Source organism: Pinus tabuliformis, chromosome 6 (assembly GCF_031772625.1).
Source record: "Pinus tabuliformis cultivar Carrire ecotype Pingquan chromosome 6, CPIR1, whole genome shotgun sequence".
Lineage (NCBI taxonomy): Eukaryota > Viridiplantae > Streptophyta > Pinopsida > Pinales > Pinaceae > Pinus > Pinus tabuliformis.
Genome location: NC_142292.1, coordinates 1,621,585,711 through 1,621,657,799, shown reverse-complemented (window position 1 = coordinate 1,621,657,799; position 72,089 = coordinate 1,621,585,711). Strand labels below are relative to the sequence as shown.

The 72,089-nt window shown below is 37.7% G+C and overlaps 1 protein-coding gene across 1 annotated transcript; it reads right to left on the bottom strand.

Annotated features, from left to right (window-relative positions):
* Window positions 1-14,596: 14,596 nt before the first annotated feature.
* Window positions 14,597-53,004, bottom strand: LOC149265107 (protein LEAD-SENSITIVE 1-like). Its single transcript, XM_089391592.1, has 2 exons — window positions 52,863-53,004; window positions 14,597-15,597 (listed from the first exon to the last, which is right to left on the bottom strand). The coding sequence occupies exons 1-2, from the start codon at window positions 52,954-52,956 to the stop codon at window positions 14,849-14,851; spliced, it is 843 nt and encodes a 280-aa protein (XP_089247718.1). The 5' UTR covers window positions 52,957-53,004; the 3' UTR covers window positions 14,597-14,848.
* Between the last annotated feature and the right edge of the window lie 19,085 nt (window positions 53,005-72,089).

Genomic DNA, 72,089 nt, shown 5'->3' with positions numbered 1-72,089 from the left:
ACAAAAATGTCTATAACAAGATGCGAAGAATGTCAGAGGAATTCGAGAAGAATATTTGATTTGGGATTTGTTCAAGAGACTCTTCAAGAAGAAGTACCTATATGAAAGATATTACGATGACGGAGGTAAGGAATTTTATGAGCTACATATGGGTTCTATAATAGATGATGAGTATACTAGAAGGTTCTTGGAGTTGTTGAGGTATGTTCCTTACCTCAGGGATGAGAAATCAAAGATTCATAGATTCATCAGTGGGTTTATAACAACATATAGAGACAAGATTGAATTTGATGAGCCTCGGTTGTTAGAGGAAGCCATCAGGAAACTTAAGTATTGTGATGAGAAATCAAAGAGTAAGGGTTAGCCTAAGCATGATTTGAAAGGGCATGAAAAAGTTAAAGGGAAGTGGCCACTGAAGTGGGGAATACCTCATGATGCAGGTGAGAAATAAAATGTTTCTCCTTACAAGGAGTTCAATGTAGCTGAGAAGCGACATGGGTCTCATCTTGGAGAGAAGAAGAATAGAGGTGATGGTAGGGGATCATTGGAATGTTGGATTTGCGGAAAATATCATCACAAGAAGGATTTTCCATTGTACTAGGGTGGTAGGCCTAAGCTCTATAGTTATTGGGAGACATAGAACATTGGGGATGTTGGCCATAACATTCCTCAGATTTATGCAGTTGTGGACAACAAGAAGGAAGATCACCAAGCATCTATTATTGAGATGGAAGGTGAGATTTTGGATCAAGTTGTTTCTATTTTTATTGATCCTAGATTTACTTATAGTTATGTTAATCCTAACCTGATGGATAAGTGTGGTTTGAGAAAAAAAGTGCATGCTAAGTCTTGGTTGGTGCAATTGGATACAGTTATTAAGAAAATCATTCATCTTTTCGTAAGAGATTGTGCATTTGAACTTAATGGTATGCCTACATCAACACATCTAAGTGTGCTTCCACTGGGATCATATAGTATGCTTTTGGGTATGGATTGGTTGTACCTCCACATAACCAAAGTAGATTGTTACCACAAGGCTATTGAGTGCTTGAATGATAATGGGGAAAAGAGAATCTTGTAGGGAAAGAAGAAGCCTACATCGATGAGGATGGTCACATCTATGTAAGCAAAGCGCAGTTGTAGGAAGGGTGTGTACTGATTGAAGTTCATATTTCTAGTGACAAGGATAAGTGTTGGGGGGAAAAGTATCTAATGCAGAATGCCTCTATCCCACTCTGAAGGTGATAGTACTCCAGCAACAACTGAATGCAAAGCTATTCAAGGTTTCTTCTTTATGAGATGAGGGAGGGAAGAAGAGGATGATCTACTAACCGTTATCTTGCGCTTAATAGTCGATCCAGTCTTCACTCCTTGCTGCTTGCTCCTAGCTCCTTTCCCTTTCACCGGCCCAGCTACACACAGATCCTGTAAAAGCACAAGAAAAGGAAACTACAAGAAGCATACATCCATAATCGATTATAGGATTAGCATAAATCAAATATACAAGCATCTATTCATCATAAAGACACATGCATATAGAAGAACCTCAAATACTTTATTGATAATAGAAGTAAAGTTCTGAGAGAGATACAACCACAATGGGCCCAATCCAGCAACACCTCCCAGCTAAAAGAAATCTCCTCTTCACCTCCTTCAAGCAAAACACCCAATAGCTCTATACACAAACCAACAGCACTTCCTTACTTGCACAAAATTCCAGCCTCCTTAGACCTCATGAGAGAGCTCTATATATAGGTTTTTGGAGAAAGGATGAGTCATCTTGAGACTGGCCTGAAGCTGACTTGTGTCCTCTCCCACTTTAGTTAATCTTCAGTTCTTGAGTCCACTTGGAGAATCTTGCTTCCACTTGGAGATCAAGACCCTCTTACTCATCACTAGGCGAATTCCTTGACCCAAGTGTCAGTTTGGAAGCTTCCTGGGCAGTTGACACCTTGCAGAATGACTGTGCCACTTGGCCAATCTCGCCCAGCGCAGGTAGCCTTCATTGATTTTGACCTTCAGTGCAGGTACAAGGAGGAGCAGTTGACATTCAGCGTAGATGCTCAGTGGAGCAGCTGACATGATCCAGAAATAGCCTGTTTTTGAGTGTTTTCAGGTGGAGAACTGATTTTCAGTGCTGTGGTTTGATGACCTTGTTCCTTTAAGGGTAAGAACAACATGTTTAGGGAATTTGGATCCCTCAGATTATTGACATTTCATGCTCCATGCTGTTAGGCACAAAAATGTCTATAACAGTTACCCCCTAAAGTATGAGGTCGTTTATCGGGTGAAATGCTTTATTAGGAGGATCCGAAGTTCATTCAATCGGCTGAGAGGTGCCCTGCAATAAAATACAATACAATACATTATTTTTCATTCTGCTTTCATGATCTGGCTGAGGCGGGCATTCCCATGCTCAGCTTTATAAATTCATTTTCGTACATATAACAGACGACCGTCTGATGATAGACTGATAATTCTCTGCTGAAATTATCATCCTTTGAGTAGGATGATCATCTGCTGCAATCATGTATATATCAAATGTCTTTATATTTCTTGAATATATATCGCAGCCCGGATGGATGAAACTAGATCTGGGGTATTCAATCTCGTTCGATCTTCACTCTAAGTACAAGTCGATCCATGTGAGAATTGCGCTGAAGTCGAACATGGAAAGACATCGCTTGATTACCGGTCAATAATGTAAATCGTTAACAAGCGCGAGAGGAATCACCAATAATGACGATGACCCTCAAGGTACTACAGTACAATTCACGTGGTGTGAATAAAGGACTTGGCGTCGAACACCACGCAAAATCTTCTGGTCGAAGGTCATTGATGTATACCTGTCACCGGAAGTGAGAAAATTGCCATTGAGGCATGCAAGCTTCAAAGTACTGGGGGGGTGTTCCCAGATCAACTTCTTGGATAATGAGCTGAAGTCGACAAGAAGCGATCCGTCAAAGGAGGGCCTTAATGAATCCCACATCAGTGACGCGGAACGGAGCTAATGACTTTAGTGGAGGTGAAAACAAACTGTGAGATATGATTCAGGGTGGCGATCATGGGTGGATGAAGGATAATGTATGGCAGTGGATGGGACACGGTTGACTCTTTCTGAACACATCTCTTGAACATATAACGACACTAATGTGATGGATCGGTAGCATTACCCCAAATACGGATGGTTTGGCGAGGACCATGGTGATGAGACCGGTGAATGAAACAACCGAACCCGATGTGGTACGGAGGACAAAGTGTCATGTTCAAGAGCGACTTGCTACCATCAAAGCTTTGAGGTTCTCCCAATTTTTCCCCAGTCATTTCTGACCAGTACCTCTTTATTTTTGTCAAGCTTGAGGAGGATAACATATGCTTGTTCTATAACCTGCCCTTCGGGCAAGCCCATCGCTATGTTTTAACGAGCATAGCGATAGGGAAACTCGTTCTCGTCTAAAGACAAGTTTGTCACTATTTAATCATTTTAATGAGTCTAGCGACAAAGACAACTCGGTTCTTTTCATTTTTAGAGAGTCTGAAAAGGTACATAAAGTTAACTCCAAATTCCTTTTTCGTCATCTAGTCCCTTAAGTCCGAAAAAGTATAAAACAATACATAAGGGATGAGTTTTCGATAGTTTTAACGAGCCGAACAAAACAAGCGCTTGATCTTTTTGTGTAATAATCCCTCGGGTCCAAAAAGATTAAAATCTAGAGGAGGGATAGCTCTTCCGGTCCTTTTAATGAGATGGAAGGCCAAAACTCGGCAAACTTTTCATATTTTACGAGTCAGGAGAAAAGAGCTCAAAGAAGGCTCGTCTTTTGAGGAACGAGTGATAAACAGGGATAGCAGTAGATTCCAGGTACAGGTTGGAATTTTCCAATCACGGCAGTGTCACAAGGATGGCTAAGTGAAATCACTCTTCGCAGCTGTTCCTCAAAATGGGTAAACAATCATATGGAGGTGAACGATTGGCCAAATGAAATGGAGGTGGCGGGTGCAAACACGACCAAGGCTTTTTACGGCTAATAAATTTACGATCACAATGGTTATTTACCGAAATAGGTTCTTTTTTTAGATAAAAATGAGCTTAAACTCTGGAGGAAACATTGCTCACTGCTTTTATTTATTTTTTAACGAGCATGAAGACCGCGTTAAAACTGCTCGAACCTTGCGTTTATTTTTTAACGAGCATGAACTTGATGCTAAAACTGCTCGATATACCAGTCATAGGATAAGAAATGTCTTCCTGCAAGATTCCAATTTTTATAGAATTTGCACCTCACATAAGCTATGCTCTTCATTTGGCAAATTTTGACCTTTGCCCCACATCTTTGCATGCCCCCAGGTATAAAGTACAATTTCAAAGCTGCCCCTACTTATCCGATAAAACATTTGTTTTAAAGGGTGAGGCTTGCCTCTTTCTGGTTATCCAAAAAATGGTTTTATTTGCTGCCGCAAATGAAACTCTTTCTTCGGCGATGCCTATCATTAGGTTACTCAAAGATGGTTACTACTTGTTGCAGCAAAGGGATCCCCTTCTTTGGAGGCTGCCCCTACTTATCCTCTAAAACATTAGTTTTAATGGGTGAGGCTTGCCTTTTACCCAAAGATGGTTACCTTTTGCTGCCGCAATAGAATCTCTTTCCTTGGTAGCCTACCTGTTTAGACAAAGTTGAATGACCTTTGTCAGACAAATAACCTTATCAAAAGAATCCTATTCTAGAACAACCCCTCTTCCATCCACGGACGGGGTACGAACTAGTCATATTCTTTCGCGGAAATTCTACTTTATACCCAAGGTTTCCTCTGCCCAAAGCAGACCAGGATGCATGCCCCCTGGGTTCCAGTTCTATCTTTCCGAATCACTCGCATTCATCGGGAAGGAGGACTGGGGGTGGAGACATTTCTTGGGTGAATAGACCATTGAGGGTTGGTATTTGAATATTTGCGATGCGTGATCCTGGAAATGAAAGTTGGTCTACGAGCTTGACCACCCTTCCTTCGTGTGGAAAACACATTACTCTAAAGAGTGAGGAGACTATAGCTCCCATGCAATATATATAGTCACGTCCAAGGAGTAGGTTATAATCCAAGGGTCCTTGAACGACCATCACGTTCATATTAACGGTCTTCCCTTTCAATGTAACAGGCACATTGGGGAGGATCCCTAATGGTCGACTGGTTCCTTTATCAAAGCCCGAGAGATTTCTTATCTCAGGCAAAAGCGTCGGGGAACCCAGTGCTTTCTAAGCAACAAAGGAAAGGATACTCACAGATGCCCCTTCATCAATGATAGTTCCAGCCATTACCATTCTATAAATTTGGACTATGATTCTGAATGGTATATTGGCTGGTAACCGGGGTCTGCCCAGTTGGTTCCAATCAAAGGACACAACCAGGTTGCTTGGTGGTGGGACCGAATACACGGCCGGATACGATCCTGACGATGTTCCTTCCTGCGATAAAGAAATGGGCGCATTGCCCTGATGCTCATCAAAATCTGTGTTGATGAAAAGAATCTGGATGGTGTCATCCTTATTCTCTTCCGTGAGGGTGTCATTTGAAGATGAATCTTCAGTGACGGTGTCATTTGAGGATGAAACCTCTGAAGGAAGAACCGGGTCAACTGTCGTATCGACCTTTAGACTTTCGTCTGGTCTGGATTCAGTAGGTTCATTTTCAATGACTGACGCATCAACTGACCACTTGAGCGGGCCAGCTGTATTTTCAACCAACGAAGGACTTGGCACGAGTTTTTTGTATCCAGGAGGAAGTATTACCGGAGAAACCGGACGATCTTCCAAAACTCTCTTCGCTTCGTCTAAGAAGGGACAACGGTGGATGGCGTGACCGCCTTCACACAGTCTGCAGGGGGATCTTTCTCCCCCTCTTTGTCTTGAACCTTCACTTTCGCTGGTTGACGGTAAGCAATCAACATGGCTATCAGAGGTTGATGCTCCCGAATTGTGCAAACGAGGTGACCAGTCCCTTAGTATCCGGGGAATACAGGGACAATCTCTATGGAAGTGGTCTCCTCTACATATGACACATGGCGATTTAGGCCCGGTCTGTGCTGTGTGTGGGTTTTTGTCAGATGTCTTTTGCTTGCCCCCAGTCGCCTTAGGCTCCTTCTTCTTCTTCTCCTTCTTCTCCACGGGAGCTTGGCTTTCGCCAGCTCCACCTTTTGAAGATGAAGGATTGGAGGAAGGGTTAGAGGAAGTAGAAGGCTGGTGGGAGGCTCTAGACTCATCTAACTGTTGACTCGACTGCTCAGGAACCATGGTGTTCTGAACTACATTAGTTGAGAATAGCCAAACAAGCAGGCCAATTGTCAGTCCTAGAAGCGACAATGTGGCCATGTGGGGCACACCAACTTCTCCCTAAGAGGAGAATGGTCTAGGACTTCCATCATGTGGAGTTCCTTGGTTGGGGCGTTCCATGTTCTCAACTTAAAGATCAACGCGGGAATAGGAGGTGATTATGTTTCGTTTAAAATAAATTTTTATAACGATGCTTAGACACAACTTGCTTTTTCACTTTTTAAGAGTCGAGAAAAAGCTAAAGATGACTCTAGTCTCCTTCGATGTTTTAACGAGCCCGAAGTGACAAATGCTCGGATGGACTTTTTCAGTTATAGAGTTTGAAAAAGGCCAAAAGAAACTGCTCTGGAGTTCTAGGCAGAGGGTGTGCCAAACCTTTCGCAAAACCACAGAATACGTTTTACGGTACGAGTGGTCGATCTTCGTGAATGATGTGTTCACTTCATTGCGATCAGTAGGGCAGCCGACACGGTTTCCTATGGATAAAGGCTTTGATCCTATAGGGGTCTCCCAATATATACGCGACGGTACGTGGGAGCACAAGTCCGTATTGATACTTATCGCTTCACCGTGGAGGAATCACCCAACCACTCAACGCTAAGATATCACGTTTAACGACGCCGGAACACGTCTCTAGCTTAGACCTCTAGATGTTTGCGTTATGTTTCAATGTGTTGTTATGTAAATTCAATTTATTTTAAGGTTGATCTTGTTTAGTAGTTTGCCTTTATGGATCACCACGAGATGTATAGAAACACTCCTGAATGCAATCTAAGATGATAAGCAAGCTTTTCAATCTTTCAACTTTGAAAACCTTAACTACTGAGGGAGAAGGAAGATAACACCTTTTCACACAGATCATAGAGCACACACTAATGCACTTTCCTAAATCAACATGCAAACTGTCATAATGCACATGCACAATGCAAGTATTTCTTTTCTCTTTCTTAATGTTGATGAAATGCAAAAAGAAAGTTGTTGTATAACTTTGAATTCAATTTCAAGCGAAAGCAAACAATTTTGTCCAAAATCGACAGACACCTTACGATTTACTTGTTTCGACACTTAGAAATATATAAATTCAAACCATATAACGAAAGCGACAAACTCAATCAGCTATGAACAGCAAATAAACTAACTCTTAAGATCAGAACGACACTTAATCACAGGTCTAGATCTAAGAGGCCAATGCAAGACTGGTTCACTTTCGTTATGGGAAACTGTAAATGACACAAGAAATACAAAAGAACAAATACAGTTTCTTTATACAACTGAGGCGGAATAATGACAAAGGAAGATGGTTTCAGATAGGCCCAATGACTGGCAACAAACAACAAAAACAATAGTGAAAACAAGGCAAGACACAGCAGGAAACCTCAGCAAATCAAGCTAAGACTGGTCTAGCGCAGGTGTAACACTGCCTGTTTGACCTTCAGCGCAGGTAGCCCCTTCGGGAACTGCGCTGAAATGCAGACTGCCTTTGTACAGCCTGCAATGAAGAACGAGACTTTCCTCAGTCTTGGTTTCCGGGTCACAAATTGCTCAAAAATTCACAGTTTTTGCTCAAATCAGAAGCTATCAGTCAAGGACACACTAAGGGATGTAAAGGAGGATGAAAATCTATCACTAAGATCTTATTAGAGTCCTTGTGGATCAGCTCTTCAAATCATAAACTTGCCCAGAAAACTGAGCCAGAGTAGCTGCCCTCTACTTTGTGTTTGATAGATTCAAACACAGTTCGATTCGGTACTCTCCTTGTTTATGAAATGAATAGCAAGAAACACAAACAACCAACAAGAAGATATGATCCCCAACGGAGTCACCAATTTGTTGGGAGGAAAAGTATCTAATGCAGAATGCCTCTATCCCACTCTGAAGGTGATAGTACTCCAGCAACAACTGAATGCAAAGCTATTCAAAGTTTCTTCTTTATGAGATGAGGGAGGGAAGAAGGGGATGATCTACTAACCATTATCTTGCGCTTAATAGTCGATCCAGTCTTCACTCCTTGTTGCTTGCTCCTGGATCCTTGCCCTTTCACCGACCCAGCTACACACAGATCCTGTAAAAGCACAAGAAAAGGAAACTACAAGAAGCATACATCCATAATCGATTATAGGATTAGCATAAATCAAATATACAAGCATCTATTCATCATAAAGACACATGCATATAGAAGAACCTCAAATACTTTATTGATAATAGAAGTAAAGTTATGAGAGACTTACAACCATAATGGGCCCAATCCAGCAACACCTCCCAGCTGAAAGAAATCTCCTCTTCACCTCCTTCAAGAAAAACACCCAATAGCTCTATACACAAACCAACAACACTTCCTTACTTGCACAAAATTCCAGCCTTCTTAGACCTCATGAGAGAGCTCTATATATAGGTTTTTGGAGAAAGGATGAGTCATCTTGAGACTGGCCTGAAGCTGACTTGTGTCCTCTCCCACTTTAGTTAATCTTCAGTTCTTGAGTCCACTTGGAGAATCTTGCTTCCACTTGGAGATCAAGACCCTCTTACTCATCACTAGGCGAATTCCTTGACCCAAGTGTCAGTTTGGAAGCTTCCTGGGTAGTTGACACCTTGCAGAATGACTGTGACACTTGGCCAATCTCGCCCAGCGTAGGTAGCCTTCATTGATTTTGACCTTCAGTACAGGTACAAGGAGGAGCAGTTGACATTCAGCGCAGATGCTCAGTGGAGCAGCTGACATGATCCAGAAATAGCCTGTTTTTGAGTGTTTTCAGGTGGAGAACTGATTTTCAGTGCTGTGGTTTGATGACCTTGTTCCTTTAAGGGTAAGAAAAACATGTTTAGGGACTTTGGATCCCTCAGATTATTGACATTTCATGCTCCATGTTGTTAGGCACAAAAATGCCTATAACAGTAAGGATGATGAGGATGTGGAATTCCTTGAGAGGTACCCTGTTGTTATGCAACCAAATCACAAAATAGAAGAAGAGATAGATAAACGACTTCAAAAATAGCCTCTTTGAGGGGGAAAACTCCTTTCCGTTACACAAATGAACAATCCTTCCATGATACAAATCGAAAGGCCTCCTTTCTATATATAGGAGTCTAAGGGGTCACAATATCATCAGAGCCTACATAACAATAATATTGAATGGGCACAATAATAACAATAGTGGGCTTCTATGGGGCACAATAATACAATAAGAGGGTTGCACAAATAACAATAAGGGGCTACACTAGTAGTATAGGGACCTAACATGGCACTCTCCTTCAAAAGTGTTTTCCTCAATGCTTGATTAGTTATCGATGCTTTTGTATAAAATTCTCATCCTCTCATGTTGAATCTTCAGCAGGTAAGTTCTACCACTTGATGAGATACTATGAAATTAATCGATTTCGTAGCTGTTTGGTTGTTGTTTCCATGACTTCTTCAAGTTACAATATTATTTTTCCTTCCTCTTTAAGTTCTGGAAATATTGCTTGAGTTGGGAGCTTGTCACCTATAAACCTTCTTTAAGCATGAAACATGGACAACTGAGTACACTCGGGAAGATGTAGGAAGCTCTAATTTGTATGCTATAGTACTAATCTTTTGCAACACCTTGTAAGGACGATAGTACTTTAGTGATAATGTATACTTAGGTCCCTATACTAATAGTGTAGCTCTTTATTATTATTAGTGCAACCTCTTTATTGTATTATTGTGCCCCATCGAAGCCCACTATTGTTATTATTGTGCCCTTACAATTATATTGTTATGTAACTCTGATTATATTGTGACCCCTTAGACTCCTATATATATAAAGGAGGTATTTTCATTTGTATCATGGAAAAATTGCTCATTTGTAATGTAAAGGAGGTTTCCCCCTCAAAGAGGTTATTTTTGAAGTTGTTAATCTATATCTTCTTCTATTTTGTGAGTTGGTTGCATAACATTTGGTATTAGAGCTTTGGATTCTAGGGTTTCACTGCTTCAAACATGTCATCGTGGAATTTTCGCTATAACTTTTCTTCCACAAAACTTCAGAATCTGAAATTAAAACACATTTGAGCCAAAATTGTGATAAACTTTGTGTCCTAATTTTAGATCTTCTCTCGCTATACTTTTGGAGATATCAGCTAGGAAAGTTAGTGTTTTTGTAGGTGCCGGAAGTCCATTTCAAATAGGTGGCCTTGGGAAAATCCACATAGCTTTCTCTTTGAGCATCGTATTCAAATTTTGTCAAAAGTGATAGAAAGAGGACATGCTGTAGTTTGTTGGGTATCATTTTTAGGGCCAAATGTTGAAACAGTGACATGTGGAACTTCGTACAAGTTCTCTCTACTGAACTAGTCTATAATCAAGTCATCATGGGAGATTGGACATAACTCTTTGTTGGAGAATGTAGTATACCTAGGGGGGATATTATGGGGTATGGGGTAAAAAGGGAGGTACCCAAGGGAATAAGGTAATAAGGTGATGGGCCATAATTAATAAATAAAGTGGTTAACCTGCATCATGTAAGGGACCACTAATAGTTAGGAATAATGTGATAAGCCCATTGTATTAGATATACGGTATTGAGAAACCCATCGTAATGACCCAGCGTATTGTATGTATGAAGCCTATATAAAGGCTAGAGACTCCCCATTGAGAGGTACAACAAATTATTTTATTGGCAAGCATATGGCTTGTGGAGTGTTCTCCTAAGGAAGGAGAACACTCCACAAGCCATATGTTGTCAATACAATAATCCTTCATACCTCTCAATGGGGATTCTATAGCCTCTATATAGGCTTCATACATATAATACCCAGGGTCATTACCATAGGTCTCTCAATACCATATATCTAATACAATGAGCTTATAACATTATTCCTAACTACTAGTGGTCCCTTACATGATGCAGGTTAACCACTTTATTTATTAATTATGGCCCATAACCTTATTACCTTATTCCCTTGGGTACCTCCCTTTGTACCGCATACCCCATAATATCCCCCTAGGTATACTACACTTGGCCTCCAAAATTGCACAATTCAGCCCTCCAGCCTGGCCCCAACTGCGCACTGTGCAATCCCTAAGTTCAAGCTCAAACTATGAGCTCTTGAACTAAACAACTACGCAATCACCAGGCCTAATTTTCCCCCTAGAACTATGCAATTGGATGAAATAGTGTAAATCCATCTGTTGGCTCACTGACTCCCAAAGTTGCACAATTTCTCTCTCCTGCCCAGTCAGTGTTGCACATTGCGTAGTCTCAAGGCTCAAGCCTCAACCCTAAGCTCTTGAACTATGTAATTGGACAATCACATGGGCTCCTCTATCCTCCAGAACAACACAATGGGCAAAATTAGTGCTCAAGCCCTCAACCTAGCTCCCTGAGCTCCCTAACTGCACAATAATTTTACTCAGTCTAAGCCGGAGTTGCATATTGCGTACTCTCAAGGCTCAAGCTTGGCCCTTGATTGTCTGAGTTGTGAAATTGTGTTGTCATTGAGCCTCTCCAATGGCCTACCACTGGGTTCCAACTTAGTCAGTTGATCATCATGCAACATCTTAGAGTATGGGTTTATCAGACTAATGTCGTCTTGTCATGAGTGGATTGCAGATGCAAGAATTTTATCATGGTATGGAAAGATGAAGAAGAAGGAGATGGAGAAGGAGGACATGCTATAAGACACCAAAGAAGATGGCGATATAAGATGATCATCAGACAAGAAGACGAAGGAACGTTGGACTACAACAAAAGACCAACTATGGGGACCGCACAAAGACTCCATTTGATTCACAACCTTTTGGAGGGTAGATAAGAAGAACAAAGCATGTTTGTCATGAAGATGAAGTATTGGATACATCCCTTATTGAAGACAGAAAGAAAGAAGCAATAAGAAGGACAACCTAGCGATGCCACATCATCATGCAGACCATGTCATTAGTGTCATGTCATGTTCTATCGTGAGTCATCATATGTCACATCGTTATTGTGGATTATGTAATTATCTATTCAAAATGTATTGTAAAGTGGAAGTCCAAAGGACAAATACAAAATATGAAGAGTCATGAAAAGTCAAAAAAATTTAGGAAGTCAAATAGCCATGAGGGTAGTCAAAGAATCACAAGGAGGTGAAGAATCACTCCATTGGTTATATATACACCCTCATTGTATGAGCAAAGGACTTTTCACCTTGGCTTCTCCCATAAGGCATTAGAGAGATAGAGTTAGTACTTTTAGGGAGCATGTCATGGCTCCAACACTCCACTATTTAAGCTAGTTGTGCTCATTGTATAAATGTGTCCTGGAGCTTTTACTTAATAAATGAAGCTCGATGGCCAACACGTTCTTCATGCATGAATTATGAATGTTTATAAGACTGTTTTGTGAATGTTTGATTGTTGTTTGCATGTCTCTACAAGGCTGGTACTATTACCTTGCTCTTAGGGGCTCACCTCTTTTTCCCTCCGTAGTAGAAGAACCTTGACACACCTACAATTGAACACTCACAAGGCATACTCACTTGCTTCTTGAATTCACATATGCAATCCTCTCTCTTGCTAACAACTAAAGCCAACGAAAATCTATAAGAATATATGATGATCAGGCCGATACTCCGGATGGGGCTCCTATTCCAAATGGTGTCATGTCTAATTGGGACTTCACTTCAAGGAAACCCCCTTAGTTGGCAGATTTCCAACATTTTCAATAGAACTGAAGCATGAGTATGACAAGTATCCAGGATGATATATCATTCCTCAACATTGCATAGTGGAGGAATTGGAGAGCTAGGTGAAGAACCCATCTCTAGCCTAGCTAGTTAAACTTCCACATCAAGCATCAAGTCTTTGAGTTCATCTAACCTATATTAGGAGCCCAAGGTGCAATGGGAGCCGTGTCATTTGAATTGAGAGTGATATGCTAGTTAAACTTCCACATCAAGCATGAAGTCTCTAAGTCCATCTAACCTATATTAGGAGCCCAAGGTGCAATGGGAGCCATATCATTTAAATCGAGAGTGATATTCATTTCATGACAAATTTATTCCTCCACAAGACAAATTTCCTCACGTATGTTGGGGGGTGTGCCACGGATGTGCTGGCATGGAAGCTACAGGCTAAAGATTTTGTTCTAAGGTGTGCGGTGGACCTCCCTAAAGCTCCATGATTAACATTTCCATGCTAAAAACGATCTCTTTGATGCCTCATGGTTGTTAGAGGCCTTAACATGTCACGTGGAATGGGGTTGGGATGATAGGGGAGCTACATGAGGTGACCATGAAAGAAAGATATTATAATAAGTTTCTAGTCAGGCTACACTGGCATCAAACTCAGGACCATACCTTCTCCCTCTGAAAAACCGACAATGAAGGGAAGGAAGTCAAGACCCAAGCAACCAAGCAAGAGTCTACATGCATGGTGGGAGAAGATAGGAGTAGAAGGAAGTGATGGAGGGGGAATAAAAGCTCAAGCCACAAGTCAAGGATGACAGACATGTTGGAGAGTTCACAGATGCAATGGATCCGTATACCACAGCCTTACTAAGGAGACTAGGCCTCCCTCATTGGGAGGTGAGGCCACATAAATGTGCATCGAGTAGATGACATGCACATGGGATCACAAAGGGAAAGCGAGTTAACCATAAGCTCATTTAAATCATCTTATAACACCCCAATAAGAATAGAAATGCATCTAACAATAATTCTTATTATTATTTTTTTTAAATATATAACTATAAAATAATTATACTTACTTTTTTACTATTAATATTTTATTAATCAAAACCCTTTAAATTTTGTAATTCTTTTTATTTACCTATAATATTAATATTTTATTAATCAAAACACTTTAAATTTTGTAATTCTTTTTTATTTACCTATAAAGTAATCAAAAACATTTTAAATAGATATTTGTTTTATAAACCTAAATAAATATTATTTTAATTTTCAAAATTTTGAAAAACCATATAAATTTACTTTAACAAAGAATCCATCCAATACATTTAAAAACAAACCAATACATATGTTAAACGATAATCTTAAAATCATTCATATATATATATATATATATTTATATTTGATAGCGCATATTAAGAACAAAGGAAGTATATAATTAAACCGTATACATTAATTAATCCAACACATTAAAAGCAAACTATATTTGAAACCTTACATGAATTGATCAACACTTCTAAGGGCACATATATTTAGACTGCCCTCCATGACTTTGGAGATATTACTCCCACTATTTATAACGCATTCCACTCACATATTAACAATCTAGTCCTCTGAAATCATATGCACACATTTCGATCTGAGCATGACACAAATCCATCTAGCATCCACAACTAAGTTTCAATCCATTACACACAATTAGGTCACAGAGTATCTAATACCACCATTTATGACCTGAAACTTCTAAGACACAAACCAATCCAGAACTCACTACATGGCCAAATAAGACCTTCAATTTGTTTAAATTCCAACACAATTTATCCTTCTATTTGAAGACTGTTACCACCCGAAAAATTTACTTTCATGGAGGATGGGTCAACTATAAACCATCATGTTACTTACGAATTGGGCGTTGCACTATTGAGAGATTCTGTGCCGTTAATGGAGCTCTTGTCCTTGCTTGTTGCTTGAGCCACTGGAGGCTTACTACCAATTGAAGAATCGAGACATACAGCCAAATCCTCCACTGATACCTTAATTTTATCAACACGAACACCAATATCTCCTTTATATCTCCGTATAGCAAAATTTACAACCGTCCCGAAGGCCAAGCCTACTGGATCAACAGCAAATATAACTCCATACGCGTACTTTGAAGTTAAACAATAACGAGCAGCACCCATTACAGCACGCAGTACTGCTACTTGCCCACTTCCCGAGTCATGACTTTCAACAATGAATCCTGTCTTGCAGTATATTGCGAAGTCCTCACAATTCATAGATATTACATCATAGTTTGCAAACCCATTTAGAAGGAGGTACTCTGCACGGTGAATCACTATTTCTGGGAGATCTGATTGTGCAAGTGTGCACGTTCCTCCGCGGGCTTGTGCGAAAAAGACAGTTTTACTAACACCATACTCAAATCGATACACAGCTCCTCCCTCAAGAAAGCAATCCAAACAAGAACGTATTACTCCATTATTTCCATTTTGTAAGCCGCATTTGCCGGTTGGATTAGTACAACTCAGATGTTGTTTTGGTATTGAACTATAGACGACTGAATTAATTAAACTGGCCCCGCCTCCCAGTTCTTGGTCTGACCCTCTTGTAAAATGGACCACGTGATTATCCCCGACATAAATCCCTGTGGAGAAACCCAGAAAGCATAATATGTGAGATAAGTTAATTTGGAAAAATCATACAAAATGCATATACATTGATTGCTAAATAGATAAACAAAGCATGGTTACCAAATAAAATTCAAAATGCTCTACATCCAATACTCTACATATATATATAATAATTTATAAACAAAATTTGAGAATGATGATAATTAATTCTATGTAGATAATAATGATCGGGAAGTGATTAATTAATATTTTTTAATATTTTATTTCTATTATAGAAAATGAGGAGCTAACTATTTTTAGATTATTATAATTTTGATGATTTAATAAGTCAAGAAGGTTGGAAGTAGTGTGGTAAAGGTATTGGAATTGATGAGAGCGGATGTGAGTCAGAGCCCCACAATTCGAGAAAATGTTTTTCATCTTCAACCTTCTTAGTATGGATAAGGTGAGAGACTCTTTCCTCCCAAGGTATTTTCGAAATTAACCAGCTTCAAGTTTCACATCGAAGCTGATGAAAAATAGTTCTTATCTTTTCAATGTTTATTTTTAGCACTAGTTAAGACAGAAAAATAATTCTAGTAAACTTATAAACTTAAATATATTACAAACTCAAACGTATTTTTTTTCAAAATATTTTAATTAATAACCATTATATTTTAAAGAAAATTGATTGCGCACATAGACACTCTATAATCTAATGTGGGGAAATGAATCAGTGTGGGGAAATGTTGTCACATTACATTTTAAAAATAGTAAAACAATATTTTAAATTAACAAATTAAAAATAGGAATAACAAAGGAAATTAATGTTTGTAATAATTACAATACTTTAATTTTATAACTTTATATTGAGATATAAAATAACTGAATGTAAAAAAATAATTACTTTTTAGTATGAAGAAAAAAATGTAATTTCTTTGCTCCTTAACAAGGAGATGATAAGAAATAATATTTTTGATATTACATTATTCTTAATTCATTCTAATTTCACTTTATATGTGATATTTAAAACAAAAATATATTAATAACAAAAAATATTTTTGTGTCAACCATATCCATATTAAATAACATAATTTTTATCTATTTTTTATAGAGAAAATCAATGTAGTTTAAATTCAATTTTCTTATATATTTTCACTTTTAATAACTAGAGAGATGTGTAATTTATTTCATTTTTTATATAGAGTTGGTATATAAGAGTTTAAAAATATTAATAAGAAAGAAAAATTTAACATGCATTATTCCATTAATTGTTGCTTTCTAATTCAATATATGAGGGAGATTTGTAATTCCTTCCATCCTTAATATAGATTTGATATTTAATATTTTAGAAAATATTTATGATAAAAATAATTAGATGTCTGCATTTATGGAAGAAATATGAGGGGTATGTTTTAACATTTTAATGCCGATAATGTGCATTATAAATAAAATGTTTCAATGTGAATTACATATATATCATATCAGCCTAGATTCATCTTTACTTAGGATATAATAAGTATTTTAAAGATCAAATCTTTTTTCACTCTAAAAAAAATTTATCTCTCAAAAAATTTGATCTCTCCACCAAAATTAAAATAGATATAAACTGGTTCTATTTCATTTAAATTTTAACTTTTATAATAATCTTATAAACTTAAACATGTTATTTTTCAAAATTGCAAAAAATATTATTTAATGGCCATTATATTTAAAATTTTGAAGAAAATTAATTCCACTTCATCTGAAATTTAAATTTTCTTTGCTACTACGTGTCTCAGAATTGTTTTTATAAACTTAAACATGTTAATTTTCAAAATTGCAAAAAATATTATTTAACGGCCATTATATTCAAAATTTTGAAGAAAATTAATTCCACTTCATCTGAAATTTAAATTTTCTTTGCTACTACGTGTCTCAGAATTTTTTTTTGTTGAATAGAAGAAAGTGTTCCAACATATGAACGTACCATTCCAAATTTCTCACCGTTTGTGGAAGAAGCCCAAAAATAAATAATTAAGATTTGTTGCTAAACTAGTTCTTCATTTTTTAAAACTGCAAACTTGTAATTTTGTAGCATACTTTAATATCAAATTCACAGTTTTTTTAGCAACTCCATATATTTGAACATGCAATTTACTGTTATCTATAGCTCTTTTAAATATAGCGAATCTGCATCAAAGTTGAAAGCTCACCTGGTGATAAGGTCAGTCGGATACCTAAACAGAAATGGAAAATAGATTTCCAGTGGAAGTAAGATTCATGTCGAAAGCGAACATAAAGATTATGAGAAGCAAACCATAACCCAAATGTTCTAAGGAAAAAATACTTTAACACGAAAGAAATGCAGTTTGGTTGTCTCTTTCAAAATAGATAAAATCTGATATTTCAAATTATATTTTTCATTTATATTAAGTAAGGTTATATATAAATATATTTAGTGTTGTTTCAACATAAGTAGACTATCTTGGACATATAATTATTTAGTTGAGAGAATATCTCAACAACACCCTAATCTAGGAACATTTAGATATAACAACCCTAAAGAATAGGAACATACTCCTTTACATAGGAAGTCACAACTGAGACATTACATTTTCCAACACTCCCCCTTAATGACTACTTGTCTCGATTTCAATTTGCAAAATCTAGTTGTGGTCAAACATAACAAAAGAATATGTTGATGTCCATATAAAGAAGCAACCATCTTCTAGAATGCTTGGGTATCAACCACTGCAATCGCCCATCTACTAAGATACCCTTCACATACATGGTTCTATCAGCCATTATAACTGCATATATGTACATGTACATGGAAATCTCCCTCCATCATCATCATCAGCATACATGGTTCTATCAACCATTATAACTACATACATGTACATGTACATGCAAATCTCCCTCCATCATCATCATCATGGTTCTATCAACCATTATAACTACATACATGTACATGTACATGCAAATCTCCCTCCATCATCATCATCATGGGTTTTATGAGATTACCCATAACCATGCTCTAGGTTTTATCATATTAACCTCAACCATGCCAACAAGGGCTCTTAGCCAGCAAAGCTCAAATAAGCCACCAAGTCTCAACTCTGCCACCAAGGCACTCAATTTAGTCACTAAGGCTCAACTCTGCCACCAAGGCACTCAATTTAGCCATCAAGGCTCACCCTCAACCATGCCAAGGATTTGATCATCTAACCCTAAACCATGCCTACAAGAATCCCTGTCCACTTCACTCTCACATGTGGTTTCTGGCTTACCACAAACCAACACTGCACAGTGGTTTTCAGTTGATCACAAACTTGCAATTACAAAGTAGTTTTAAGATTACCACGAACTTTATGGGGATACACATGCCTTACAAGACTTACAACACAACTCCAACTTTTGAAGTGATGAGGGACATATATTACAAAAACCACTACAAAACATCATAGACTTATTTACTAATAAATGTATATGATACTTAATACCTCATGAGCCTATTCCACAAACTCACACTAATTCACACAAACTTAATTATCCATCATCCTCTAATCTTTGATGCTGCTATCTTGAATTTCAGGACAATAATTGGCCAAACTAAATTTCACTCGATTCTTTAAACCAAATTTACATTAATGAAATGACAATTTTAATCACTTGAATCACTAAAAACAACGATGACACTGACAATTTCTGCAACTGTGCATTCCTCACACGGGACATTACATATCTTTTCTTGTGGTGACCTGCATCAAGTGATGTATCTGAATTCTCAACACTCGTTGAAATATATGGGCTATACTCAATACTACGGATTGGACTCCATATCCCTGGCTGTACATGTTCCTGTACCTCCAAGCACATGGTACGAGGCAACGCTTCCACCGCAGAAAGTAATATGTGTTTGTTTCCAAGGTCCAGGCTGATAAAATCACTTAAGGGCGTGGTGATATACATTCTCAATGGATTGAGAGCGAAATGACCCAACGAGAGTGGACTAACGCTCAGCTGATTTCTCACACTCGACGACTCTTTCTCTCTCGGCAGCTACAAGCAGGTCTTTGTAAACCCTGACGAAAAATCAATCAACCACAACCTCCTTTAATATTGTCTCCAAGTTCACCACCAACGGCCCAAGTCAGTTAAGACTGCCATCAGAGCCAGGTCCACACAGTTTAGGGCCGTAATTGAGATTTCCGGGGAAATTGTATTGAACAAAGACATCAGTCAGATGGGGTAATATCGACTCCCGCAGCTCAACGCACAAGCAACACTATGCGCGCCACAATCGGCTCTCCATCGTCGGCCGATTTAATTCTCAAAACCAGTCACATGCTCCCCTCCATCGCTATGAAGCCCCATTTTCTCCAACTTCTCCTTGGCGAGCTTTGGCGCATCGGGGCTACTCTTGACGAAGGGCGGGTAGATCACATAAAGAAGAAGCAGAGCCACGATCAGAGACACCAGGCTGGATACCTGACCCTAGCAACGAGCTCCCGAAGAGAGCCACGAACTGGTAGGCAACGCGATTGTTGAGCCCCCGTTTTTATGAAGCCATGGTATTGGATCCCTAAAGTCCGAGAAGACTGCCGCGAAGGTCAGGTTTTTTGTGAGCACCACGACACCGCAATAGTTCACTGCTCAGGGCTTTACACTCGCCAACAGATCTCCACACCAGGGCTATGGTCTAACTCTCAGGTATAATAAGCCAACATGGCAGATACCTGTTGCAGAATGTTTTCTCTACACGCAGATCATTCTGGATTTGATCTGTGGATCGATTTCTTTAGCTAAAACGCATCTGATGGTCTCTCCCAACAACGATAAATCATTCAACAAACTCAAGTAAAATGCACACTACAAATATATTCTCTATTCCCAGCACTCCTATGAGGGAGGCGGATGCCATGCCCGTACGGGCCCTGATACAAAGAAAAAATTTGATACTTCAAACTCTATCTTCTATTTAAATAAGGTTACTTATAATATATTTAGTGTTGTTTCAAGATATAGGTAGATTATTTTAGACAAACAATCATTTAGTTGAGAGAATATTTCAACCACACACCAATTTACGAACATCTAGATATAACAATCTTTAAGAATAAGAACAAACTCCTTTGCATTGAAAGTCACAACTGAAACAAGTAAGAATTACATTTTCCAACATCCCTATACGCAAAATTGTTAAACAAAAATAAAAATACCTCATACATGAATGGAAAATTAGATGAGAGTACCAAAATCTTTCTTCAACACGAATAAACGATAATGATAATTGTTTAGAAAGCCAATTTAACATATGATTTTTCTTAATGATTAAATATAGTTTGAATAAACGATATTGATAATTGTTTAGAAAGCCAATTTAACATGTGATTTTTCTTAATAATGAAATATAGTTTGAATAGTTAATGGGATGAATGTTATCCTCCCGCTTAAATTTTTCCTGTAAATTGTTTAAAGCTGTTTGTTGTGAAGTCCAGTCTGAATAGGTGCAGGCCGCTATCCTCCTCTTAAATTTTTGTGGCATGTTTGTTGCTAGTAGACTAATTAATTCTCCTCGTTTAGTCTAATTTAGCTTTACCTGACAAAAAACTATTGCATGTGGATATGAAATCTGAGATAGACATTAACCGGCCCGCTCATGAATATTTGAAACCCCAAAAGCATACAACCAAGAAAAAGTGACTTCATGAGTTATAATGGATGGCCATGTCTCAAAGAAAGCACCTTTTTGTGGACAGTAAATAAAGCGATAAATGTGGAAGACTCTTCTTCAATTTCTTAATCCCCTTTTCACACCATGGATCCACATCCCAAAAAATGTCATATTGTGTGAGATGATGTATGTTTTGCCATGTAGTAAAAATTCTTCATACAAAACACTTAATATCCGATACAAAACATTAAATTTTAGTATGGAAAGAAAATAAATTGCACGGAGTGTAAGAGAAATTGTGTTAAGGAATGTATATACAAAATTGACAGGATGAAGTTCATATAAGTTAATATATATGAACTTATGAATTTTGAAGGTTTTAACTTACAAGAAGATAAAATTTAGAAATTTGATAAATTTAGAAATTTGATAAATTTAGAAATTTCATCGTTATATTTAGGTCAAAAGTATATCATATAAAGATAGATTCCATATATATATATATATATATATATATATATATATATATATAATTATTTATATAAAAAAATAATTAATATTTTTAATTACTTATAAATAAATTTACATAAATTTAATGGATATATTTTAATTTACTTTTTTTAATTATTTTGTCATTTTTTCTTTATGCAAATGTTCTTTTTTTCCTTTTTATTTTTTATTTATTTGTTTATGCTTGAATGTTCATTATCCTTGTGAATCCAAATGGAAACACAGATAAGGAATTCATCTTTCACAAACCACTTTTCCTAAGCAGGAAGTTTATCCCCATAGCCAACTCAGTGAGTGGTAATGATTCCATGACATTGTTGATGACCAACAATATATCATGTAGAAGCAATGAATGAAAATTAGGCACATTGCACACTAGCTAGAAGATAGAGAACTCTTCTTCACATTAAGAGGGTTCATAAAGCTTTTGCTAGGATACATTAACGAATAGATTAATACAAAGTTGTGAAGAAAACTCAAGCTTGAAAACATTTTTTCATAACTTTTGCAAAAATATGTAGAGACTATACTGAAGTGAATGGAACTAGTGAGGATTGTTCCCCGAAAATGCTACTTCTAAAGGTACAACAATACTTCATCAATTATATAGAATTGAGATACATTGTGATGGTGATATTTCAGTCCCTTCATGTGTTTTTTATTTTTCTAGAGTGCTACTTAAAATTGCAATGAGTTTGGGTAATTAGGTGAAAAAGGAAGTGGCATATTGTTGGTTGTTGTGCTATTGTTCAAAGTTAGGAGAAAGCAAGAAAATTGGAAACTAAAAGGAGGCTATGGTTAGTACCCATAAAAAACTTTAAAAAGGTCCTGCAAGAGTGCTACAACCAAAAAGCAATGCAATAGTACTACAACCAAAGATTAGAAGAGATTAAATTCACAGAAGGATTGATTGGTCTTAAATACAACTAAAAGTAACATAGTTACTGTTTCCAAGAAGATTAAAAAATAAATTCAATTAGAAAAAGACTTCACTACTGCTAATGTGACTATGTAATGAGAGGGTATCTAAGAGACTTCTTACTAGTCTCTTTACTCAAGTCAGCCAATATTTCAAGGCATCTTTCATACTAGATATCCTTGATCTCTTTTTTAGTTGCTAAGCCTAATGCTTTTCTTAGATGTGCTTGCTATCTTCCTTTAGCTCCTACATGTTGTGATTAACTACTTTCCGCTTTATATAGTTTAATGTGCATGAAAAAGACGTGCACCACTAAGACTTATTGATAGGTCACTAATCCTAGTACAACTCCAGATCTTTTTTTCATTTTAATTCATTATTAGCGTTTTAGTGATGCTTATACATGCCGAAAACTCCAGGTCTTACACAAAGGCATCATTGAAAAAACTAGATGGCACTATATTAGGCGTTATTGTTACATGCAATGGAATAATGCAACCACTTTGAACATTGAAAGGATAAAGGATCCAAGCTTCTATGAAGTAATAACACCCACTCATTAAATTAGCATCCTTATGTAGTACACCATATAAAACATGTTTAAAGTTATGAATGATTGAATTACAATCTACTTGTCAAAATTTCAAATCATTTACTTTAAATAATAGTCAACATTGCTTTCAATTAAAAGTTAGGGAAAGAGAACATATTTTAACATTTTATCTCATTTATGTTGATTATCAATATATGTTTGAAACAATGTTAATACTGAGAGAGGGGAGCATGGGGGGTCCGGGAGGGGGCCGGGGGGTTGAATCAATATTATGGCTAACTTAAATTTTTGTTCTAATTTATACTTCTATTCAAACTTGGCAACCATCATGAGTAATCAACAACATATCATCTGAAGCAACATAAATCAACACATGAACATAAACACCATTAGCAACGTACACATGAGACACAGAGGTTTAACGTGGAAACCCTTCTAGGAGAAAAACCACCAAAGCTTGTTTGTTATTTGATGTAAAAATAAGCTCCTATTCTATTACATCAAATTGTTTGTGAGCCACCACTCATAAGCACCAACTCCCTTTGATTGCTTACTAACACCCACTAGTAGGAAGCACTAAGTCCATTTTTTTGTAGACACCTGATCAACTTACCAGAAGCATCAAATGAAGCATCAACTTCACGTTGCAAGCACCAACATGTAGCTCATTGGATTTATGCAAGCACCAACTTATAGAAGGCCCCAATCCCCAAGCTTTTTTCATATATCCATTGAGATGAAGCACCAACTCCCTATATGTAGGCTCCAATCAACACTCAATATGGAAATCAATACACTGTAAATGTAGCCATTGCCTCTTTTCAACTCTCTGTTGTCCCTTGTAGCCTTAACATTACACAACCCACACAACACTTTGCTCTTTGCTCATTTTGCTTATTCAACCGCAACATACATTTAGGTCTTCGGCCTTAAACAATTTTGTAGCATACTCAACACTTTGTTCTATGCTCTTAGACCTTTTCCTCAAGCACTCTCGGCCTCTCTCTTCAGTGTAGGTACTCGCAACCTATCTCTACAACCCTGGCACTCTTAGACTCTCTCTTCAACATATGCACTCTTGACCTCTCCACACATCTCACTCAATAATGTTTCCTTCCCCCAATCACATTATTATAATCCTTGGTTTTGTTCCATTGCAACATAAGAAACAATGTTATCTTTCTCAGCCATCACTTTGCCATCCACGCTACCTATGAGAGTACTCCAACATCGCTTCATGTACTTCATAATATAGGATTTCCTATTCAAACTTATAACTAAAGCATGGCTTGTTGTCTTGTTGTATTGTCCTATTACGCAAGCACTACACCTTCATTAACTCACAAAATGGGCACACAATGTTCTTCCATGTCAACAATCAATTCTTCTACGCCTAACAATCTTTTCAAATTAATTCTCCATGGCATGCAAAGAAGCTCAGAGGTCTCTTGTTTCCTTTAAAGACAAGCTCCATTGATTATTTCGCACAATCGTGGTCCTTGCTACCTTGACATAGTGTTTCTTGACAATTGCAACTACCAACAGTTTCCAAAGGTTTAGATATCGACCCGTTTAAGCTTCAATATCCATACATAGTGAATGGTCAGTTTGGTGTAACAACTAAATATGGAGGAACCTACCAAGTGAGCTACCGTCTCATTCAAACTCCACAGATGCATGAATATGGTGCAATGCCACATTTGGCACCCCTGCCCGAAATCGAGGACTTCTCCCAAAGCTTTAAACCCATCCATCCAAGTGTCCAAGAACTTTATTAAAGGCCTAAAGCCTTTTTAATTCGATCGCCGCAAAACATATTACCTTTGCTTCCCATTTTGAAATTATATTACACACTTTTTCAATTATGCCAAAATTATTTTAGCTCCTTATTTGTTAATGCCTAACCTATTTATCCATCAAAGGAACAAGTGTTGTGACCTCCAGCTATGCCTCTAGGTGATAAACTTCTTCCCTAGTTTGTGAGGACTTAATTCCTTTTATAAACTTATCTACGCCCTTGTTCTTTCACTGCATGTATCCTCGTGTTGGCACTTAGACCATAGCTCTCAAACTCGATGTTATCATTTGTGCCTCCCTTGTAAACTTTCAAGCTCCTCTAAGAAGGCTTAGCTCTCTCATGGGGTCCGAACGACACATGCACCAGCCAATCAAAAACTTGCAAGGATGAGTTGTCTCGTTGGGGTCCTCCTACAATACCATGGGCCAATAACATTGCTTCCAAGTTGATCTATCTTTGACATCGCACACATCATCCTGTTGCCTAGTCAGCTCGACACTCTCTCTATGTGTTTCTACAAAACCTTCTGGGCTCTAACTAGCAGGATGACGTCATGTTGACATCACATTTGACCAATAATGTGCTGCCACCTATCCCGCTATAAGAGAGGAGAAAGAGAGGGTCCCCAGACCTTGGTTTGGCGAGCAAAACCTCTATAAAAATTTGTTAATGGTTTGACCTTGAGGAGCGCCAGTATTGCAACAAGGATGTTGCAATTCCTTGGCTACTAGCTTTACTTATCAACCCCGGGTTTGTACAAAGTTGGAGGTGATAGTGCTGTATGCACAAGTAAAAGTGATGGTTATGCCTGTTATCATTGTTCACCTAGCGAGAGACCGTTGGGGTTCCAAGCCAGACTTTTATAGAGTCAGAATAAGCTTGATTCTTTGATGCAAGAAGGGAAAATCTACTCTAAGAGAGTTACTCTACTGCAGTAATGGAAAAAAAAACCAACATGTAATGCTAAACCACACTATACCCTAATTGACCATTTAACAAGCTATGCTAAGAAGAATTGCTAAATCAACACTAAACAAATGCTACTATCTAAATTGTAGAAGTAAAAAGCATCAAACAATACTAATGTGCAAGAAAAGAAACTAAACTAAATCTATTTTCACATTTTTCTTTTTTTTTTAGGCAAAATCAAGTATGCAAACTAATTGTTCTTATGGTTGTGACAGGTGGATGGAAGGTGTTTGAGGATGGCTAGAAGGTTTACGAATTGGTTGGATGGTATGGAGGGGTCCTAGGAGGCTTTTTGTGACTTCCTAGAGGTTTCCCATCAATTCAGCCTCAAAACAGGCCGTTTCAGGAAAACTGACAGGATGTACTAGAAACCTACAGGATGATCATGTAGGAATTACAGGAAACCTGCAGGATATAGCCGAGAGCTAATTGTGAGGTCTTGGAGGTGTTGGGAAGCTTGAGAAAGGTGTGTGATGGGTGGGATGGAGTGTTAGAAGGTCTAGGAGCACTCAGGAGTCAATATCCAAGATAAGAGATGGCTAGATTCACTCAATGTATCTAGGGGAATTTCAATGAAAAATGATGAAAAACTAGTGAGGGTGATGGTGAAACAAGGGATGGCTAAGGTGGATGAAGTGGAAGGTGGTTGTTGGTGATGAAGTCTTGGTCTCCTTCTGAGGTACCTTCTCTGCTTAAAACATGTGTGTCTTCCAACAACTATGTAACAAGATATATTTTCATAAACTAGAAAAACATGAATCAATTGCCTATATTATACATGAAGAAAGTTACCGAAGGGAATGAAATCATGAGTGATATCTTATTGCAAAAATGGAGATGGAAAAAGATGATAATAAAATCTTCCTTGCAACATGAACCAAACACTGAATCAAATACAACAAACTTATAACAAATAAAATACATAAATAATATAAATATAATGTAAATGATAATAATGAGAAATAATAATTAGTTAAGTAGTCATTAGGTTAAAGAGGCGTGTCTAAATGAGACATGACTCTTCATGAAGAGACACTTGCGTGATATATAAGCAAGCCTCTCGTTCTCATTTGTTAATCATTATCATTCTTATTCATTTTTATTTAATATAATATTTGTATCCTCATGGATATCTTTACATTCCAAGTCTTTTGGAGTAATTAATTTGTAGAAGGAACTTTGTTTGCTTCATTTGGTATCAGAGCAGTTCGGTCCTCTAGGTTGCTTAACAGGTGCACATAGCTCGTTCTCCTATCCAGGTCCTTGGCTATCGAAATTTGTCAACCTTTTTGCCGTACAATTGAAGCATTTTGCTCAGAATTTGGGAATTTCTCCTTTTCTCCGTTTTTCTAGGCCTTTGGCCATATTAAAAAAAAAAATTAACCAAAAAAATATATATAAGTAAATAAATTAAAAGAAGTAGAAGAAAAAAAAAGAAAAAGAAAAAACAAAATGGATACAAAATCTCATACCAAGTATATTTAAAACTTTTTACGTGGAGAAGCCCGTGGTTTTAAAAACAACCCATGGTAATTGCCCATGGTATTTTAAAAAGTTAAAGGAAAAAGAAAAGAAAAACAAAAATAAAAAAGAATACGTTTTACTTTTTACATGGAGAACATTTTAACGGGGATTTTAAAAACAACACATCATAATAGCCCATGGTATTTTAAAAGTTAAAGAAAAACAAGGATACAAAAGCTCTTACGTGAACGTAAATATTACTTTTTTCAGGAGGTTTTCAAAACAACCCATGGTAGTAGCCCATGGTATTTTAAAAGTAAAAGATATTTTGATAACATTGGAGAAAAAAGGTGTAATCTAAATAATTCTAATCGTTCAAATCTAAAGATTGTGAACGTACCAAGAGTCACATTTCATCCAAATTTTCTGAGAAAAAAAAAGTATTATTATAATTATAAAAAAGGATACTATATAAGCCTTATATAGTTACATATAAAAGGAAAAGTGGGTCTCAAAAAAGTATATTTAAATTTTATATAATTATAATTTTATAATATATATAAATTAAAATTATATAATATATATAATTTATAATTATATATATAAAAAAATTATTATTATATAAAAAATTTTATTAAAAGAGTGAACAAAAAGAAGAAGAAGAAGAGGAGAATATTTGAAAAATATATATAGAAGAAATAAGTGATATTTTATAATAAAAATAGCTCCAGTTGACATATTGTTTACGTAAAAACATCAAGGAAAAAAATGGAGACTAGTAATGAAAGGTTTCCTGAAGCCCGTAGTATATGTGTTTGCACACATTTTAACATCAAAGGATCACTCGCAAGAAGAGACATCACAATCTCTATCAGTCCTACTGAAATAAGTAATTATGTTAGTCCTAAATGTGCTAATCAATTGGTGATTCCTGAATCAAATATAGTTGAAACAAATATTTTTGGCAAACAACACAATATAAGCAATTTACACCTAAATATTGGAGATTATACTTTTACCTCACAATTCACCATGAAAACCTTATCTTTTAACGATAGTGACATTGTTTTGGGATCACCATGGATGAAAACTCTAGGTTCCTTTATTCTAAATACTAAGAATTTTTTTTTAACATTTTCTTACAGGAAGAAGAAAATAACGCTCCAAGATGTTACACTGAAACCTAATTTAGTAACGCCAGAAGATATATTGGATATTTCAAAAGTAATTTCTCAATAAGGTAAAAAAGTATTACAAAATATGTAAAATGAAATTGACAAAATCACTATTGACAAAAATGAAGAAGTTTCATGACTTAGAAACCATAGTGAAAAATTGCTGACGCAAATTAAGATACTTAAGAAGGATAAGAAGTCATTAGAAAACAAGGTACAACAACTTATCGAGAAAGAAGCATCAAATGTAGGAATTCAAGTTGATGACAAAACAACAAATACCAATCGAGTGAATATGACAACTCAAGAAGACAAGTCAGTTAAAGAAACGACACACTTAGATGTTGCAGTTTAGACAATGAACATCCCAAGTAAATGTTCCATAGCAAATTCAACAACATCTTCGCCAGAAAAAAATATAAAAATTGGCACATGCCCAGTAAGAAGAAATCAAACCAAAAAAGTTCCATATCGACATCCAAATCATGAGAACAGATGAATCAACCATGCCACATATTTGAACCAGTCAGAACCAAGACAACAAATTAATGGTTCAAAGAATAATGACGTAACATCAATTCCATCTTATGCTGACAAGTGGTTACAAAATTTTAGTGATCAAAATGCTATACAGAAGATTAATCTGGGATGGTCTGATCCCTTCTCAGTGTGACAATTCTGTTTTTCACTAAGAAGATCATATCAGCTTGTATCGACGAAGATGACTATTCCAAGACAGAAAGACATTTGAAGCCAAAAAAGAGATTAAGCCTTTTGTCATCAACAAGCTTTGAGGACAAAGCTTTTTGAGGAAGGAGGCAATGTAATAAATAAAATATATAAATAATATAAATGTAATGTAAATGATAATAATCATAAATAATAATTAGTTAAGTAGTCATTAGGTTGAAGAGGCGTGTCTAAATGAGACATGACTCTTCATGAAAAGACACTTGCGTGATATATAAGCAAGCCTCTCGTTCTCATTTGTAAATCATTATCATTCTTATTCATTTTTATTTAATATAATATCTGTATCCTCATGGATATCTTGACATTCCAAGTCTTTTGGAGTAATTAATTTGTAAAAGGAACTTTGTTCACTTCAAAACTCCAAAGCTCATACAAGAACTAGAAATCTATGTTTTTGGGGCTGTTGAAGGGTCTCTTCCTCAAGTAATGGTCCCAGAGGGAGGAAGTAAGGTCAAGACACCTGCTGAAAACTTTGTGGTGATCCTTTTTCTCCTTGCTAACCTGCTACTTGAAAGAAGGCACAAATGGAAGAAAACTATCACACAACCAATCTAATATACATTGTTGTAATGGAAATTCATCTACTAAGCAAATGAACAAATAAGCTATGAATCTACACTAGCATACATGTACAATAAAGAGGAGTCTTGGTTGCTAGGGTTGGGCCCTAACCCAAGAGCTTCAGCCCTCTAAATTAACTCAGTGCTGGCTCAAAACAAACCTCATTCTTATTACCAAAACAACAGATTACATCAAAAAAACTATCGCAAGTCTTGCAGCTCGAAAATAGAGTAGAGTTTTACAATAAAAATCTGAATCCTACTAAGGTCCTAGGCCTCTCTACTTATACATCTGAGGTCTCCAATGACTTCCTTAAAATTAGGGAGGCTTAGCTCCCAATCTCGAGATAAACTGGTTCTTTGACTTTTACTTGCTCGGCTTCCTTCTAGTCCTCGTGATTTGGTTGTTTTCACTCCGAGCTGATCGAGGAATATTTGAATGGAGGGGTAGTAAATGAGGAGCATTTACCTCCTATAATCGCTCTCCCTTATCCCATTCAATTTTTGACCTTGGTCTTTGCCAAAACTCCTTGTTTTTCTCCTTTAATCTTGCATTAAATGCACATTATACCACAAAGCAAAATATCCAACTCTAACTCATATCAAAAAAAAATATAATCAAAAGTATGCATTTAGTTATGAGAATAGTTGGTTTGACTAAACTAGGAGGTGAATTAATGCCCATATAATTACCCAATGATGAGGCTCATCTTCACCCCCTACTAATAGTGTTGCTGATCGTCTGAGCAACTTAGTCAATATCCATATCATTCATGGCTCTGGCAGCCTCTCTGACATCCCATGCCTCTGTTGTGGTCTCGTCTTCTTGTTCATAGAAGTATGCTTTCTTTTCTACCTCTTCCCACTGCCTCTTTTCTTCTTCTTCTTTTCTCCCTTCTAACATCCCCAAGGGTAGTGGTGGGCTGAGTTTTAGGCCTATCCAATTGACCTTCAACCTTTGCATAGATTGCTTATACATAGGTGTCATGTTGAGTTCCTCTATCAATCTTTGAGGGGAGTGATATTCTCTTATCTTTAAGCTATATGGAAATGTGTTCCATCTCCTTAGGCAAGCATGTATACTATCATCTCCTAGCAGCCTAACATGTCCTCAAAATGTGAAATTGCTTGCTCTTGGGTAGCAAGATATTTAGGTGCCAACTGAGGATCATTTGCAATCAAATTATGGGTACTGATGAGGGCCATGGCATTTGATTGTTCAGCTCTAATCAAAAGAGGTTCAATTTTCTCTCTTGCCAATATCCTTTTCATCTCTGCAGCTCTTGACTCCTCATGGTTCATCCATGATGCCAAATCCATTAATTGTAGATCTCTTAGTTTGGCATTGGGGTCCCAAACATTCATGTCTATGAGGGCCATGTTGTGCAAATAAAATTCAGCCATTTTGGCCCTATCCTCTAGTGTACTTTGATCACAAAGGTCAATAAACTGCCTGTAGTCCCAAAATGGCATGGTTCCCCTCTGTGCTAGTGTATTAATCTGAAATTGCATCCATTTTTCTTTGAGGTAGAGAGCATAGGATTTAGTTGGCATCCTACATTGGATTGCCTCCAAGGGGAGGCTGGCCATACATGCTAATTGGTTCCCTCTTTCTTGCAGTTGTACCCTCAGCCATGCATTTTCTGTCTGTAGTTGATTTCTCATTATGGCTTCTATGTCCCTTAAGCCACTTAGCTCTCTACTCATTTCTTTGAGTTTCTCCTCCATGTGCCCAATGTCTTCCACCCCCTTTGATTTGGTGATCTGCATCCATCGGTGAGTTCTGGCCCTCTCCTTCTCAAGCTCGAAGAACAGTGGGATGGTAAATTTTTGAGGTATGACCTGCCTCCTTCAATAAACTGGTAATAAGAGTCCAGGTTAGGTTGGGGGTTGGGTTATTTTGTCTCTGGGTTTTCCTCTTTAGCTTCTTGCTGCTCCCCTACCTTTCTTTCCAATTTCTATGCCTCCTATAGATTCAACAGAGTTTCCTGTAGGACTGTTTTTTCCTCCTGTAGATTTTGCTATGGATCTTGTAGGGTTTCCTTACCCTTTGAGGAAGTTGATCTAGTAGTAGGCCTCCTTACATAGGTGATAAGGGACTTAGGGGAAGGCATTTTGTCTTTTTCTGTAGAGGAATCTTCAATCTCAATAGGAATTTTGGTTGATGTTTTTGGCTTCCCTTGTCTTATTCTTGTGCTCTTTCTTGTCCTAAAATATAGTGGGGTCTGCCTCCACCTTTCTGTTTTTTGCTTGATTGGGGTATTGAGAGCAGTGAGGGCAGTTGTTTCCTCTCTCTCAGTGACCTCTGGAGACACCCTAGGTGACTCCTCCTTATGTTCTATCCCCTCTGTTCTATTTCCTTCTTCCTCTCTATCTTTCGTGTCTTCTTCTTCTTGTAGATCTTCATCATCTCTATTAGTTTCCTCCTCTATTTCTTCATCATCCTCCTTCTCTTCTCCCTCTTCTTCTTCATCTTCATCATGTTCCTCTGTGTTGGTTCCTTCTTCATCCATCTCATCCTTATCTTGCTCTGTATCTTCCTCTTCATGTTTTACTTCCTTTTCACTGACAGTAGGACTAACATCATAAGTGATAGCTTTGATGTGATCCTCTGCTGGCATGTCTCTAAAAACTGACCATGTTATAGGGGTTCTGAGGTTTTGGAGGGCATCTTCAATGAGGATCCTAATCAACTCATGGTGAGATAATTGTTGGGAATTCCCCTCCTTCACTTTGATGCTTGAGTCTATGAGTGATTGAAGTAAGAAATATGGTATGTTGAGCCTTTGATGAGGGGTTGTTTCTACTCCAAATCTTAATTCTTCAAGGATCATGAAATGATAGCCATAGAAAACCTATAGCTACCCTTACATGAAATGTATTTGATTAGTTGGTAGCCTATCTCACTCCATGGATATGGCAGACTTTCCATCCTTCATTTTTGTCCTCAGTGGGTTCCTCACCTTCTAAAAGGAATTTTCTTTTGGCAACCTGGCTATCTCCTTTGTCTTCTTTTCTCCACGGGATTCCTAGGGGAAGTCTGGTGATCCTGCTGATGAGATCAGGGGTGAGATCTATAGTGAGGCCCCTTATTACAATAGTGGCATGGATTCTGGTGTGTGGGGTGAGGGGGAGAGCAAATTCTTGAGCCACCTCATCATCATGCCCTCTGAATTTTTCGAAAAACCCCATCTAATTACGTCTTGTGAAGATTTCAAGCACTTAAGGGTGTTGTTGGTTTCTCACAATGTTTGTGGGCTCTCTCCTATTAAACCCTCCTGTCATCTTGCTGGTGAAGCTTGATGAGAAAATGAGAGGGTTGAAACAATTTTTCAAATGTAGGAGCAAAACAAAGATGACTATGTATTTAATTCCCTTCACACAATTGCTAAATTCACTCAAATTTAGAGTATCCTTGGTTCATTTACATGCAAAGGGGAATGTAATTTTAGAGCCTACTGTCGGCTGGATAAATCGTTCTTGCGGACAAGACCAATCTCCCTAGTATCAACTGATATCTAGCAACAAGCAGAACAAGCAAATCTACCTTTCTCTAAATATTGCGATTTATAAATAGAAACCAAGAGGTGTTTTAGACCCTACCTTAAGTCCAACTCTAGTTTGTGGCAGCAACGCTTCGACCGTCCGAAAGAGTTTCCTTTAAAGAACCTGCAAACACAAACAAGCACACATCAAATAACACCTGCATAGCCAATATAATAAATCATATTTATCATGATGATCAAGGAATTCATGAAACAAACCATAGAAGACAGCTTATTGAGAAAAATGAACTTGATTGTATTAACTTTAAACAAAGAAGAACTTTACAACCTTGGTGGCTTGATGCTGTACAAGCTCCTCACAGGGTCCAGCAAGAATCTCCTCTAATTTGACAAGCTTCACTTTCTTCCCAAAGAAATCAAAAGGTATGTAATCTCTCCTCTCAAGCTCAATTAGGAAGTCTAAATTCCAACAGCATTTACCCTCAAAAATATTCAACTTTCAACCTCCCTAGCAACCAGCCCAATGCCTCATTTTATAGTGCAGAGGAAGGAAGTTACTAGGTCCACCTTCAAAGGGATAGAGTCCTCCTTTGAAGGGATAAGCTCCTCTAATCAAGGGGTTAGCTCCTCTAGTTATGGGATGCATGAACCACCTAGGAGCGAACTAACCACATCAATATTCCTACTAGAAGCATCCAGAATTAACCCAAAGTGAGTTTTTAATAATAAACTTGCGCCTTTTCGACTTTTACAGAGGTCTGCACTCATTCCTTTAAAGACAGAGTGGGCAGGTCAGCAGGGAACATGACCAAGGAGTGCGAGACCACAGGTAATGCTAAGAGAAAGTGCGGAACCAGAGTTTTAGAGATTTTCAAGGACTTTCTCTCATTTTTAAGGCTTGACATGAAGAGCTGAGGTTTGAGACTTGCAAAGGAGGACAGTATGAGTGGTGATAGACTCACACTGACTGCAGAAAGCCATGGTGACAATATTTTGTGTAACACCTAACTCTTTAGACTAGTTGCAGTGGCCAACTCCCGCAATATCCCTTCTAAACTCTTCTTCACCAATCCTGTAGATAGTCTCTGTGTATCCTGTAGGCAATCTCTATATCCTGTAAGAATTCTTGTGCATGTTACTGTAGGAATTCCTGTGCAGTGAACGATGGATCTTTTCTTCCCATGGGTGGCTTGGGTTATGATAGCGACTTGAGTGAGGGATTTTCGAGGAGCTGAAATGCATGAATGCATGGGAACGATGTTTTATTTCCTCTTATGGTGATTTGGGGTGAGGCGGTGTGCTGGCAGTAAGGGTATGTTTCCATTTTTGGACCGTTGGTCCCCACTACCACCTCATCATTTCCCACTCCCCGTAATAAGCTCCCACCTCGTAGATTTGTAGTTTAACCACCTTTTATCCTGCTCCTTCTTTGTATTTGAGTTGACTGCAACTACGTGTGAGAGGACACCAGGTTGTGCATGTGATGACTAAACGAAGGTGGCCAAGTTAACTAGCCACCTTTTCAATTATAAACCAACTATCTTGTAACCCTTACAATTTTTGACTACATGATGCATATGAGAGAGCGAGCGGGATACTTACATGTGGTTTCAATGCTATGCTGCAATTGTCGAAGACCAGAGGTGTTGCTGTGTATTTTTGCAGCATGCCATTCTTCTTCCTCCTCTTGTTGTCTGCTAATGGTTTCTCTGTTTTTGTAGGTATCTGTGGTTGAAGATCTGATGCTACTGCTTTGGAGCTCTTTGATCACCCTACTGAAGACGTTTTGCTGGTGTGATTGGCATTCTATGGGATAGGCTGCTACAGGATTTTCTACAAGATGTCCTGTAGTTGCTTCTCCCTCAGAATTATTTAATCATATTTCTTGTTGAGGTTGTGAGGATGATAGCATGGATGGAAAGGAGTGGGAGTGTGGAGAGCAAAGGAAACTCAGGTGATGGTCTTTACTACTCTCTGTTTTCCCTTCTTTTTCTTTGAAGATTGAAGAAAAAACTGTTGAAACTAAACCTTTTTTTTTTTTTGAATGGTGAGTGCAGGGATGATGGTGGTGGACGATGTGAGGTGCTAGATCATGATTAGGGTGAATTTTAGGGACCTAACAAGTCCATCATATGCCTTCGGATTGCTTCCTATAAGATTTCTGGGTCACTGTAATTCCTACAGGATCATCCAGTAGGTTTTTAGGGGATCATGTAGGAATACAGGGGATCCTGTAGAAAACACAGTCTTTGCATAAATCGAAGAAATGGAGTGGGAAAATGACAAAAATGATGGAGGGATGCATGGAAAGGAGTGAAAAAATGAACATGTGAGTGGTAGGGGTCTCCTTGGGATCCTCTTTTGCTCCTTAACTATCCCTCTCGCCCACTTGCAAATGGAAATTTTATAATAAAAACGTTTTTTTTTTTTTTTGAAAAACAACTAGGTTGCCTCAGAGAGTTTTTCACCCTAGCTATTTGCCTTGGGTGCCTCAAGAAAGGATTTCACCTAGGGATATTCTTATTCTCTTTTTATTTTTGTTGTTTTCCCTCCTTTTTTTTTGGGCTGCCTCAAGAGGTTTTCAACCCAAAGATGGGACTCAGGTGCCTCATGGAGGTTTCCATCTGAGTCCTTATTCTTTTCCTTTTTTCCTTAGTGATTTCATGAGGGAGGAGCTGGAACTTGCTCACTATCATCACTGTTTTATTGATATCATCAACGAACTCTTGTTTTGATAAAGGTCTCTTGTACATTTTCAATCGGTGTCCATTAACAAGAAAATGAATGGCTTCTTCATCAATGGTTTTGATTTGCACTGAATCATTATCATGGCATCTTTCCACAACATAAGTTCCAAGCCATCTTGTCCTTAACTTGCCCTTGAAGTCTTTATACCTAGAATCATATAACAATGCCTAATTGCCTTCCTGAAATTGCTTCTCCTTAATATTTTTATCATGCCAGATCTTAACTACCTTTGTATGTAGGAGGGCCTGCATTCTGAATTCATCCAAACCATTCAATTGGAACAATCTCTCTTTCTGTTCACTGCTAAGATCCAAATCTAGTTGGTCCGCCATCATTAATGTGTTATATTCAAATTCATTAGACAACAAGGCCTTTTTCCCATAGACCAGCTCATAGGGTGTGAATCCAGTGGTGGTCTTCCATGTGGTATTATAGGCCCAAGTGGCCTCAACTAGCCTTTCTGCCCAATCCTTCCTGCTATTGCTCACCACCTTAGTTAAGATGCCCTCCAGTGCTCTGTTGGTCACATCCACTTGCCCATTAGCTTGTGGATGATAGGGAGTGGAGGTCATATGCTTGATCTTGTGATGGTTGAGCAAGTCTCCGATCATGTTGGCAGTGAACTGGTTGCCTTGGTCTGTGACTAGCTCTCTAAGGTACCCAAATTTGTAGAATACATTCTCCCTTAGGAACTCTGCCACCTTCTCTTCTATTGTTGCCTTAATTGCCTTGGTTTCAGCCCACTTAGTCAAATAATCAGTGCACACAATAATGTATTGTTTTTGCTTTGAAGGAGGGTCAATAGGCCCAATGAAGTCCATGCCTCACTTCTCAAATGGCTCGAAAGTTACTTGAGGCTATAGAGGCATTTCATCTCTTGGAGTAGGCCTTCCCATCCTCTGGCACCGATCACACTAACTAGTGTATTTTTTCACATCTTAATGAAGAGTGGGCCAATAATAGCCTACTTGTAACACTTTGAATGTTGTCCTCTTTGCTGCAAAGTGACCTCCACAAGGCCCATCATGACAGGTCAGAAGGATGTCAAAGACTTCCTCTTCCTTGACACACCTTCTCAAGATTTGATCTGGGCCAAGTTTGAATAGATTGCCCCCAATCCAAGTGAAGGGGGCGCTTTTCCTGACTATCTTGCTCTTTTCTTTGGAGAACAAGTTTGGTGGGAGCTGAGCTGCTACCAAATAGTATGCTATATCAGCAAACCATGGAGAGAGAACTGAAATGGCAAATAAGTGCTCATCTGGTAACTGGTCATCCACCATTTCTTCTTCACCTATATGCAAATTTACCCTAGATAAAGAGTCTGCAACAACGTTTTCCTTACCAGGCTTATCAACAATGGTTAGATCAAACTGTTTTAATAAAAGTAACCATCTTATAATTCGAGAATTCACATCTGGTTTGTTCATTAAATATTTGATTGCAGCATGGTCAGTATGCAGAAATGTTTGATAGCCTGTAATGTAATGTCTGAATTTGTTTAATGAATGCACAACAGCCAGGAGTTCCTTTTCGATCACTGTATAATTTAGTTTAGCCTTTGATAAGTTCTTACTGATAAAATAGATAGCATAAGGAAGTTTTTTATCTATCTAACTTAGGACTGCTCCTATGGCTTTGTGTGAGGCATCAACATGAATATGAAAGGGGAGGGCCCATTTTGGGCCTCAGAGAATTGGTGTAGTGGTTAACTTATCCTTTAGGATGTTTAAGGCCTCCTGACAACTTTTTGACCATATAAACTCAGAATATTTGGCCGACAAACCAAATAAAGGAGAGGCCAACTTGTTGAAGTCCTTTATGAACCTTCGGTAGTATCTAGCTAACCCTAGGAAACTTCTGAAATCTCTCTGTTTTTTAGTAGATGGGACCCTTTGGATGATGGATATTATGTTTGGGTCCACCTGCAGTCCTTGTTGAGATATTGAATGAACTAGCACGATCCCTGCAGTCATTAAGAATTCACAATTTTTAGGACTAAGAGACAGGTTCATTTCAATGCACATGTGTAGTACTTTGACTAGGTTAGACAAGGCTTCCTGAAAATCACAGCCATATGGTGTAAAATCATCCATATAAATCTCCACCGCATCATGGACTAATTTGACGAAAATACTCAAGACTGCTCTCTGGAAAGTGGCAGGAGCATTGCATAGGCCAAACCGAAGGACCCTATAGGCAAAAGTACCCCAAGGATAGGTGAATTTGGTCTTGTCTTGGTCTTCTGGGCAGATTTGGATTTGGTTGTACCCACTGAATCCATCTAGGAAAGAGAAAAACCTATACACTGCCAGGCCATCTAGAACTTGGTCAATGAAGGGTAGAGGAAAATGATCCTTCTTTGTGGCTTTGTTCAACTCTCTATAATCAACACAAATCCCCCACTTACCATTTTTCTTTGGAACTAACACCAAAGGGGAGACCCACTCACTATAGGACATAGGGTAAATGAATCTTGCATCTAGCAGTTTTTGCAGTTCTTCTTTGACTATATCTTTAAGAGATGGATTCATCCTCCTTTGTGGTTGTCAGACCAGCTTGCAACCTTCTTTGATGTATATGTGGTGAGTACACACTGAGGGGTGTACTCCCTTCATTTCCTTGTAACTCCAAGTGAAGGCTTCGAGATTTTCCTTTAACATGTTGCATAGCTTCTCCTCTTCGAGAGCAGAAAGAGATGGATTGATTTTCAAGGTTCTCTGTGGGCCAAATTGTATGGTTTTTACACGAAGTGGGTTAGAATCACCCAAACATAAGTCAATTGGATGATTGTTCTGGGTTTTATTTACTGCTTCTTCTAAAGGTAATGAATCGAGAGTTGGACTTTGGAGCAGCTGATCAATAAAGTCATCCTCATCTTGTTGTCCTCCTCCCATGGTTGCTTCCAAAGCATAAAGTTGGGCAGAATAAACTTCATGCTCTAGAGAAGGTTGAGCAGGAGGGTATAGGACTAACTGCTTGGACATATGCCCATTCTTAATGGTCATAATCCCAGCTCTGCAGCTAATGTAAACATCGGCTGTGGCCAACCATGACCTCCCAAGCATGAGAGGATAACCAATAAGCTTAGCCTTAGGCTGGAGAACTAGGAAATCTGCAAGGTACTCCCAGAGTCAATGGAGACCATCACATCCTCCACAATACCCTCAAGGGTTACTGTGGAACGGTCTACAAGTTGTAGGACTGTTGTGGTCTTCCTCAATGACCCTTGGAGGTTGAGCTTGAGCATGGTGTCCTTGGTCATCACATTAATGGCAGCCCCAAGATCGATCAGAGTGTGTGGGACAATGGTGCCATTGATGTGCACATCTACTACAAGGCTTCCAGGTTCCAAATATTTTGGATATATTACCTGCCCCAGCATTAAGTCGAACAGCTGCCCAATGACATTAATGTTAGGGGCATCCCTTTTTCGCCTCTCTTGATGCTCGAAGCATTTCTCCTTAATCAACTTATTGTAAATGGGAAAATCTTTTATTGCCTGGAGAAGGGGGATCTTTACACATAGATGTTTCAATTCTCCCAGAAGTTTAGTCTCTTCTGGGGTAGGCTGGAGTGGTTGGGCTAATTTCTTAGGAAAGGTTGGATTTACTTTAAGGTTTCTTTTCTCTCTTTCTTCCTCAACCTCCCTAGGTGGAGGGGGAGGTTGGTTATCCGGGAGAACACTCCTAGATATCAGGTTAATCTTTTGGATTTCCACAGCATAAGCTGGATATGATGTCTCTCCACTATATACTTGTTGAGCCTGTCTATTGTTCGGGTTCGGATTTGGCTGGGCAGGCATCTGGGGTTTCTTGGGTGGAGCAGAGTGTAGGAGCTATGGTTGGGCAGGTGGTGGAGGCAATAGAGCTGGAGCATTGTTGTATTAGGGCCTCCACCCTAGAGTGGTGTATTCCATTGAGGTTGTGGCAAGCATAAGGTTGAAATGACTGGTTGGCTGGCTGGGAATGATACTGAGATGCATAGGACCAAGGAGGGGGTGTAGAACAAGAAGGTATAGATGTGGTTTGGTTGGGGTTGTAATATGCATGGGATGACCCTTGCATGCCCTGCTGGTATGGTCTAGGCCTAGGAGGTCTCCTTTGATTAATGTAGCAAAGCTGCTCAGTGACCCCTTCAGCTCCTTCATATATAGCTTTGAGTCTGGGTAAAGAAGGGAACTTGTCTGTGGAGTGGTTTTCTTCACGGACCGAGCAAATTTCAATATAGTTCAATGGAAATTCATTCCTAAGATACCTCCTAGTGCATCTAGGACAAAATATGGCCAAGGCTCTCTCTGCTTCTTCTTGCTTCCTTTTAATGCTTACGGTGTCCATTTGAAAGGCAAGGGTTTGCAGCATCTCACTTTTGAAATCTTCCAGCATGTTTCCAATTTCACCCTTGATGGATGAGTTGGAAGATGATGTACTGGCCATAGGTTGACTACCCCCACCCTTTTTCTTGGCCACCCTAGAATGGTTTCTAAAGACAGCCTTGATATCCTCATAGGGTAATTGGTATATGTCTCCTCCTGCTAATAAATGTAAGGTATCCAGAAGATCTTCTCTTACTCCTCGAAGCAAGACCAACTTTAGTGATTCAGGGTCAAGTGTGCACCTGGCCCTTTTGTAACTGAGCTGGAATCTTTCTTCGTATTCTTCTAAGGATTCATCATGGCCTATGGTCATCCTAAAAATTTCTTCTTTATTATCCTTTGACCAACAATAGTCCCGATATTTGTTGTTAAAGGCCTGTCACATCTGAGCCCAAGTTGTGATGCTATCTCTAGGTAAACCCATGAACCAGCGCAATGCTACATCCTTGAGGGTAGATGGAAATAGTTTTAACTTTTTCTCATCATATTTATAGTCATAGGTTCGACATATAACAACAAACTCAAACAGGAAAGTGTCAGGGTCCTCTGTGTTCAGGCCATGGAAATGAGGTAGAGCAGAGGGGCTTATATTTTTCATCTTAGTGTCCCCATTGGTTTCCCTGATGGGGAAGGCACCCTCAACTCTCTCTCTATTCCCTCTGTCATTTCGGTTTTCAGCCATTGGTTTAGTAGGAATGGGTTCCTCTTCTTCTTCTTCCCCTGCAGGTTCTTCAAATATGTCAGGTTACTCACTTAAGGGTTCCTTTAGTTCACAGCCACCAAAGAAGAGAGAAGGTTGGCTATTGGATGCAGTGGGGGTACTTGGCAAAAATTTCCCTAAGTTGTCCCTATTCCTACGAGGCATGAAAGGAAATATTTTTGGGTTGGTTTTGTATTATTTTTTTTAAACTTGGAAAGTACTTGCAGAATTGAAATTGTTGATTGAATGAAAATTATTGACAGAATGAAAAAGCTACTTGCTGAATTCAAATCCTACTTGTAAAATGGAAAGGAAAGTAGATAATGCAAAATGAAAGAAAGGAAACAACTAGATTACTTTTGCAGAAGTAAACTAATGGCAGAATATTAAAGACAAGAAATAGAAGAAACGAAAGCAGTAACCATATTCTACATAGACACCTCCCCAAAAACGATGCCAAAAAGTGATGAGTGCCTATATTGCAGCAAGGATGCTTCAACTCCTGGGCTACCAGCTTTACCTATCAACCTAGGGTTTGTACAAACTTGGAGGTGACAGTGTTGTATGCACAAGTAAAAGTGATGGTTCTTCCTTTTGTCACTATTCAGCTAGCGAGAGACCATTGTGGTTCCAAGCCAGACTTCTATAGAGTCAGAAGAAGCTTGACTCTTTGATAGAATAAGGGCAAATCTACTCTAAGAGAGTTACTCTACTGCAGTAATGGAAAAAAAAACCAACATGTAATGCTACACCACGCCATACCCTAATTAACCATTTAAGAAGCTATGCTAAGAAGAATTGCTAAATAAACACTAAAAAAATGCTACTATCTAAGTTGCAGAAGTAAAAAGCATCAAACAGCACTAATGTGCAAGCAAAGAAACTAAACTGAATATGTTTTCATTTTTTTGGTTTTCTTCTTTTTTGGCAAAATCGAGTATGCAAACTAATCATTCTTGTGGATGTGACAGGTGGATGGAAGGTGTTTGAGGATGGCTAGAAGGTTTTTGAAGTGGTTGGATGGTGTGGAGGGGTCCTAAGAGGATTTTTGTGACTTCTTAGAGGTTTCCCATCAATTCAGCCTCAAAATAGGCCATTTCAGGAAAACCTACAGGATGTACTAGAAACCTACAAGATGATCCTATAGGAATTACAGGAAACCTAAAGGATACAACCGAGATCTAATTGTGAGGTGTTGGAGGTGTTGGGAAGCTTGGGAAAGGTGTGTGATGGGTGGAATGGTGTGTTAGAAGGTCTAGGAGCACTCGGGAGTCAACATCCAAGATAAGAGATGGCTAGATTCACTCAATGTATCTAGGGGAATTTCAATGAAAAATGATGAAAAACTAGTGAGAGTGATGGTGAAACAAGGGATGGCTAAGGTGGATGAAGTGGAAGGTGGCTGGTGATGAAGTCTTGGTCTCCTATTGAAGTACCTGCTCTGCTTAAAACATGTGTGTCTTCCAAGAACTATGCAACAAGATACATTTTCATAAACTAGAAAAGCATGAAACAATTGCCTATATTATGCATGGAGAAAGTTGTTGAAAAGAATGAAAGCATGAGTGATATATTATTGCATAAATGGAGATGGAAAAAGATGAAAATGAAATATTCCTTGCAACATGAACCAAATATTGAATCAAAGACAACAAACTCCAAAGCTCATACAAGAATTAGAAATCTATGTTTTTTGGGCTGCTGAAGGGTCCCTTCCTCAAATCATGGTCCTAGAGGAAGGAAGTGAGGCCAAGACACCTACTGACAACCTTGTGGTGATTCATTTTCTCCTTGCTAACCTGCTACTTGAAAGAAGGCACAAATGGAAGAAAACTATCACACAACCATTCTAGTCTACACTGCTGTAATGGAAATGCATCTACTAAGAAAATGAACAATTAAGCTATGAATCTACACTAGCATACATGTACAATAAATAGGAGCCTTGGATGCTAGGGTTAGTCCCTAAAATAATAGCTTCAACCCTCTGAGTTAACTTAGTGCTGGCTCAAAACAAACCTCATTCTTATTACCAAAACAATAGATTACATCAAAAAAACTGTCACAGGTATTGCAGCTCGAAAATAGAGTAGAGTTTTAAAATAAAAATCTGAATCCTAATGAGGTCCTAGGCCTCTCTACTTATACATCTGAAGTCTCCAACGACTTCCTTAAAATTAGGGAGGCTCAGCTCCCAAACTCGAGATAAACTGGTGCTTTGTCTTTCACATGCTTGGCTGCCTTCTAGTCCTCATGATTTGGCTATTTGCACTCCGAGTTAATGGAGGAATATTTGAATGGAGGGGTAGTAAATGAGGAGGATTTACCTCCTATAATCCATCTACCTTGTCCCATTCAATTTTTGACCTTGGTCTTTGCCAAAATTCCTTTCTTTTCTCCTTTAATCCCGCATTAAATGCACATTAGACCACAAAGCAAAATATCCAACTCTAACTCATCTCATAAACAAAATATAATCAAAAGTATGTCATAAGTTATGAGAATAGTTGGTTTGACTAAGCTAGGAGCTGAATTAAGGCCCATATAATTACCCAATGATGAGGCTCATCAGACCTCTTCTCCACTTGCCACATTTCCCAGTGCTTGGAAAACCATCGTTGGTCAATACCATCTATTGCCACCCATCTTGACAGCCCTTGCTAGATGTTTGTGGTTTTGAGAGGGGGGTTTCAAGATGAGCCTCTGTCATTGATCTCCATATCGATGGTATGAGCATATCGCCATCTTGACACTCCTCTGCCCATTAACTCTTCTTCTTGTTGACCCGTCAGGACCTTCTCTGATGTGTGTGGTGCCTGATTTTTCTTCAAACTTGCATGGTATTTAAACTCTTCTTTTTTTGTCCCAGTTCTTTGTCCTTTTCCCTTCATAAACCTTCTAGCACACTCCCATTGGGCCTGCATGTAGGGAGGGCTCCACCATCATCCAATCAAAACATTCCCCACTATTTTCAAGTCTACGTCCACTTGATGCTTCCATCCCAATGATCACCTTTGTGACCATTTCAAATATTCTAAGACCTGTCCATTAGGCTTAGATGTATATTAGCCTCCATCATCGACCAAACAAAGCATTCCCTACTGTAACACTATCAGATCGCATTCACCCAGTCCTTGGTTAGCAGATCCGTTAAAAAGCTCCATCATATTTGGAAAAGATGCTAAAATAACATGCCACTAAAGGGTCCTTTAGCTACTTTTGGCACTGCAATTTTGACTTTCGAGATGATTACTTTGACCATCGATAAAATTCGATCTAGGACCCTATTTTCAGACTTCAATATGCCATTATAAAGCTCTTTCCAAGCATAATCCAACTATGCTACAACCGAGGACATCTGAGATGATCCTCTTTATTCATAAATTCCATCAAAGCATGGACATCCCAACCATCATAGTCATCATATCATGGCTTGTCCAATAAACCTGCTACTATGATGATTCTCTACAAGAGACTACAACAACCATGGGATGTCCCCTGAGCTTGACACACCATGCACTTAAATGCTAGCCCCAATTACCATCACAGCTAGGCTAGTGGACATCAATGTCAATGTCTGATGCCACCATGATCAATGCTAATCAGGTTGACTAGGCTAGTGGACATAAATGCCAATGCCTACTGTCACCTACCTCAATGCTAATTTGGTTGTCATCAATGTCAACACACTTGCAACCACTAGTGATCTAGACAATGCCAAATATCCAACAATCTTTCCCTTTGGAATTTATGGCAACACCTCAGCACTTCTCCACATTGATGGTCAATCCTCATGTTGCTTCCACACTTCTCCTTGCATGATCCACTAATGGCTTTCTCTCCTTTACATGGGCCATCACAGCTTACTATTTTTCTCTCCTCTGCATGGGCCATCAAAACTTACTCTCCCCCTTTGACATCAATGGCAAAGGGTTACAAGATACTTCTTCTCCTCCTTACAATGATTGACTGAAGGTCAAGTTATTAATGTGAATTCCACTTTGCTAACTTCTCTTCTCAAGGGATGATGTCTCTAATGAGGCCTATGAAATGTGTCATCCAAGATCAACTACACTCATCCTGGGTAGAGGCACCTGCAAAACTAAACACTAGAAAAACAAGTCCTTATTCCTTTCTTGTAGCTAATCTTGCTTTATAAACTCGACATATGTGATATGTTCCCCTTGAACATATATTGGATTTTCTATAAATTCCCATACAACTCTCGTCACCTTATGGCTATTGAATGAGTACTCTTTCTAGCAATGCATCTTTTGTATCAATTAAAAGAAATTTATACCAATTAAAAGTTCTCATGGTGTTGTTCTTGAATGCAAATACCAGCCATTAGTGATGCATTGAGCTTGTTTTTCACTGTTTTTGTTGTTGTTTCTTCATAGATTGTGCTCACTTCTCCTGAGCATATTAATAGTCACTACTCCTCTCCTTGAGATCATATTGCTACACATATGGACTGTTACTTAAGTAATGCCAATTGCACCACGAAATTGATGCAAATCGTATATTGTACCAAGAAAACTCTTATGTTCTCCTCTCAAAAAGAAATGTCCATTTACAAAAAAAGGTTTCTCTACCTGAACCCAAGACTACCAATTGACATAGCAATACCAATTGACAACTCAGGGACATGAAAGCCTGTACCAATTATGTTTCCTGAACACAAGACGGCTAGGCATAATCAAACTCGGAATCTTAAATGAAATAAGGGTATTTCACCCAAGATGCAAACCTTTCATTTCCTCTACAATCTTTCTTCCTATGGTTGAAAATTGTTTCCTGCTACTGCTTACTAAAGAAACTTCCCCTGAGCTAGTGCTCTTCGATCTCCTGCTTATACTTCCTTGCTTCTGCTTGGGGACTAATCCTGTGGAATTGACTTAACTATGGGCCTCTTGTCATTCCACACTTATGTTGCAACTCATATTCTTCTCACAGCTTAAAGTGTTTTGAACTCTCCATAAAACCAAACTAATTGCATTATGTTGTCTCTTGCAATGTTTATACATTTAAAATAAATAAAATCATTATTGTAATAAGCAAGGGGACTTGGTCATACCTCCAATTCTCAGATGCATCACTCTGTATAAGATTAACTATTCTTGCATCTGAATTATTTGACCTCACTTGAAGCCATTCTCTTCTTTTAATCAAGAGAAATAGAGGATCTACTCCCCTTGAGTAGACTTTCCTCCTCCTTATTCCGACGCTTCAATGGTCAAGTCCCGACAAGAGAATTATCTTTTAGTTTCTTTTTCAACCTACATTGGTTTTCATTTAGGTTATGCTGATTGGAAGGGCACTCATCCCTTCTTTCCTCTTTCTTTTTCCATATCTTCTTTCTAGCTTTTTTCCTTATAGAAGGGTTTTCTATGAGGGTAAGAGGATATTTCTTCTTACTTTTCTTTTGATTTATTTCTCCTCTTTTCAACTTGATCCTTTGACACGTATCATTGAAGATGTACTCGTTATCCTTTGACCCATCCTCTAATTTCATTCTCAATGACAGAGTTGCTCCATTTGCATGTACCGAGAAGAATCCTTGTTCTTCTCCTATCTGTAGCTCGCTATCTTGTGCCCAATATTGCCACAATTGTAGCATTCTGCATGTCTTAGGAACGAGGCAAAAGGATTATTGTGTCTGGCAACATTCTTTTCAAACCCACTATTGTTGTCACCATGCTTATTTCTAGTCATCATATGCCTTCTTGGATCACTGCTCCCCAACACATTTTATTTTCCTGCAAACCTTGTACAATATATGGATTTATGCCCAAAATTGTTGCAAGAAAAACAATAACCATAAAAGAGATTTTGAGGACTGAAGATACCTTTACTTTGAGTGCTTTGTCCTTGAGGGGTAAAGGACCTTTGATGGTTCTTCATGAGACTCCCATGGTTGTCTGGATTGTTTCCTTGCATTCTTCTTTGTTGTTTTGTAGCTCTCTTCTACTACTCTACTTGATGTTGTTGCTTAACATTATGTTGTTGTATTTTCTTCTCTTATTGTTGTTGCTTTCCAACAACTTATTTTCCCTTTTATTGTTGGGACCTTCAGCTTCCTTTGTTCTATTGGAGCTTGATTCTTCTTTGCGGCCCAAACCAGCCTTGATGAGAGGGGATCTCTACTTAGAAAACATTTTATCCAAGGCCTTCCTACTGTTTTCAAGCTTCTGATATCGAGACAATTCTTTATTTTCCCTTTCTATGTCATATCTCAATGAGACTACTTTAGCTTGTAATATCTCACATAAGGCTTAATTTTAATGAAAATTATTGGTAAACATTTCATTCAGTCTACTAACCTCTCCTTGTTGATAATTTAGATCAACAATTATTTTCTCAACTTCTGATTCTCAAGCGCACATTCATGCAGCTGACCATTTTGCCTGGGGTTGGATTTTGATAGCTCCTTGATCTATTTTAGGGAAGAGATGATATTCTTCCTAAAGTAGATCCTTTCATTGAAATATTTTTCTTAATTATCAGAGGTGCTAGCATAGCCACCACAAAGACCTAAATTCCTCTTTTTGTCCATGGAATCTTCCACAGGTCTGAGAAGTATTCCATATTCATCACTACCGGGGTACTCCTATCCTCTTCATGGGATATACTCTCTTCTTCTTTTGAGGATCCCTCATTTGCTATTTCTACTAGGTAGCTCTATCTAGATCACTTCTAGATGCATTTTTATCCTCAAAACCTTCACATGGAACATCTATAAGATAAGTGACCTATATTTTTACGTTTACCATAGGGAAAAAACATACCTCATGAGAAGCATTACCTTTATTCTAATTCATCACCATCATCAACATGAGAGTGATAAGTAGTATTTTTTGCATTAAGAGGTAGATCCCCAATCTCCTTAACATCTCTTTTATGGGATGCTTTCTTCGTCTTCTTCCTTCTCCTCTTCTATTTATCATTTCCAGCACCATCATCTGCATGTTGTGGTTCACTACTTGAGCAATAAGGTTCTTCGACCTTCTTTTGAGCCACATTGCTATCTCTTCCACATAGACAATGTGACATGTCCAACATTTCCTTTGTTGTCTCACTTTATCGACATCTGACTTTGACAACCCTTTCATGATTATCCCCTTGTTTTTTTCACTAAACTTATTCTTCTCTCCATATTCTTTAGACAACCAAACATCTTCATTGATGACCATTAAATAGGATCCCATTCTAATTCTCCAGAGATCATAGTGTGATCCATTTAAAAATGGAACTCCCTCTGATGATAGCCAAACATGATTAGCCATTGTTTCCTTTTGATCTACCTTCAAGAAGTTATGTTGTTCTTAAAGGAACCAAGCTTTGATACCAATTGTTTGAAACAATGTTAAAACTGAGAGGGGGTGTGAACTAGTATTAAGGCTAACTTAAAATTTTATGGTAATTTATACTTCCCAATAACAACCAAATATGGAGGAACTTCGCAAGTGATCTTCCAACTCATTCAAACTTCATGAATGCATGAATATGGTGCAATGCCAGATTTGGTACCCCTGCTAGAAATGGGGGACTTCTCCCAAAGCTGTCAACCCACCCATCCAAGTGCCCAAACACTTTATTAAAGGCCCAAAGCCATTTTAATTCCACCACTACAAAACATAACCTCTGCGACCCCTTTTTAAATTATATTACACACTTTTTCAATTCTTCCAAAATGCTTTTAGCTCCTTTTCTAGTGCCTAGCTTGCTTTTCCATCACAGGACCATGTGCTATGACCTCCAGCTAGGCCTATAGGTGCTAAACTTCTTCCCTAGCCTGCGAGGGCTTAATTCCTTTTATAAACTTCTTTCTTCCCTTGATCTTGCACTACATGTATCCTCATGCTAATGCTTAGCCCATAGCTCTCAAACTTGACATTATCTTTTGTGCCTCCCTTGTAAGCATTCAAGCTCTTCTAGGCAGGTTTAGCTGTCCCGTGGGGTATGCCCAAAGTATGCACATCCAATAAAAAAACCTGCAGGGTTGAGTTATCCCAATGGGGTCCTCTCGTAACACCATGGGCCAATAACATTGGTCCTAGGCTTAGTTATCTCTAACAGTGCCCACGTCATCTCGACAACTAGTCAACTTCACACTCCCTCTGTGTGTTGCTACAAAACCTTTCAAGCTATGACCAATAGGATGACATCATTTTGATGTGACCTTTGATCAGTAATGTGCTGCCACCTATCCCATTCTCAGAGGGGAGAGAGAAAGGGTCCCCAAACCCTAGTTTTGTGAGCAAAACCTTATAGCAATTTCTTAAGGGTCTAGCCTCTTCTCCACTTACCATGTTTCCAAGTGCTTAGAAAACCATTGTCTGTTAATATCTCTGGTTTCCACTCATCTTGACACCCCTTGCTAGTGTTTGTGGTATTGAGAGAGGGGTGTCAGGAAGAACCACTGTCATTTATATCCAGATTGGTATTATGGGCATATTTCCATCTCGACACTCCTCCACCCCTTAACTGTTCCGCCTGTTGACCCATCAGGACCTTCTCTAATGTCGATGGTACTTAATCTACCTCTAAATTTGCACGTTATTTCAACCCATCTTGCGTCATCCCAATTCTTCATCCTTTCCCTTGCATAAACCTTCTGAGGCACTCTCGTCGGGACTACGTGTAGGGAGGGATCCATCGTCATCCAATCAAAATGTTCCCCGCTGCTGCTAGGTGCACATTCGCCTAACACTTCCATCCCAATGGCCACCTTCGCAGCCCTTCAAAAACTTTCAAGACCTATCCATTGGGCTTAGCTGTAGAGTGGGCTCCAACATTGACCAAACAAAACACTCCCCACTACATTGTTGTCATACCACGTCTGCTCGGTTCTCTGTTAGCTATTGCACTAAAGTGCTCCACTGTATTTGGGAAATCTGCCGAACTAACATGCCACTAAAGGGTCCTTTAGCTACTTTTGGCATTGCAACTTTGATTTTGGAGGTCATGACTTTAACTGTCGATAAATTATGATCTAGGAGGTCATTTGCAGACTTCAATATACCGTTGTAAGGTTTTTTCTGAGTACAATTCAATTATGCCACATCTAGGGGCATCTGAGTTGATCTTTTAATCTAGAAATGCCTTCAAAGCATGGACCTGCCAGCCATCATAGTCGTCATATCATGACTTCTTCAATAAGCCTCCTATTATGGTGACTCTCTACAAGAGAATACAACAACCTTGGGACTCCCCTTGAGCTTGATACACCATGCATATTATCGCTAGCCCTAGTTGCTATCATAGCTAGCTAGTGGAAATCAATGCCAACATCTTCTTCCACCAACCTCAATGCTAATCTAGTTGACTAGGCTAGTGGACATCAATGCCAACGTCTATAATTACCTACCTCAATGCTAATCTCTTTGACATCAATGCCAATACACTTGCAGCCACTAGCCATCTAAACAATGCCAATAGTTGAACAATATATTGAAAAACTTTTTTAATTAAAAATGTATGTTGTATACTACATTTGTTCCCATTTAGTTATACTTCCACTCTTTACTTACATTAGATGTATTCTTTTCATCCTATTAGCATACTTTTCTAATCATTTTAAGACATTAACATATATTAAGATAACTAATATACACAACTATTAAAGCACCTGACATTCCATTAACATACCAAAATAGTTGAAAAAAACATAAAATGCGACAAAAGATCACGGGGGCTTAAATTCACAGGTTTGATTGGCCTCAAATACACCTGTAGTTTAAGGTGCGGCCTTTGGGGGAGCAATAAACACCAGCCAACGACCTAATTTTTATCTAGGGTAGCAGTACGACGCATGAGGAGGTCATACCGCTTATATGGAGCATTATTTGCTTAATGAGGGACGAAATTGCAAAATAGTACGACCAAGAGGATGGAAATCATTAAACAGCAAAAGCAATTAAAGCTTAAGCCTGCAGGAGATAGAAATATATCCGTGTGTTTTAAGAAAACTGACTGAGCAATTTCAAATTTATTTACAATAACTCTGAAATAGGAGCCACTGATTTTTCATTTTCCAAATCATCCAACAATGGAGGAAAGAGCACATTAATGAAGAAAAACACTTGTGTAATGTGCTGCAATGTGCATTTACCATTAAAACAGTGAAATATGAAGACAAATTTTCACACTATAACAATACCTATCTTTATAACTAGTGCTCATAAAAATCTTCAGAGCGGCAATTAAATATTAAGAACAATCACCAAAATGAAAACAGTTAATTTTAATAGTTAGCAAATGCAAGTTTACAGCAAAATACTTTTAATAGTTAGCAAATGCAAGTTGACAGCAAAATACACAACAGGCAGAGGAAAATCAACGTACATGGAAACATTATTTAACCTATAAATCCAAAGGTATTGGATTTAGCTTGGCTGTTTTGTTATGCGTCTATCTATAGGTCATATGTTTTGTGATTAATCTCTAACCTCATCAACGAAGTATCGGTAGCATGTGTCATTCCTCTTCTTTTTCAGTCAAAGAATCGCTCTTACAGTAACAATATATAAAAAAAACCGACATAGAGAAGATTGGCTTAACCCAGAGATAGCATGAATATCAAGCCTCTTAATTTTGTACTTCTTCAAATAAATTTATTTTTATTCTTGATATTTAGAAAAATTTATTATAATTCAGTAGTTAAATCACAGTGGGGATAGTTATTACTAGTTGTTATTGGCAAATACAAATTGATTTATCACTTTTATTCAAGGAAAAGAATAGTAGGCTACCTAGTATTACTCTTGATAGTATGTAAAAATAGAGACTTTCATTCTAATTAAAGCTTATGAATCTTAGCAATTAACATATTTTTTATGTAAAAAAAATAAACTCAACCAAATAAAAACAGTTTCTTTCTCTTTATATTCTAGAAAAAATATATTTTTTTTAAATAAATATTTTTTTTTAATAATAACCTTATATTTATATAAACGTAAAAAAATAAAATGATTAATAACATATAGCAACCTAACTAGCTTCCAACAGACATACTTTGGAATCTAATGAATAAAAGTGAATTCAGAAAAGTTAGCCTCTATCCATTTCATTCTAAATTATTTTTGAAATTTACAATCCAGATAAAGATGAGAAAGATGATAAATTAACCCATACTCACTCTATTCTAAACTATTTTTGAAATTTACAATCCAGATAAACTATTCTTGAAATTTACAACACTACACATAATAACTCTTCACACCAACCAGCGGATCTCTTTCATATTGTGCGGATCTAATTCGAATCATTTTGGGAAGCAAATCATAACCCAAACATTTCAAGGAAACAAAGAACTTAACAGCATAGGAGAGGCAACCTTCTTGCCTCTTCGAAAACCTAGGTTCCCGTTACCCAAAAATCCAAACGGGTCACAATTATACCCATGAGATCTTCATAAAACCCTACTTAAAGAAAACCTCATTGCCATTAAAACTAGGAAAATTCGGAAAACAATTTGGGTATCACACCATACATATCCACACAAATGTCACAGAACCAAGTCAGAACAAATGCATTACAACGCAAAAGAATCTGATACCTTCTCAGTAACTATATTGAATGTAAAGCTTATGCTTAATGCGAGGAAATGTACCGTGGTGAGCATATGTGTAACCTGCCCTCCATGAGTAAACATGGTCCCCAGCTCTGAGATCGCTTCTGTCTACCTTGTTGAAGAGAAAGCCCATTCTGATTAATTGAACTGAATCACGATGGCGGAATGCAGAGTAGCCTGCCTCGGAAACTCTAGGTTTAACCATAATTCATATAGGCACTATGATTGGACAGCGACGCCGTGCGTAGACGGGACGAATCACCTGCTTGCCGTACGCGTCTTGGAAGCGCGGATACATGATGATCGAATGGACACTTGTGTTGGGAATTTGTCGAGCACTTTCGTTAGCCCGGCCTCGAGAAAATAATATGCTCTGCTCCGCACCAACATCATTACTCGTACATTCCGTACAATTTAGACGTGATTGTTGACAGTCTTTGGAAACTTCGTCTCCTCGGTGAGAGGAGCTCACCACATCAAAATCTTTAACGAAGACAAATAAACTTGGTGATTGTTAATGAAATCGAGTTTGAATGGTTAACGTGCAGGTTGCTATCCTTCACCTACTATTAGAAAAAATTAGAAGAGAGAGAGTGATTACATATAAATTATCACAGTTACAGATCATCATTACAATTCACACATTAAAAACAAGACTAATTCCTTGTGTCTCTTCATAACAACTACACATAACAGAAAAACATTATCTCCAACACTTACATTTTTGTTGCTTTTCCAACACTTATATTGGGTTGCTTTTAAAGTAATTTGTATTTGTTCCTTATAAACTGATTCGATGTGAGATCTTAACAAGTAATTTATGTTTACTCCAAGTAATTTATGTTTACTCCTTATAAGCTATATCGCCTCGCAAAAAGCGATTGCATGTGATGTGAAATCTTAACAATTTCACATGGATATGATATCTCATCATTGTTGCTTTTCCAACACTTATATTTTGTTGCTTTTAAAGTAATTTGTATTTGTCCCTTATACGCTGATTCACCTAGGAAATAGCGATTGAATGTGATGTGAAATCTTAATAAGTAATTTAGGTTTACTCCTTATAGATTTTAGTAAGAACCAAAGTGAATTCAATTAGTTATCATGCATGGGCATGTGGAGTTGCTAAAAGAAAATACACATTTTACTATTGATGGGAGATAGGGAACTCTTCTCCCAGTGGCCCTAGTGGGAGATAGGGAACGCTTCATCACATTAGGAGGGTTCATAAAGCTTTAGCTAAAATATATGGTCTACTTTGATGAATACAAAGCTTCGAAGGAAACTCAAGTTTGAAAGTATTATTTATTTGTAGCTTCTATAAAGCTTCGAAGGAAATTTAAGTTTGAAAGTATTTTTTCTTGTAGCTTTACAAAATTGAATAGGGATTATAATAAAGTGGATGGAGTTTGTGAACTTACTTGAGAAGTTACAATGATACATGATCACTAATTTGTAACGGAGATGGGTTATGATGCTGATATTTAAGTTCCTTCATATGGTTTTTTATTATTTTTTTGGAGTATTTTATTTTATTTTATTTTTTTTGAGTGTTTTTTTTTTAGTATTTTTTAAAATTGCAAATGGATTTGAGCAATTTGGTGAGTTAAAAAAGTGGTTTATTATTGGGTGTTGAGTTATGGTTAAGAGGTAGGTAAAGATAAGAAAAACAGAAACTAAAAGAGGGTTATTGGTTGGCACTAACAATGTTGCATTATGTGAATGGCTTTATCTTTTTGCTAGTTTTTGGCATATGTTGTATGACTTCCCTAGTACCAATCAATGATTAATTATATTAGTTTGTCCATGTTTGAGATTAAATGTAGTAAAGTACTAAAATTCACATTCCAAATGTTGACAAAACACTTTCCAAAGTTGGTGAAGGAAATATGCATCACTATTAGATGTGATGGTACATGGTACATGTTGATCTAAAGGATTTCCATATGTTTGGTTCTGTAAAGGAATAACGTCAATCTACAGAAACAATATATGATTAAAAATCATATTAATGTTTCTGAAATGTCAGAAACAAACAGTAATGATTACAAAAACACACAGTAAAAAGTTTAAATTGGTAAAAATTGTTAACAAGATCGTTCTACTAACTTACCCCCTCCCTCCAACATAAATAACAAAATAACAAAAATAAAAAATAAAAGATATCATTTAAAAAAAATAATTAAATAAAAAAAATACAATTAATTTAAAATAATAATAATGTCAAGTCTTACTAGCACAAGCAGTTGAGGATGAGCCTCCTCAACCGAGATCAAACCTCATGGAGGTTGTTGCGCCTGTGTTAGGGGGAGGAGACACTAAAATCCTATCAGTTTAGGGTTGGTGTGGCCTAGACCAGGTGCGATCCTCGAGTGACTTTGACGGCTTAGATGCCTCTGGGTCACGATTTCTCAAGCCATAGGTTAAGCCTAGATGAACACAAACAACTTGACAATAAAATAATAATAATAATAATAATAATAATAATTTTTAAGGGTGGTTCACATACAATGAGTGACCACTACATCTATGGGAAAATTCAGGTATATCAACTCGAAAGGATCTACCCGTCGGCCAAACTAGTAAAACCTAACCCCAATAATATTAATAATAACATTAAAAAGATAATTAAAAAAAAACACTAGAAAAAACATAAAATCAATAAAAAATAATTATAATTAAATTAATAAAAAACACATTTAAAAAAAACAACTAAAATTAAAATTAAAATAAAATAATTAAAAAAACAATTAAAAAACATTAAAATTAAATAAATAAATGAATGAAAATTTAAAAATTGTAGTCTCCACCTAGCCCAGCAGCCCAGTGGGCCCTAGGTCGTGTATATCTGACTCCCGGAATCGGATTTCCATAGCCCAAGGCTCGTTGGGCTGTTGGGTCTAGCAGGGGGGAGGAATTTGGCTACCACGGCCCAGGGCCTGTTTCCACATACCCGATTCCGCAGCCCAACAGGCCTTGAGCCATGGCAATTTGATTCTTATAATCATATTACCACGGCCCAAGGCCCATTAGACTGTTGGGTTTGGCATGGGCCAAGATTTTTAATTTAATTTTTATGCTTTTCAAATTATTTTCTTTTTATTCAATTGATTTTAATTTGTGTGCTTTTTTTTAATGTTATTATTATTTTTGTATGTTTTAAATTTTATTTTAATGTTTTTTAATTTTGTTTATTTGTTTTTTTTTTCTTAAATTATGTATTTTTCATATATATATATATATATATCCTTACATTTTTATGTTGGATTTTTTTTTTATATTTTTATGTTTTTTTTTAGTGTTTTTTTATATTTTAATATATATTTATATATATATTCCTTACATTTTTATGTTGGATATTTTTTTAATATATTTTTATGTTTTTTTTTACTGTTTTTTTATATTTTAATATATATTTTTATTTACTCGTTATTATTATTATTTTTTAAATTGGTTTTTTCTTTAATTTCTGTTTTAGTTTTTATTTTTCTCACTATTTTAATTATTTTTTGTTATTTCTCTTTTTTCATGTTTTTAAAATTTTTCATCTTTTAATATATATTTTTATTTATTTCTTATTATTATTTATTTAACTTTTTGTATCTTCGTTATTATTTTTATTTTTTCAATGTTTTAATTTTTGTTTTCTTTTGTATTTTTCATTTTTATTTATTTGTTTTATTTTATTTTTTCATGCAGGGTCAGTGTCAAGCCTCGACTATTAACTCGATCCAATTATGTGTCAATTTGATAGTTGATTTTAAAGTTTTCTTTATAATGGATTGAGTTCGTCCCCACAATGTGTCAATTTCATTGATGGTATTTAAGTTTTCATTATAGTGGGTCGAGTTCACCTACATTGTGTGTCAATTTTATGGTTGATTTTTAAATTTTTGTTGCAATGTGTCGAGTTGTTTTAGGCTAAACTTTTAAAGTTGTTATACTTTTATTATTTAAAAATAAATTACTCTTGGTATAATGAATCTTTCATTCAAGTGTTCATTTTTTGAAGTTTTCTTAGCCATAAAAATTTTCTATAATGCCATGGTTGAAATGTGTTAAAAACTTATGGTTAAAAACAACTATAAGTATTTTATCTTTAACACCGTGACTGGAAATTGTTGGAATTTTAAAGTTTTCGAGAGATATGATATTTTATCTTTAATATCATGTCTAAAAATCACTGAAATTTCAAGGTTTTTCGGAGTCATGGTATTTTATCCTTAACGTTACTTTTAAAAAATGTTGAAAATTTACCTAAAAAAAAGATGTGATTCCAACATTGACACTTTTTGCTTCTAGGGTATTTTTTGCACAAAAAAAAATTGGTTTTTATTGGTTTTACTATCATTTTAAACAAATGTTCAAAATTTAACCCAAAAAAAATGTTTTTCCAACATCAACATTTTTCATTTTCGGATTGCTTTTCATGTTTTTTAGCGGTTTTTGGCTAGAGTTCTCATTTTGATTTTATAGTTCCCTTTTGATAGTTTACATTGTTTCAAGAGATGCAGCTATAACTATGTTTAATGAGTACCTCTCTCCATTGTTATCCATGGTTGTGATTGAGGATTTTCCCCTTGAGCTTTGTTGATTATTTTGAATGCAATGTAAGTTGAGGATTTCTATTATGAGGTACAATGCTTTTGGTTCAATAGTGTTGAATATAGATGTTAGAATTTCTTGCATCAAATGCATTCATGAAGGGATATAATCCAGGTAACCTTGTTTCTAGTTAGAAGAATTTAATTGGGGTTCATTCCCCCTTTGAATTTGTGTTTATTGTTGTAAAATGTCATTATTTGTTTTATTTCTTAATTAATATTAGCCACAAATTACATGATATTGTACTAGACACACCCTCATGCATGTTTGAAGAGTTTGCTTCATCCAAATTTCTGTTTTGGTGGATAAGAAGTCTACAAGATAGGACTGTTGTAGGTTCTTTATTTGGGCTACATGTTTCCTTATCATAATAACGAAACAACTCTTCAATTTTGGATCTGATTTGTTGTTGATATGGAGCTAATTTGGTACCAAAGAATATGTCAATTTCCCTTCAAGTGCTGCCTTAAAATCTGTGAAAGATTGTAAAAATAGAAAAAAATAAATCTGGTGAATTCTTGAAAAATAAGATTTAATGAGCCGTTGATTGAATATTTGATTTATAATTTGCGAATTAAGAAGCAGATCTGAGAGGAAAAACTAGGGTTCAACACAGAAAGCGAAGGAAATAAGCGGGTAACCATGGAAGAGCAAGGAGGAGGGAGCTCCACTCCCTCCTACAGTAATGTGGTTTCAAACAAAGGCAAAGCAGTGAATAGAAGCAAGCCTCAAAACTCCTCACAGAACAAGACAAAATTTTCTGACACTTAGAAGGCGAAAGGTAGCAAACCCCATGAAGAGGAAGGGACTGACGAGAAAGTCTGACAGGAGGAAAAAGGAGAAGACAGAGGTTAGGGATCCGAGAATAGAGCTAATATGGGGCACTGTAAACCAAAGTCCAACATTAAACCACGGGTAATCCTAAATGGTCTAGCTCTCCAAGAGCACAGGGATCATATGACAAACTATGCGATAATATGCAAGTTTATGGGAATCTAGCCGACGAAAAAAGCTCTCTACACTTGGATAAAATACACCTGGAAACCAAAAGGAGAATTAAATATACATCTTGGATCTAAAGTTTTTTTTATTGTGGTATTCACGAACTTGGAAGACAGGGACAAAATTTTTGAAGGAGGATCATACTTCTATGTGGCTGTTGGTCTCTATATGTGACCTAGGACGATGAACTTTGTTCCAGAGCGAGAAACATTCACATCGGTCCTGGTATGGATTAGACTATACTCCTTACCTTTAGATTATTGGATGCCAGAATCTTTAAAAGCTATAGGTAACAAATTAGGTCATTTTTTAAAGATTTCAGAGGCAACTCTCTGAGGAAAGTATACCTCCTTTGCCCGCATATGTGTTGAGATGGACTTATCAGGAGCACTCCTAGATGAAGTCATCCTAGAAGTCTATGATGATGAATGGGTTCAGGTAGTTGACTATGAACACATACCATTCAGATGTCGCAAATGTCATGAACATGGACACCTATTCAGAGATTGCCCTCTTAATAAAAGGGAGGAACACCAGAAAACCAACAAAGGGAAAGACCTCACAGGTTTTATTAAAGTGGGAGGAAAAGGGAAAGGAGGGGGAAAGAAGACCCAAAAGAACCCTAGTGCAAGCAAGGCAAGAAGTCACAACAGTTTTGAGATCTTAGAAGAAGTAGAAGAAGAGGAGGGAACTCAAATGAAACCAGAGGACCAGGAAAAAAGGGGGAAAGGAAAAGAGACTAGCATAGAGATCATTCAGGAATAGAATGAACACGCAATAGACCCATTGAGCACCATGGAAATAGAAAGGGACCATGATATGACCCAAAGTGAAAGTGGTACAGAGGACCAAGACTTACAGGAGATCCTTGAGAGGGAGAACCTTGAACTAGAAAAGTTTCTAGAACAAGGAGGCAACAAAGGAATTAACTCTCTACCACAGGAGGAAGTTGAAAGAGTGCAACAGGTATTCCTTAACAGGTCACATCATAAAGCCCTAGGAGTCAAAAGAGGACAAGAAAATCAAGAAAACAGAGGGGTTACCTCAATGGGATTAACAATAGGAAAATTGGCTAAAAACCTAGGCAAGAAAAGAGGAAGAAAGAGACAGAAAGAATTGCTACCAGAATGTGGAAAAATCATGATTGACTCAGGCAGGATGAAAGATCTCTCCTGTTACTCCTTCACAAACCCCCCTTAATGAAGCTCACAACTTGGAACAATAGAGGACTAGGGAGCAGAAGGAAACAAAGAAATATAAGTAATAGAATCAAAGAGGAAAAACCGGACATAGTGTTCATACAGGAAACAAAATTCTCTATAGAGAAGATCAGAGAAAAGCATAGCAAATGGTTAGATAAATATGAGTATCTTGAGGTCAAAGCAACTAAATCAGCTGGAGGTATTCTCACTCTATGGAATCCTCAGAAATTTGGTATTCTTGATGCGGAGGCGTCCAGGCACCACCTTTCTTTGATTATGCAACCTGTGGGTGACAGGGAGTGTTATATGATCACCAATGTCTATGGCCCTCAACCGCTGGAAGATAAATTCAGGCTCCTCACCTCTCTGGAGGAAATGAAAAAAAGACATCCAGCATTACCCTGGATTCTAGGGGGAGATTTTAATATGATCAGATCCCTAACAGAAAAAAAGGGGGAACCAGAATACTTGGTAGAGATTTAGTTTCCTTCCAGAACTTCCTCACCAATATGAAACTGGTGGATATGGACACAAGCAATGGCATTTTCACTTGGAATAATAAAAGAGGGGGTTCTACCCAAGTAGCCTCAAGATTAGATAGATTCATAATCTCAGAAGAACTTATGCTCACTGGACGCAGCCTGGCAGCATTCATCCTACCTTTTGGAGGTTCAGACCACTGGCCCATCCAACTAGAAGCTTCCTTAACTGGCAAACCAAGAAATAGACCCTTTAGGTTTGAGAATGTCTAGCTCACTCACTCTGATTTCATCACAAACATTGAGAAATGGTGGAAAGAAGAGCTTCACTTTCAACGCACGAAGATGTTCCTTCTACATCTCAGGCTCAAACACATCAAAGGAAGACTCAAAGAATGGAATAAAAACAAGTTTGGAAACATCTTCAAAGCTAAAGGAGAAGTGGGAAAGAAATTACAGGAAATAAACCAAATTCTCATCACAGAAGGCTTTATAGAGGAAAGAAAAAAGCTAGCAAACTCGCTTCAGCATGAATGGGACAACAGATGTCTACAAGAGGAAATCTTCTGGAGACAAAAATCTAGAGTACAATGGATTAAGGAAGGGGAGAGAAACACCAAATTCTTTCACAAATCCACCATAGCACACAGAAATAACAATAGGATTTTGAAACTCACAGATCCTCAAGGAATAGAAAAAAATACTCATGAGGAAATGGAGGATGTACTAGTCCAGCATTTTTAGAGCATTGCTGAGGAAACCATAGCAGACAGATCCCAATTCACGAGAATATTTACTCAGTATATTCCTAAACTGGTTTCTAGGGAAGACAATTATAATCTCAACAGACTAGTAATGGAGGAAGAGGTTGAGGAAGTTATCAAAGAGATTCATAATGGGAAAGCTCTAGGCCCAGATGGTTTCAATGTGGACTTCTTCAAAATATGCTGGAAGATAGTCAAACAAGATATTCTGGAGGTAGTGGAGGACTCGAGAAACTCTAAATCAGTTTTGAGGGCACTCAATGAATCCTTCATTGCCTTAATCCCCAAATAGGAAAAAGCCACCTCTCCTGACAGGTTCAGACCCATAGTTTTATGTAATGTGGTGTACAAAATAATTTCCAAAGTCATTGCCAACAGACTTAAGCCCCTCCTCCCAACTCTGGTGTCAGAGGAGCAAACGGGTTATGTGGAAGGGAGACAAATTCTCAATAATATAATTCAAGCTCATGAAGTGGTACATTCCCTCAAAATCAACAAGCAAGCAGGGATGATAATTCAGCTGGACATAGCGAAAGCTTATGATAAACTAAGTTGGGCTTACATAAGAGATGTTCTAAAAGCATATGGCTTTGACCATAATTGGATCAGGTGGGTCATGGCTCTCGTCACCACTGCCAGTTGTTCAATTCTTCTCAATGGCTCTCCTTCCAGAACCTTCAAGCCCACAAGAGGTCTCAGACAAGGTGATCCTCTTTCCCCATTCCTCTTCATCCTCATGATGGAAGGGTTAGGCAGAGTGATCATGGCTACCAAGGAGGAAGGAATAATACAAGGACTAAAACTCACTCGAGATGGAGATACTGTGACACACTAGCAATTTGTGGATGATACTATGCTGCAGGGCATACCCACAGTCAAGGAAGCCAAAGCTTTCAAGCAAATTCTGTATGAGTTTGCAATGGCAGCTGGTACTGAGGCAAGCCTCTCAAAATCAAAGATCTTCTTTTTCAATACTGATATTTCTATCCAGAGAAACCTCTCCAGAATTTTAGGCTTTCAAAGAGATTCACTGCCCTTGAATTATCTGGGAGTTCCCCTCACAGACAAACCGTTGAGAAAGGACATCTAGGAGTCTGTAATAAACAAATTAAAAGACAATACAAGTGGACAAACAAAGCCCTGAAACTAGCAGGGAGGCTGGTCCTCACTAAGGCAGTCCTTCAAACCATCCCAATCTACATGCTATCAGCCCTTCCAGCACCAACAGGAGTCATTCAACAAATCAGAAACATTAAAAGAGACTTTCTCTGGGGGAAAGGGGAAGAGAGAAAGAAATGGGCTCTGGTGGCATTCTAAACAAAGTTTTGGGAGCAAAAGTGTGGTGGAGATGGCTAAAGGAAATGCGAAACCCCTAGGTGAAACTTTGGAAACAAAAGTATGCAATGAACTGGCAAGAAACAAACCTCATAATAATGACAGGACAGGTAAAAGGTTCCCAAATTTGGAACAGGGCCTGGGAGAATAGACCCTTAGTTCAAAATCATAGTTTCTGGGAGATCAGAAGTGGAAATCTAGCCTGGTTCTGGGAGGAGAATTGGCAGCATGAAAGTAACATCGGCAACAAGAATTTAGAAAACATCCAAACTAATATCATTAACAAAGGATTAAAGAGGGTAAGTGACTATTGGGATCAGACAAGGAACAATGGCAAATGGAGAATTTAGAAACTTCCATATTACAATGAGCTGACAATGCTGCAATCTCAAGCTAAAGCCCTAGAAGCTATTCTGGTAAAAAGGAAAATCTTGACCTCAACCTCAAAGAAGCAAAAGAATAGTTTCAGGTATTAACTTTCCAAACACTGACAAGACTTGGAAAGACCTTTGGAATAACCCACATTGGATGAAGATTAAACTGTTCAGGTGGCTGGTTCAATAAGACAAGATTCTAACGTGGGAGAATCTCAGAAAGAGAGGCTTTTCTGGCCCCTCAAGATGTCACCTATGCGGCGAGCAGGAAGAAACCACAAATCATCTTCTCAATCTCTGCGCATTTACCTCAACACTATGGAAATGGGTTGAAAATGTCTTCAAGCAGACAGACAGGAATGAAAATAATATCATTGTTACACTGAAAAATTGGAGAAGAGATTTCTCGGACAATGAGACAATAAACACAGCCTGGGCTTTGACTCCAGGGTTCTTGATCTGGAATGTATGGAAAGAGCACAACAACAGGATTTTCAGAGACAAAAATGGACCAGTGAATAGCATCATAATGATAATCCTTAAACAACTAAAGGAGACTGTCAACACCCTTGGGGGATTTTCCACAGGAAAGCATACAGGATACAGAGAGGCATGCATTCTGGAAAGGTTGGAGTTACAGACACATATCCCTCAGAGTCCACATCTTACCATAAAGCATACTTCTGAGGGAAAGGCTTTCTGGCAACCCCCTTCATAGGGCTTTTTAAAATTCAACATAGATGGAGCCTCTAAAGGTAATCCTGGAGATGCTGGTTATGGTGGAGTCATGAGAGATGAGGAGGGCAACATAAAAGTAATCTTTCACAGTCATCTGGGAAAAGCTACCAACAATATGGCTGAACTCATGGCTATGGAGCAATGCTTGGAAATACTGATAGAGCACGACACGCATAATGTTATCATCGAGGCTGACTCAGAATTAGTCATCAATTCGGTCAAGCGGATAGGCTCAGGATCAGCACCAGAGAAAATCTCAAGCCACTGGAGGCTTCTACAGGTCTATAACAGAATTCAATCACACCTAAGAATTCTAAGAACTCTCAGGTTTGTGCATGTACGCAGGGAAGCCAACAGAGTTGCAGACTGGCTAGCCAATGAAGGGGTCAGATGCACATGAACTAACATGTGTTGTAGGTGGGAGGAGGTAGCAGACAGCCAAATGTGAGAAGGTTGTTCTTCTCGGGCCCTCATAGATAGGGAGCAATACCAGAACAGACAGGGCCACAGAATATCAACGTTTGTCAATGAAGATTAGGAGTATATTAGAAGGATACACAAAGTATGGGAACTTAAGGGTCTCACAGGAGATCAACATAGTTTGTATTGGCACTGGAGCTACTGGAAGCCTGGCCAGAGAAAGTCCTCGTGCCATTGGCAGTTTTCTTATGAAGAAAAAGATCAGCGGCGATAGGCTATTGAGCTGGATTGCGAATTCGGAAGGAAGACATTGGGAGGCAAAACAGCTCCTAGTTTACCACCTTTATCGGGTGCCCACAAATCTGCACGATATGGCCATGGGCCATTCGATCATAAGGAAGCAGATCGATGGTTGTAGGCAGTCGAGCGAGTTAGTGGGTCTGAGAAACAGGCAGCGGGAGTCAAAACAGCTTTCGCTAAACCACCCTTTTCAGGCGCCCTCAAACCCAAAAGTGGTTTTTATGGAATGCACGCAATGCCACTCAGCTGTCTACATGTGGTTGGGGGAGGAGAGAGAATACCGCCCTCATCGCACGGGTATTCCTTGGGCTTTTGCTCCATGTGATATGCATATTGACCGTTTGATCAGGCGGGAGTAGATCGACGGCTATAGACTGTCGAGCAGGTTAGTGGGTCCGGGAGTCAAATATTCTTCTGGTTTACCACCCTTATCGGGTGCTTGCGATGCCACTTGATTGTCTACACGTGGCATGGGGAGGAGAGAGAATACTGCCCTCATCGGGTGGGTATTCCTCGGGCTACTGCTCCGCGCGATATGGATTTTGACCGTCCGATCAGGAGGGAGTAGATCAATGGCTTCTGAAAGTCGAGCAGTTTTGTGGGTCCAAAGGAAAGTCGGAGGTTCCAAGTTCTTTTGGATTTTGGTTTTATTTCTCTTTTGGCTAGTTTTGTTTCGGGTAGAGATACAGTCTTCTACTGTTGGTTCAGGAAGTGGTAGATCCACAGACCAGGTTCATAGGGCTTGTCAATGGATCTGAGTTAACCTCTTCAGACTTGTTTTCTGTCAGTTTTATTCTCTATTCCCTTCTTTGAGTCCGCCTTTTGTATGTTCGTGGCATTTTTTCTGTAAGGGCACTAAGGGTTGATTTAATTCTTCCCTTTGTTGGAGGCATGGTGTCATCTTATCGCCTGTTGTAAATTATGTAACTTATTCTCTTTCACAAGTCAATAGAATGTCTGACTCTTGCTTTAGCAAAAAAAAGATTTAACAAGCCATCCGAATATTCCAAACCATGACACCCGTTGAAAAACAGAAAGAGGCTTTTCTAAATCATCCCATTCCTAACAAAAAACTCTTTAATATTTGAAAATTTTATTTTCATCTTCTTGAAAACTGTGCTCAAAATTAATGACTAAAACAATAAATCATTTAATATTTAAATCTAGAAAAATGGGCTACAAAGGTTCCTTCATATATCCCAAACCATGATAGTTGTGAAAAAAAAAAGAGACCATTTTTTAAATGATCCCGTTCCCAAGAAAAACCTCTTTTGGTTTTCAAAAATTCATTTCTTATTGTTTCGAAACTCCGCTTGAAGATAATAACTAAAATAGGGAAAAACAAAGTGTTATAGAAAAAATTTGGGAGCGTTTTTGCTCTGTCACTTGACATTCATCAACCACTCCTTGACTGTAAAAATATAAAAAAAATTATGTGACAAGTGGAAGCACAAAAAAATATATTCCATCATGCATTCATCATACCCCACTTCAAATTTGGTCTTTTGTACTCTTTGTTAGCAGTTTTAATTTGACCGGTTGAAATCATTATAGCTTATGGATTTTATTTTGGTAGTTGATGGGCCTCCAAATTAGACATAAATTAAGGCCCATGCCTCTAATTTTAAACATAAATTAAGGCTTATGACCATCCTTCAACACATTAAACCTCTCTTTTTGCATTAGATAATTTATTTTTAACTTTAACATATTCATTAGGAAGGTTAATGAATAATTGAATATTTGTGCCTAATATTATTTATTTTTTGTGGAATATTATGAGAATATTGGGCAGATTATGAAGAGTTGGAGGAGGAGATAATTTAGGTACTTGTTCCCTACTACTGGAGGATCAATAATAAATAATAAGTCAACAAGATATTATAGAATTATGACACAAATTGTGGAACTCCAATGATTGAGAAAATCTAGGAATGTGTTCCACTAATCAAGGGAGCAAATCCACCAATGAAGGGATTAGATCCACTAATCAAGGGATTTCGATGGGGAAAACTTCCTCCATTCATGGGGAATGATTCTTAATAATTTTTTATAAGTACCAAGTCAAATTTTCCTCTAGGGAATGATTGAGAAAATCTAGGAATGTGTTCCCTGCCATTTAATGCAAATTCCTAGTATTGGGGACTAGATCCAGTAATCAAGGGATTATGGTGGGGAAAGCTTTGTCTATTCATGGGGAATGATTCCTAATCATTTTTTATAAGTACCAAGTCGAATTTTCCTCTAGGAGGGATTTTTCTCATTAGTGTTATTGTGGAGAGAGCTTGTATTTTTGCAGCTCCATTGCATTTTCTTGCAGGGATGTACTTATATTGATTAAAATAATAAAGATTGGTGTCATGTTTAGCTTCTAAATCTTGTTCTCCTCCATAGGTCTCTGATTTTCCTTGGGCTTGGCCATCCCAGGAACCTCAAAGCCCTTTTGTATCATTTCCTTTCCTTCTTTTCATTGCTTATTCACATGCATATCTAGTTATTATTTCTTTCTATTTCTGTATTTAGTATTAACGATTTCTTGTTGTAGGATTGAGTTAAATGGTTGATGTAAGTTCTTTTGCAGGATCAAAAGCATTATTTCATCTTGGAAAAGCTTTGGAAGTTCATAATAATCATTGAGTTCCTTAGATTAGTCTTCTTATTCCCAAATCTAGATTGTTGGACCTCCTTTTTAGCAAAGAACAATAAATTTATGCTATTTTTAGAGCATGATAATGAGATTCAATCGAATTGATTCCACTTGAATTAGATCAAAAAACCATTCTAGTTCATAACAAAAATTACCCCATTGCATTTGCACTTGATTTGGTGAGGCATTTTTTAGATTTACTAGCTCACTAGTTCCCAAATTTCTAGATTTTCGACTAGTAATGTTTATTTTTTATTTTTTTTGCATAGGTTGACAAAGGTCTTTTTGGTGCTTTAGGAGAAGACTAAGAATTCATAGCCAGCATTCGCCTTCCACTCCATCCACCTTAGCCATCCCTTGTTTCACCATCACCTTCACTAGTTTTCCATCATTTTTCATAAAAAATCTTCGAAGCACATTGACCAAATCCAACCATCTACTATCTTGGATATTGACTCATGAGTGATCCTAGACCTTCTCCCACTCCATTCCACCCATCACACACCTTTCCTAAGCCTCTCATTACCTCCAACACCTCACATTTTTCTCTCGGTTGTATCTTGTAGTTTCACTGTAATTCCTATAGGATCATCCTATAGGTTTCTAGTACATCGTGTAGGTTTTCTTGAAATGGCCTATTTTGAGGCTGAATTGATCGAAAACCTCTAGGAAGTCACAAAAAACCTCCAAAGAGTCTCCCACACCATCCAACCATCTCCTAACCCTTCCATTCAACATCCAACATCCTTAATTCACCTGCCACATCACCAAAGGAAATTAGTTTAGATACTTGATTTTTCATGAAAAGACAAAAAGAAAAAAACATATTTATTTCAATCCCTCTACTTGCACATTAGTGATGTCTGATGCTTCTTACTTCCATGCTTAGATAGTAGCATTTGGTTCATGATAATTTGACAGTATTGCAAAGCATAGTTTCATGGCAGTTAATTAGGAAATTCTGTGATTTAGCATTGAATTTCCGTCTCTTTCCTTGTACTGTCTTTCTTGCAATAGGTTAAGGTTCTATTTCGAACATTTCACTTTCTGTAATTAATTTAGGATTTGACTTGAGTACATGCACTGCAATACATCATGACAAAAAGTGAATGACACATATATTGCCGACACCTCTTAAGTTTGTACAAACCCCGGGTTGCTAATTAAAGTCGGTAGCCTTGGGAGTTGCAGCATTCTTGTTGCAATACTGAGGCTCATCACTTTTTGGTACCATTGCCAAGGAGGTGTCAAAGTATGCATTGTTTTCTTCCCCAGTTGATCCATTTCTTTTTAAAAACAAAAAAATATTTTCATTAGGCATATTTAATTTCAAAAGTAGAAAATTGCATTGCATTATAGTTTTCATTCAATCATAAAAACAAAAACAAAATTCTCCAACACCAACCCACCCCCCCATTTGATCACATGGTGCAGTAAGAGCCATATCACCATTCACTTTTGCAGGTAGAAGAAGAAGATGGCAAAGAATGTAGAAGAAATTGATGGCGATGATGACAATGAGGAAGATCCTATTGGATTTCCCATTCAAGATATTGATGGAAGTGTGCACATGAAGAACATCCCTCCATCTTTTCTTCCAAAATTTCATGGTCTAAGGTTAGAGGATCCGGAAACCTTTCTCTTTGAATTTGAGATTGTTTGTAGATCTTATGGTTACTTATTAAAAACTCAAAAATTGAGATTGTTTCCAGCAACATTGAAGGATAGAGCTCTTAAATGGTTCATGAATTTAGGGACTAATTCAATAAGATCATGGAATGATATGCAAAAGATATTCCTAGAAAAATATAAAGATCATGATCTTAAAGAAGAAATCTTTAGAATGAATCAAAGAGAAGATGAGATTCTAGAGGATCTAATAGAGAGGTTCATGTATAATCTTAAGAGGGAAAAACTACATCATTTAGGATTCGACACACTAAAAACCCTCTTAGAACAATAGGGATGAGTGGATTGGTTTCCTTAATCTCATAAGTAGAGGTGATGTATATCAATTATCATTTGAGGAAATTTGTGAAACATGCCAACACATATCAAAAGGAAAAGCAAGAGTTGGTAAATCAACATCAAGATCGGTAGGTCAAGCTAAACTTGGAAATTTGTTTGATGACATTAAAATAGAAACTCTTAGCAATCTAACCAAACAAGTAGAAATGTTAAGAATACAAAATGAGAAAAAAGAAGATGTTTGTGTTGTCCATGCAAAATCACATGATGTTAAATGTTGCTCCTCATTACCAAGTTTGAAGGAAGCTCACCAAGAGGATAATGGAGCAATTCAATTGCCAATGAAGTAATGTTATGTAGCTCCAAGAGGACCATGGTAGCCTATTCAACCTGATATGATGCAAGAGCCTAATTCACAATTACAAGCTTATGCACATCCATCTCAAAGTATTTGGAACGCACCCTTTCCTTGGCAACATTGGCCATCTCAACCCCAAAACCAATATTGGCAGCAAGGTTGTCAAGGAACTTATGGGAGCCATCCACAATATACTCAGTATTTTCCTCAATATCCTCCATACCAAACTCCATGTTATCCTTACCATTCACCTCCACCACAACCACAACTCCATCCACATCCATCTCAAATATACACTCCCACTCAACTACCTATACCACCATTTCCAAACCCACACATTGAAGTAGCTCAACCCACTTACAATGCTGAGGTACAACACTTCCAAACAACTCCTCTTGAGCTCAATGGTATTCACCATAGCTCAAGAAGAGTATTGCAAAAAAGAGATGATATTGATATCATTGAAGGACCACATCCAGAAAAAGAAGACTCAAAAGAGAATATCAAAGAACCATGGGCTGCATTTGATGAAGAGAAGACAGCAAAATCGGAGAGTGAGAAAGATCCCTCATGGTTACCATCAAATCCTCCATGTATTCAAGAGATCAATCAGCAAAAAAGGAAGACTTGAAGGTCATGGTAGAAGAAGACATACAAGATGATCTAAATCGGCAAGTAGACCAAAGGCATCACAACTATATTGAAATATGGTTCCAGATAGTCATTAAGTTGCAGCCATACCCTCTTATTCAATTGTGCTTGATATCATCAAAGTCAAATCATTTGATCTCTCAAATTCAGGTACATGTCAAAGCATGCATGTCAAGCCTACACATCAATTTTTTTGTCATCTTGATGTGCACATGGCTCCATTTGAAGTATTCTTATACTTGAAAGTGATTTTGCTTTTCAAGTAGGGTAGGGTAGAAGAAAAAAAAAATGAAAAATAAAAGAAAAAAAATCTAAGGTGAAAACCTCCTTGGAGGCACCTTAGATTGCTCATTGATTGAAAACCTTCATGAGGCGGTCAATGGGTTGGAAAAAAGAATAAAAAAAAAGAGAAAAAAAAGAAGATCCTAGGTGAAAACCTCCTCTGAGACACCTAGGCAGACCAACTAGTTGAAAACCTCATTGAGGTAGCTAGTAGGCCTTGAATAAAAAATAGAGAAAAAATAAAAGAATCCTTGCTCCATGCATGCATGTACTCAACAACAACTACAAGCAACAAGAATAAAGTTGGTACCAAAAGGAAAATTGGTCAAGCCTAGTCAAAAGAAGTCAAATTTTGACTTTCTTCTATTTCGCTCAAATGCTTCAACAAGGCAAAGGCCATGTTAATCCATCACCCTCATCTATTTTGACCATCCATCCATCATTCTCAAGCTTCTACCACTAATTTTCCTTCTTGTCCTAAAAAACTACAGGATGCTCTGTTTTACTACAGGATACAAAAATATATAGAGAAGAAATTTTTTTTTTCCATAACTTGAAAACCATGCATCCATTTGCCAAGCTATTTCAAGGGGAGATGCATACTAATGATGGTAACATGATCAAGCAATTTCAGCAAATTCTAGTGCATGGTTTCCAAGAAATCGGCCTCCATCACCTTCAGCCATTTTTAGTTTTTCTCAAGATCCGTACATCCATTGACCAAAATTTTTCTATGGGGAGGTGCATAATGATGATGGAAACATGCTCAAAATGTTTCAGCTCAATCCAGTCTACCATTTGGGAGATATGTACAAAACAAGTCATTGTCCTGTAAACCTACATGACACAAAACAACACCTATAGGATTGGCAGTGAGTAGTTTTAAAGGAGATCCAGAGGTCAAAGAAGCTCTTCTAGAGCTTAGTAGTAGCATTAGAATCATCAGCATCACCATCCAACACCTGCACATCAACATCAGCTCAGCAGCAGCATGCATGTCTCTCCAACAACCATCTGGTAGGTACAAGTATGTAATATTCTTGACTTCTTCTCTTGAGCATATTATAGTTAGAAATTTGTTGTTAATGCATGAGAGATGAGGTTTTATAAGCTAAGGATGGGTCAGCAGTCTCAGCCACCTTCAACTAGTTGATTGCAACTCACTCCTTCACTCATGCAATGTTGAAAAGTCAAATTATGAAGGGTGATTTCAAGGAATGAGGACAACAGTTAAAAGAAGAAATTTTTGCAAAGGCCAAGGTCACCACAACACTCCAAGTCCTCCATCCACTTCATATTCATTATCTATTCATCGTTCATCTATCCCATTTTATTCTTGAAAAAAAATAAAAACAAAGAGAGCATCCTCTCCATTTTCATGAAATTTCCATTTGCAGGTCAACAAGGACGGTCAAAGAGCAAAGGAGGATCACAAAGAGACCCCTATCACTCACATTTTTATTTTACCACTCATTACTATTCATTCCTCCACCATTTCTGTCATTTTTTCCACTCCTTTACTTCAGTTTACAAAGGGACTGTGTTTTCTATAGGATGATCCTATAGGAAAGACAGTGATCCAGAAATCCTACAAGAGGCAGTCCTAAGGCAAATAAATGACTTGTCCAAATGGTGGAACAAGGTAGCAAAACGTTGATAAGGATATGGAAGACCTTGCTAAACTAAAAAAAAAAATTCAAGAACTCATCTTGAATAAGGGCAAGAAGGAAAACTAATAGTCTCAAGAAACAATGATTTTTCTTTGAACACATATGTTTTTGGGCTTGTCCTTACAAAGCTTACAGCCAAGATTCTTAATGCACAAGAGAGGGGCCACCAGGGCCATGGATGAGGCACAATAAGGTCACTAAGTTGCTCAGAGGATGAGCAACACTTTCAACAGGGGGGTATGATGGGCCTCTAAATTAGATATAACTTAAGGCCCATGCCTCTAATTTAAAATATAAATTAAGGCCTATTACCATCCTTCAGCACATTAAACCTCTCTTTTTGAATTAAATAACTTATTTTTAACTTTAATATATTCATTAGGAAGGTTTATGAATAATTGAATATTTGTGCCTAATATTATTTATTTTTTGTCGAATATTATGAGAATATTGGGCAGATTATGAAGA

Bases quoted from the DNA above. Each gene is read 5' to 3' on its own strand.
- LOC149265107 (XM_089391592.1), bottom strand. From the start codon at position 52,956: ATGGGCTTTCTCTTCAACAAGGTAGACAGAAGCGATCTCAGAGCTGGG. The intron at 15,598-52,862 runs GTACATTTCCTC...GTTTCTCCACAG, and splicing joins TTACACATATGCTCACCACG to GGATTTATGTCGGGGATAAT.